General features: G+C 41.1%; 1 protein-coding gene across 1 annotated transcript; it reads left to right on the top strand.

Annotated features, from left to right (window-relative positions):
* Nucleotides 1-20,046: 20,046 nt before the first annotated feature.
* LOC109931252 (secreted frizzled-related protein 4) lies at nt 20,047-51,258 on the top strand. The gene is made up of 6 exons (XM_020530587.2): nt 20,047-20,497; nt 20,834-20,905; nt 21,744-21,809; nt 24,138-24,336; nt 34,049-34,112; nt 49,768-51,258. The coding sequence occupies exons 1-6, from the start codon at nt 20,056-20,058 to the stop codon at nt 49,948-49,950; spliced, it is 1,026 nt and encodes a 341-aa protein (XP_020386176.2). The 5' UTR covers nt 20,047-20,055; the 3' UTR covers nt 49,951-51,258.
* Nucleotides 51,259-72,089: the final 20,831 nt, after the last annotated feature.

The raw sequence follows: 72,089 nt of genomic DNA on the forward strand, positions 1-72,089 counted from the left end.
CATTTGAATCATCTTGTAAACCACTGCTGCAATCTCTGGAATGCGTTTACATGCTTCCTACAATGTCGCACCGAGAAGTGTACACAGTACTCCAACTGAGGTCTAACACGTGTTTAAGTTGGACATCACTTTCTTGCTCTTGTAAACTGTGCCCCTCTTAAGATAGACAAGGATTCCAAATGCTTTATCTATTTCTCTTCCCACCTGTCCTGACACTTGCAAATTATCTGTGAATATATACGTCCAAATCCCTGATCATGGACCTCCTTCCTTAGAATCGTACCCCCTATTGTCTTTCAGTGTTTGTTTTACCAAAATGCATCACCTCATGCATATTTGAACTGCAACTCACCTGCTACCTATCCACCCACTCTACCAACTTTCTATGTCCTCCTGAAGTTCTGCATTGTCCTCCTCACTGTTTAAAATTCTTCCAAATTTTGTGTTATCTGCAAACTTTGAAATTGCCCCTTCCACACCAAGATCTAGATCATTATCGTATATCAGGAAAAGCAAGGGTCCCAATATCAACTACAAACATTTGTCACACACCCAAGTGCAGAGATTGATCCAATCTGCAAAGTACTGGACCACCTTCAAATGATGGGCTGTTATTCTCTCTCTACTGTTTTAATTCAAAGTAATATTTTATTTTTAAAAATTCTTTCCCCCCCCCCATCCACTAACAGTCTCAAATAATACTTTTTTTTTGCATTCTGTGTGACTGGGTGTCAATGGCAAAGCTGCCATTTATCACCCATCCCTTGTTGCCCTTGAGAAAGTTGTGCTGAGCTCCCATCTTGGATCTTTGCAGTTCATTGGTGAAGGTTTTGAATACAAATTGGGCTGACAATTTGCATAGTATATTGAATGTCTGTTAGATAAGGAGTTCCAGATTTGACCCAGCAACAGTGAAGCGATGGTCAAACGTGCCCCAAGTTGAGATGGGTGTTAAATTTGAGCTTGTGCTATCACCAAGTATCTGTTGCTAATGTTCTTCAAGGTAGTGGAAATTTTAGGTTTGGTGGTTTTGTGAAAGAAGCTTCTAAAGATTTCTCTATTGTGACCTATACTGCGCATTGCAATGGAGGAGGGAGGCGGATACTTAGGCTAACAGATGAAGTGCTGATCAAGCTAGTTGCTTTGCTTGGATGGTGTCAGGCTCCTTGAGTGTTGTTGGAAGCTGCATTCATTCTTACAATCGGAGAGTATTTCATCATGATTCTTACATATAATATTGGAGAGTCTTTGGGGAATCAAGTGAGTTTTCTTGTCACATATTACCAAACTGGCCTTATTAACTACCTACCAATATTTCCTCTAAACTGTGTGGCTATGCCGCTTCAAGGTTCTGCACACATCAGTAAGCATCAAAACACAATGGTATCATTGACTTTTGGTTCCGGATTCACTGTTGCACATGCACCTTGGAGGGCTGCACAGCCAGAACGAAAATGAGAGGAAATGCTGCTTCCTACGCATCCCACGAGTTTGGATGATGCCACCTTCCAAGACAGTGCTGCTGACCAGGCTTCCTTCTTCCATAACCATGGTTTCCCGCTCACTGTGGTTGACAGGGCCATCAACTGCATCTGATCCATCACCTGTGCTTCTGCCCTTGCCCCTTCCCTTCACTCACAACAATGTGATCACTTTTCATCCCACCAGCCTCCGCATTCAAAGGATCAATCTCCGTCAATTCAGACAACTCCAGCAGAAAGCCACCACCAAATACATCTTACCCTCACTCCCTTTGGCTGCATTTCGCAGGGGTTGCTCCCTCTGGGACACCCTAGTCCACTCCTTGACCACCATCACCACCCCACCTTCCCACGGCATCTTCCCATGTAACCGCAGAACCCTTCACCTCCTCCCTGCTCACTATTGAAGGGCCTGAAAGTCTTTCCAGGTGAAGCAGCATTTTACCTAAACCTCCTCTTGTATTTGCTGCACCCAATGTGGACTACTTTACATTGGAGAAACCAAACTCAGACCGTGTGACCGTTTCACAGAATACCTCTGGTCAGTGCGCAAGCATGATTCGACCTTCTCATAGCTGGACTTTTTAAGTGACCTGCTCACATGCCCACGTGTCTGTCCTCAGCATGCTGCAATATTCCAGCGAATCTCAGTGCAAACTGCAGGAACAATATCTCACCTTCAGACTAGGCACTTTACAACCTTCTGGCCTTATTATTAGAGTTCAACACCTTCAAATTGTGAACCCACTCCCATTCCTTACTTTTTTTTTAGCTTTACTTGTTACATTCTCTGTCACCATGTCCTCTCTCCCTTCCCCCCACCTCAGTGGGATTGTCTGTTCTTTCCAGTCTGGCAGTTAGACACAACATTGTTCTGCCATTGTCACATTCCAGTCAGTTAATCTGAAATATTAACATCCTTTCTCCCCCAGCACTCCACCCTCCCCCTTCCACACTTCACATCAGCTCCGATGAAGAGTCATCTACACTCAAAATGTTAGCTTGATTTTTCTCCATGGATGCTGCCTGACCCGCTGCGACCGCCAACATTTTTTGTTTTCAGTACAAATTCCAGCATCTGCAGTAATTTGTTCCCCCATGATGTCTTACATTCGATTCAAACACCATCTTACCACACAGCATTCCCAGAACAACCCACCACTGGAATTAACGGGGATCCCTTGTCAGTTTGGTGCTACCCTGCACAGCTTCTGACATTTGCCCAACACATAGTGAACAGGGAAGTCAGTGCCCCAATTTGCCGGCAGGGACCTGGAGGTCCTCTTGGACCTGGTGGTGGAGAGGCGGGAGGTTCCTCTTCCATCAACATCAACAGTAGAGGGCACAACAACAGACCATCCTGGCCTAGTCAGAGCAGTCTCACCCACCTGGTGAAATGCCCAGCACTATAGGAAGAAAGTCAATGTCCTTCTCCAGTCTGCCAGAGTACATGCCACTATCTTCTCTCTGACCTAACACTCACCTTACCTCTGCTACTTGTATCCTCCTCTCACCAAGGATCATGACCTACCATTGTCACGCACCCCAAACCCCAATGCCACTAACCCTGCATGCCTTCTGTGCTGCCTGCTTGCTCAGAAAATAACAACTGTGCCACCACTTCCATCTCCTGTAATTCTCTCATTCAAGAAGAAATCAACCTTTAGTAGTGCAGTAAGTGGTGGGCTGCCTGACATTTGGCTCTTCACCTCTTGTATGGAAAGCATTCTGATTCTGACCACCTTGAGTCCCAGCCCCTGGATTGGTCTCAGAGGCTACCCTTGACATACAGTGCCAGGACCCCCTTATTTTACTGGGACCTATTGACAACCATGACAAGCTTCCTGCTAAATGGCAAAACAGAAGTAATATGAAGAACCACCATTGTTGACAGGGTCCTTATCTGGGTCTGACCCATCTCCTGCACTTCTGTCCCCACCCCTTCTCTTCCCTTCTGCAACAGTGATAGGGTTCCTGTTGTCCTTACCTACCATCCCACCAGCATCCACATCCAGAAGATCATCAGACAATATTTCTGCCACCTCCAGCAAGATGCCACCACCAGGCACATATTCCTCTCCCCTCCCTTGTCTGCATTCTGCAGGGACTGTTCACTCCGGGACACCCTAGTCCACTATTTCATCACTCCCAACACCCCCCACAGCCCCACGGCACCTTCCCCTGCAAGCGGCGAAGGTGTAACACCTGCCCATTTACCCCCTTATCCCCGGTAGTCAAGGGCCCAAACATAACTGCTAGGTGAAGCAACACTTCACCTGCAGTCCCAGAATCCAGTCTACTGCTTTTGCTGCTCACAGTGTGGACTCCTGTACATTGGAGAAATGATGCGTAGACTGGGTGACCACTTCGCAGAACATCTGCGTTCTCCTCTCAAAAAAGACCCTGAGCTTCCAGTTTCCTGCCGCTTTAACACACCACCCTGTTCCCTGGCCAACATCTCTGTCTCAGGCTTGCTGCAGTGTTCTAGTGAAGCCCAGCGCAAGCTGGAAGAACGACACCTCATTTTCCGCTTGGGGACCCTGCAGCCCCCCAGACTCAATATTGAGTTCAATAATTTTAGGGCCTGAACTCTCCCATGTTCTGGCCCCCTACCCCACGCACCAGGCCTTGTTATCACATAACCCGCCATTACACACTACCTATTATTAGTCACTAACAATCCCCATTAGCAGCTATTCACCCTCATAGCTCTCTCTCATTCACTCTCTCTTTGGGCTCTATCCTTTATCCTATTGTTTACTCCCTACCCGATCCCCCTCCCTATTTGCTGCTTATAATGCAACATTTTCCTACTGCCATCAGTTTTGATGAATGGTCACTGGCTCTGAAACGTTAACGCTAATATTTTCTCCACAGATGCTGCCAGACCTGCTGAGCTTTTCCAGCAACTACTGTTTTTTGTTCCAGAAGTAATATGAGCCTGGTAGCTCTGGCTGAGGATCAAAGCACACAAAGTCAGTGCAAAGCAGGAATGTTGTGAGCATCCAAAGTTAGACTCAGAGTGAGTGAGTGCAGTGACAGTACACAAAGAGTCCAGAGATGCAGTCTGATCCAGACCATGAACTGGGAGCATGGGCAACTTGCCCACTGCATAGTGAGAAACCCACCATACTGCTTGTCAAAACTTAAAAGATGGTGCAAGATGCCAAGTTTGAGATAGCTCTTGCCAGACCTTTTGCACTATTCTGCGCAAATTTTGCCACATCCAATGTTTCTCAGACCCATATAAGATTCCACCCCATATAGCTGATGAGGTTAGAGGTGCTTCTGAAGAAATAACATCCGCATTTCAGTTACACAAATGTCCCAAATTCAAATTTTGTATCAGAATGAATTCAAATAATTTTTTGCGTTGGATGTTGAAAGCAATGAATTTGACAGCTTTAAAATACTTTTGCATTGTAGTTAAAGGCATCTTTGTACAATTAATTTATTTAATAAACTGAGATATATTAAAAATATTAATTTCAGTTTTTTTTAGATATAATGGCAGCCACCTAAACCAGCTATTCATTTTTATACTCAGTGTATATGTCAAACCCCCAAATTTTGGAACAATTTTTAGAGGCTTCAAAGGTCGTCTAAGTTAATTCTACAGTATGGGCCTGGTCCTGTTTCTTTCACTTCTGTAAAATCGATTCAGGCACCTCATTTCTATGTATAGTATAATGCCACTGGAATAGTAATCCAATTGCCTAGGCTAATGCTCTAGGGCACTGCTTCAAGTCCCACCCTAACAGTTAGTGGAATTTAGTTACTAAATCTGAAAAAAAAAACTAGTCTTGTGGATGGTGACTATGACAATTATCATTGATTGTTGTAAAAGGAAATCTGCCATCCTTAGCTCTTTTGGCGTGCAAGTACTCCAGATTCATGACAATGTGTTTTCCCAAATGACAATGCCAAAAAATTAAGCAACAGTTGAAATAAATTTCATGAAATGGAACATTTAAAGAACCTCCAGTAAAACACTTAATATTTTCTTTAATAGTATTATGACAGTGTCTTTGTATTGCTTTGTATTTTTGATTGTACACTGTAATGAGAAAAATACTGTTTTAAAACCAGGAATTTCTGGAGGAAGAGATAGTAAGAACTGTTGATGCTGGAGTCAGAGATAACCCAGTGTGGAGCTGGAGGAACACAGCAGGGTCCTGATCCGAAATGTCAGCTTTCCTGCTCCTCTGATGCTGCCTGGCCTGTTGTATTCCTCCAGCTCCACACTGTGTTATTGTTGGAGGATGGTTGCATGTCTTGAAAGCAAGTAACCTGATGTTCATTGCAAACATCGTTAACAGCTGCTTGTTCAAGCAATACTCAAAATATCGGTTGCAGACATGCTGGAGCTGGAGAATGTAAATAAATGGAGATTCAGCTGGCAACAGACAGTGAATTGGTCTGTGGCCTAGTGACCCTTTATCCATGACAAAGACTTTCTGCCTGCCAACATTGTGTGATTTGCTGTCAGGTAGCTGAACAGCTTGGGGGTGTTAACAAGATAGAGAGAAGACTTCACTCCTTCACCAGTTCAGAAACTCTCTCTTTTCTCTGCTGTAAAAGTAATGCTTCAGTCATTTTAAGCCTGAGAATTGTTTATGTTTCTTTCAGCAGTTGCTGTAAGCATTTAAGCTTTGTAACTAACTAAGTCAGAGACATTGTTATAAGTGTGAACCTGTCATCCTCTGCCTCTTGCAAACCAGTGAAAATATCTGGAGAAGAAAGAGTGTTCCAGCATAAGAATCATCTCAGCAACACTTTGAAAAAAAAATCATTCATGTGGGCATCACTAGCTCAGCTAGCATTTATTGCACATCCTTAGTTGCCTAGAGGGCTGTTAAGTGTCAACCACATTGCTGTGAGAGTGGAATCACATGTAGGCCAGGCAAGATAAGGATGGTAGATTTCCTTCCCTAAAGTGAACCTGATGGGTTTTACCCTTGACTTACATGGTCATCATTAGACAACTCTTATTTCCATATTATTATTGGATTCAAATTCCATCATTCACCATAGAACATAGAACATTACAGCGCAGTACAGGCCCTTCCGCCCTCGATGTTGTGCCGACCTGTGAAACCAATCTGAAGCCCATCTAACCTAAACTATTTCATTATCATCCATATGTTTATCCAATGACCATTTAAATGCCCTTAAAGTTGGCGAGTCTACTACTTTTGCAGGCAGGGCATTCCACGCCCTTACTACTCTCTGAGTAAAGAACCTACCTCTGACATCTGTCCTATATCTACCTCTCTCTCTCTCCCTCGCCTCTCTCATTCCATCTCTCTCCCTCCCTCACCTATCATTCCCTCTCCCTCCCTCCCTCGCCTATCATTCCCTCACCTCACTGTCATTCCCTCTCCCTCCCTCTCCTCTCTATCATTCTCTCTCTCCCTCCCTCGCCTCTCTCTCCCTCCCTTGCCTATCATTCCATGGTAGGATTTGAATCCTGGTCCCCAGACCATTGCTTGGGTCTCTGGATTAATAGGCTAATGATAATAACACTAAGCCATCACTTAATCCCTGTGAACTCTGTGAGCAGGACCCACTACACTACCTTCCCAATCTTTCCTCCGTCCATGTATATTTTCCTGTCTGTGTCAGTAAAGAGAGTTTATAAGAGGATTAGAATTTTAAGTAGTAGATTTATGTGGAAATAGTTCATATTTATTTAGTTGTAGCTAGAGTCTAATTACTTGTCATAAATACAAATTTTTGTTAAGAATAGTATCTGGCCCGTGTTTTCTGTCAACCTGGGTCTAAAAGACAGATAAAGTGGGGAAATTAATGTACTTTTTTGTTAAAATCTTTAACTTCTGTGATGACTTCAAGCTTGATTTCCAGCACACTACCCCAGTGAGGCATGACAATAGCACACCTTGTAGAGCAAATTTTCTTTTCACTTACCACCATCAATGATTGAATTGACTCGGTAGTTCCAAGAATATTAACTTGTTTGCCTGGATAAAAATCTGGAGATTTCACCTTGACCATGAATTGTTACAAAGAATTGTGATCCAAGTATGTTTTTAAAAGATTTTTTGGACCCATATAAATGTACCTTAAGCTTTTAAACAAAGTATACTTTGTTAGGGTGAGGACACTGGGTACAACAGCTGCTCTGAAGAACAGTCACTGGACCCAAAACATTAACTCTGATTTTTCCCTCCAGATGCTGTCAGACCTGCTGAGGTTTTCCAGCAATTTCTGTTTTTGTTTTTGTTTTTGTTTCTGGTTTCCAGCTTCCACAGTTTTTTCATTTTTGATTACAACAACAACAATGTTCTGGGTGGAAAGGCAGATTGTGAGATGCTTTACAGAACAGTTTACAGAAAGATATTGAGAGGTTAAGTAAGTGGGCAAAAAGTTGGCAAATGGAATATAGTATGGGGAATTGGAAAGTTGTTTTATTTTGGATGAGAGAACAAAAGAACAGAATATTGTTTAAATGGAGGAAAACTGCAGAAAGCTGCAACACCTTAGGACTTGGGGTACCTGTGCAGGAAACATAGAAAGCTAGAATACACAGCAGGTAGTCAGGAAGGCTAATGGATTATTGGTCTTTATTTCAAGGAGGTTGGAGTATAAGGGAGGGGAAGCAATTCTTTCTGCAACTGTACAAGATGTTGGAGGTTCACAAGAATAATCCCTTGTATGGCAGGATTGTCTCATGAGCAAAGACTAGACAGATTGGGACTCTACTCACTGGAATTGAGAGAAATAAAAGGAGTTTAAAGGAATCTCACCAAAACCTATAGGATTCTAAGAGACTTGACAGGGTCAGTGCTGAGAGGATGATTCCACTCATGGCAGAGTCTGGCACCAGATAATCTTAGAATAAAGGAGTGCCAATTTACAATTGAGATGGGTAGGAATTTCTTCTCTCAGAGGGTTGTGATTTTTTGGAACTCCTTTCCACAGAGAGCTGTGGGGGCAAAGTCTTTGTGTATATTTAAGGCTGAGATAGATAGATTCTTGATCTATTAATCAACGATTATGGGGAAAGCACAGGAAAGTAGGCATGAGGAATGTTGGATCAGCTATGATCTTTGAATGGCAGAGTAGACTCAAGGGACCAAATGACCTACTCCTTTACCTATTTTTTATAATCTAGTGGTTTAATGTTGTACCTGAAAAGAGCAGGGAGCGCAGATGAAGGCATATAATCTGGAAGACTTTTAGGCAGAAATCACATAGTCTGTGAGTGAGTTAATTCTATTGCATGTTTTGAACTCAGTCAAATAAATTACTTAAGATTTGTCTGAGAGGCAACAAGTCATTGCTACCTCTTTTTCTTCGCAACTCCTCTCAGCAAAATGTAAAAGCTGAAGTTCCATGGAAACTCATCTTTACGACTCTGGGACAGTACCTGGAGAGGATTTTCGTGGAATCCACCCCAACATCTGAAGCAAAGGGAATTCGGGCAACTACAACTGTTCCAGGAAGACAGTAGTATCAGCAATATGTATGTGGTTGCATAAAATAACTTCAGAATCTGAACACCAGAGGGGACAACCCATGATATTTCCTCTTCTTCATGAGTTGAAACATCACCACTGTATTAACTTTAATGATGACCAAAGCTTTAAAGCTAACACATTGTAGAGAATTAATTTTTTTTGTCTCTTCTTTTTTGGCTGATTTCTTAAAGTTGGCTATATCATTAACCCGATTAAATTTAAAATTTGTTGTGACCACTGGAAGAGTGGGACTAGGAAGGGAAACAGTTCACCCCTCTGACCTCAGTCATAACAAAATCCTTATGTACATCATGGCATTTTCTGATTGTAAATACATTCAAAACAACTGGTTGTTACAAGTGCCACCTATAGGTACAATGTTGTCTGCACTGATACTGCATACGTACAAATGCTAATATTTTGACTTTTAATATTCAACAATCTGCCTTCAGGCTTTCCTCTCTTATGACAAAAATACCATGTGGTCCCCTTGGTCATAACTAATATCCGTATTAACACAGTGTGGAGCTGGAGGAACACTGCAGGCCAGGCAGCATCAGAGGAGCAGGAGAGCTGACGTTTTGGGTTGGGACCCTTCAGCTTTCCTGCTCCTCTGATGCTGCCTGGCCTGCTGTGTTCCTAATACTCTAAATTACAGAAAACATAACCTTTTTTTAACACGAACAATGACCCCATACTGCATACATGTAGATTACAACATTCTCCACAATATTACAGTCTTTATAAGAAACAGTATGCAGACACAGCCAGATTCCAGTGGTTCAGGTCTTCCTGTTTCAATGAGTCATAGTCTTGAGTAACTCTCAAAAGTGACCATCACTTCCCTTAGCTTTTAGAGAACTTCCAAAGTGCCAACTAGCACGATGACCCACTCTAGCAATTTCTCCTCCTGGCTTCTTAGCCAGGGCAAATCTTTCAGTCTGTAGTTTGTGTAAAGATGTATATCTTTGATTAGAGACTGTCTACCCTCTTGTATTTTCCCTGGAATAGTAAAAAAAAGCACAAGAAGTATTGTTAAACTTGAATTAAGCACTAGTTAAACTTCAGTATGACTACAGGTGTCTATTTCTGCACACCACTGTTCAGGAAATATTTGAGACATTAGAGTGAGTGCAGAAGAGATTCATGAGATGGTTCCATTGACGGGGAACTTTAGTTATGTAGATGGATTAGAGAAATTTGAACTGTTTTCCCTGCTAAAAGAGAAGGTTGAGAGGAGATTTGATAGACATTTTCAAACTCATGAGAGATCTTACAGAGTATACAGAAATAAACTTCCCAATAATGGAAGGGAATAAGACCAGAGAGCACAGTTTTAAAGTATTTGGCAAAAGACACAGTGGTGATCTGGATATTTTTCCATGCAGTGAATAATTAGGATGTGGAATGCACTGCTTTAATGTCTGGTGGAATGCTATAAAATGATATTTAAAGTTACATTTATTAATTTCCTTTGTGATTTTATTTTTATTTCAGTGCTCTAGAGTCGGCAAGACCGAGTTACACCCATTGGAAGATAAAGTTAGGGCAATCAAAAGTGTCCCTGCTCCCACGTCTATACTGGCACTTGGGTCTTTCCTTGGATTGGCGAATTATTATTGAAAGTTCATACGTAACCTGGTCTCCATCCCGGTACCATTACGTCTGCTATTGAAAAAGGGTCAGCTTTGGAAATGGTTTTGTAGCCAAGACATAAGCCTTTAGGGATGTGAAGAAACTGCCATCAACGTCAAAGATGTTGGCACATTCTAATCCCAAGCGAGATCTGGTACCAACATGTCTTGCCTCCCTGTATGGTATGGGGTATTGTTGGCTCACAGAGGGCCCAACGGAGAGGAATGCCCAATAGCGTATGCTTTCCAGACTTCGGCTGATGCAGAGATCAAGTATGCCCAGACAGAGAAGGAAGGTTTGGCAGTCATCTTTGGTGTGAGAAAGTTCCACCAATAACTTTACAGATGTAAGTTTGCAATAGTAACAGACCACAAACCCTGCAAGGGCTACTGAAAGAAGACAAGTCTGTGCTGCCCATGACTTCAGGTCAAATTCAGCGGGTGGGCTCTCATTCTAAGTGTGTACAGTTAAAAGTTGGAACACTGCCCGGGAGGCCAAGTGGCACATAGAACATTACAGCGCAGTACAGGCCCTTCGGCCCTCGATGTTGCGCCGACCTGTGAAACCAATCTGAAGCCCATCTAACCTAAACTATTCTATTATCATCCATATGTTTATCCAGTGACCATTTAAATGCCCTTAAAGTTGGCGAGTCTACTACTTTTGCAGGCAGGGCATTCCACGCCCTTCCTACTCTCTGAGTAAAGAACCTACCTCTGACATTTGTCCTATATCTATCACCCCTCAATTTAAAGCTATGTCCCCTCGTGCTAGCCATCACCATCTGAGGAAAAAGGCTCCCACTGTCCACCCTATCTAATCCTCTGATCATCTTGTATGTCTCTATTAAGTCACCTCTTAACCTTCTTCTCTCTAACGAAAACAGCCTCAAGTCCCTCAGCCTTTCCTCATAAGACCTTCCCTCCATACCAGGCAACATCCTGGTAAATCTCCTCTGCACCCTTTCCAATGCTTCCACATCCTTCCTATAATGCGGCGACCAGAACTGTATGCAATACTCCAAGTGCGGCCGCACCAGAGTTTTGTACAGGTGCAACATGACCTCATGGCTCCGAAACTCAATCCCTCTCCCAATAAAACCTAACATACCGTACGCCTTCTTAACAACCCTATCAACCTGGGTGGCAACTTTCAGTGATCTATGCACATGGACACCGAGATCTTTCTGCTCATCCACACTACCAAGAATCTTACCATTAGCCCAGTACTCTGTATTCCTGTTACTCCTTCCAAAGTGAATCACCTCACACTTTTCCACATTAAACTCCATTTGCCACCTCTCAGCTCAGCTCTCCAGCTTATCTATGTCCCTCCTATGTAACCTGCAACATCCTTCCGCACTATCCATAACTCCATCGACTTTGTCATCCGCAAATTTACTAACTCATCCTTCTACGCCCTCATCCAGGTCATTTATAAAAATGACAAACAGCAGTGGCCCCAAAACAGATCCTTGAGGTACACCACTGGTAACTGAACTCCAGGATGAACATTTCCCATCAACCACCACCCTCTGTCTTCTTACAGCTAGCCAATTTCTGATCCAAACTGCTAAATCACCCTCAATCCCATGCCTCCGTATTTTCTGCAATAGCCTACCATGGGAAAACTTATCAAACGCTTTACTGAAATCCATATACACCACATCAACCGCTTTACCCTCATCCACCTGTTTGGTCACCTTCTCAAAGAACTCAATAAGGTTTGTGAGGCACGACCTACCCTTCACAAAACCGTGTTGACTATCCCTAATCAAATTATTCCTTTCTAGATGATTATAAATCCTATCTCTTATAATCCTTTGCAACACTTTACCCACAACTGAAGTAAGGCTTACTGGTCTATAATTACCAGGGTTGTCTCTACTCCCCTTCTTGAACAAGGGGACAACATTTGCTAGTCTCCAGTCTTGTGGCACTATTCCTGAAGACAATGACGACATAAAGATCAAAGCCAAAGGCTCTGCAATCTCCTCTCTAGCTTCCCAGAGAATCCTAGGATAAATCCCATCCGGCCCAGGGGACTTATCTATTTTCACACCTTCCAGAATTGCTAACCTCCTCCTTATGAACCTCAATTCCATCTAGTCTAATAGCCTGTATCTCATTATTCTCCTCGAAAACATTGTCTTTGATGCCTTGAGCTGCCTCTCAGTGGCAGATCCACCACTGGTCCTGGGAAGAGTTTATTCTGGTTTTAAACTTTCTGGACACCCTCCTGGTCACCCCTGACAATATCAGACTGTGGACACAAAAAGATCCAGTTCTGGCCAAGCTAAAACAGCTGGTGGTCATGAGTGAAACAAAAGGGCCATCACAACCAGAATTTAAACCTTTCTGGACCTGGTGAGACTAGATCACTGTTGAGGATGGAATTTTTTTTGTGGGGATCAAGAGTGATTGTCCCGAGCAAAGGTCGCCGCCACATACTGCTGATCTCCACCAGGGTCATCCAAAATGAAGATGTTGATGAGAAGTTATGTCTGATGGCCAGGATTGTATGCAGACGTAGCTGTGTTGGTTGGGCAGTGCACAGGGTGCCAACAGGGACAAACATTACTGCTAGCAGCTCCCCCACATTCATGAGAATGGCTGGGTAAACCCTGGACTCAGTTACATGTCGACTATGCTAACCCTTCCATGGGCTCAATGTTGTTAGTCATTGTAGATGCCCGCTCAAAGTGGTTGGCCGTGTATAGAGTTCATTTGTCAAATACGGGGACGATGACAGAAAAACTGCGAGCATCTTTTGTAATACACGGGCTCCCAAAAGTGTTGGTCACAGACAATGGGCCATCAGTGTGACACTGCATTTTTTCTTTTTGACCTGTCTTGCCGAAATGTCAAATATCCTTGAGTAGTCAGCTTCCAGTCTTAGTAACCCTGCGGCTATAGCAAATAAATCAGAACCATTTACCTCTATTTAGGCCTTTAAATCATCCAACTTGTTCCAAAAGCTGCATGTATTCAGTTAGAATGCCCTTAACTTTGTCTTTTTGACATTATTCTGCATTTTAAGCATAGTTAATCTTTGCTTTCATTTCGGTTCCCTTCTCATTTAACTTGCTACTTTTCTACTTCTTCGTGTCAGACCATAATATGTTAGAGCAGAAATAGACCATTTAGCCATTGAGTCTGCTCTGCTATTCAATGAGATCGTGGCTAATCTGATTCAATTGCAATTTCCTATATTTTACCCATTATCCTTGATTCCGTTATTGATTAAAAGTGCATCTATCTCAGCCTTGAATATACTTAATCACCCAACCTTCAGAGCCCTCTGCAAAAAGAACTCCATAGATGCACTACCCCTCTTGGAGAAAAAAAATCCTCCTCATCTCTGTCCTGACTGGATGACCCCTTATTCTGAGGTTATGTTCTCTGGTGCTAGAGTCTCTCAGAAGGGAAATAACCTCTCAGCATGCACCTGTCAAGTCACCTATGAATCTTGTATATTTCAATAAGGTCATTATTCATACATCAAACTCAACTGAGTATAGGCTCATCTTTTCAATTTATCCTCATGGGATAAACCCTCCATACCTGGAATCAACCTCGTGAACATTCTGTAGACTTCTTCCAGTGCCAGTGTATATTTCCCTAGATCCAGTGACCAGAACTGTTCACAATATTCCAGTTGTGGTCCAACTAGTGCCCTGTACAGTTTTAGCAAGACCTCCCTATTTTTCTTCCTCATTCCTTTTGATATATAGGCCAACATTCCATTTGCCCTCCTTATTATGTATTGAACTTGTATGTTGGCTTTTGTGATTTATGAATGAGAAGCCCCCAGGGCCTCTGTGTTGTCATTTTCTACGGTCTTTCTCCATTTAAATAATATAGCTATTTATTCTTCTTGGCAAAGTGCATACATTCACATTATGTTCCTTCTGCCAATTTTTTGCCTACTTGTTTAATCTATATATATCATCTGCAGACTCTTTGTGTCATTCTCACCACTTGATATCTTACCTATTTTTGTCAGGTGTAAGCTTGGCTATAATACACACACTTTCCTCATTCAATTCAGTAATAAATATTCTAAATAATTGTGGCCCAGTACTGATGCTTGTGGCACTCTACTGGTTACAGGTTATCATTCTGAAAATGCCCCCTTATTCCAAATCTCTGTCTTCTATTAGTTAACCAATCTTCTATCCATGCCAATATACTATCTCCAACAATGTTGGCTCTTATCATATTAAGTAGCCTAGTGTAGTACATTATCAAACATCTTCTGGAAATCCAAGCTTATCATGTCCACTATTTCTCCTTTATTTATCTTGCCTGTTAACCCCTCAAATAATTCCAGTAAATTTGTCAGGTGTGATTTCCCCTTCATGAAACCTTATTGACTCTGCTTGATTATATTATGCATTTCTAAATGTTCTGCTTAACTCCAAACTCTTCAAAATCTGCCTTCGGGACCTCATCCCTCTTCTTGTTCTTGGTACCAATATGTATCATGACTGCAGGCTGTTCAACCTCCCTGCAAAGGATATTCAGCAGACCACACCTCAACAGCTTTTGCTTTGGCACCAGGGAGATGACTCACCATTCTGGAGTAACATTTGTTGCTTGTCTGATGCCCTAACTATGGAATCCCTAATCATGTCCACTCTTCTTCCTCCCCTCCTGTATAGCCAAATCACCCATGCTGCCACATATATGGCTCTCACTGCACCTCCCCAAGGAATTATTGGTCTGATCGGTATTCAAACTGGGAAATCAATTTTCAAACAATACTTAGTTTGGGGACTCCAGTGTCTGTCTAGTTCTCTTAAACTGCCTGACAGTCACCCATTCCCTCCTTGCTTGTGTGCTTTTCACCAGCAGTGTGATCACCTTCTTAAATTTGTTATCCATGTAGTTCTTTGCCTCAAGGAAGCACAACAAAGATTCCAGCCGCTGTTGATTTCAAGCTTGTCCTGCACTGACATTTCCTACACATGTGATTGACAAGGACACATGGTGCATCCATGCTTTCCCACATAGTGCACTTGGGTGGGCTGGCCAGCAATACCATAACTTTAAAAACGATTTATTACAAACCAGACAGACAATTGGCAATGATCTAGGCTTCAGAAATCCGAACGGCAGACACAGCACAGCCAACTCTGCAAAGCCTTCTTTACCAATATTTGTGGAAACGTAGAAGGTGGCAGGGTACAGACTGTATTCTAGGTCAGGGACTTCAATGTACGACACCAAGAATGACTCAATTGCAGCACCATTGACCAAGTTGACTGAGTCCTAAAGGACATAGCTGCTGGATTGGTTCTGTAGCGAATGGTGAGGCAACCACCAAGAGGAAAGGATCTACTTGATTTTGTCCTCACCAATCTACCCTCTGTAGATGCCTCTGTCTAGGACACCACACAGTCTTTGTGAAGACGAAGTCCTGACTTCACATTGACAATATCCTCCATTGTGTTGTGTGGATTACCATCATGTTAAATGGGACAGACTTTGAACAGATCGAGCAGTTCACAACTGTGCATCCATGTCACTGTGAACCATTAGCGTAGCAGAATTATATTCAACCACAAGTTGTATCCTCATGACCTAGCATATCAACCACTATTGTTACCATCAAACTAGGAGATCAACCCTGGTTCCATCTAGAGTGTAGGAGGGAATGACAAGGACAGTACCAGGCATACTGTCACAACACTGATAGGCACTGGATATCAAAACCCATATTTCACGAGTCATCACAAATGTGAAATATGACTAATTTAATCACTAGAATGGTTAATGCCTGACTGTTACAACTATTTAAGATAAAATAAACAATGCAAGGTTACATCAATGAACAAAAAAGCAAAAATGTACTTATTATAACAAACATATCTAACGTGGCAAAAATTGATAATTAGTTACTAATATGCAACTTTAAACTTATACCCCTGTTAAATCCAAACACAAACGTTAGTTCATATATAGGAGAGAAGAGACAAGCAGTGTTTTGTAGAAATATTGTAGGGAGGAAAAATAGGCAAAAAAGCACAATGTCTGTGATTCAGAGTCCAAACCAAAAGGAGAAATGAGGTGACTTTCTCACAGTGCTTTTTTTAGTTTTTGGTGTGTTATCAAGTTGTTGTCAACTGTGGTGATCCTTGATTTGGGAGCTGGGCAGCTGGTCTTGGCTTGAATTAGCTGTTCTTTTCTTTTTGGCAGAGTCTTTGAGTGTTTTTCTTTCCTCCCACAGAGAGAGAGAGGGCGAGAGAGAGTGAGAATGAGATCTTGCTTGCTGGAAGACGTTTTGAAAGTCTGAATCATAACTGTTCTCTTTCCTCTTAGTTCTGTGACAGACTGCCACTTAGAACCAAACCGCAAGTTGCTTCTCAGTACGTTTTTTATCCCCAAAGACACTTGGTGCCAGTGTGTTTCAAACTGGTAATAAATATAGCTTCTTCAGATCACACAGCTCTCCTGTCGTAAGCAAAACAAATAATCCAAACCTTCATTTTCTGATTTATGTTTCAAAATGACATATGCAATGTCCTTACAAATGAGGTTAAAACCAGGTGAAGCTACAATAGGATTTCTTGTACACTAAACAGTGGAAGCAGTGTGTGGAGATGGGCCTAAGTGATTCTGCAACTAATAAATGAGTTCTAAGTTATGCAGTCTGGCCACATCCAATTTTAAAATGGTGGTGGTGGTTGAATAACTAACAGAAGCTGGAAGTTCCACAAATATCCCCACCCTGAATGTTGAATAAGCCCAGGATCAAAGCCAAAGACAAGGTTGAAGTACTTGCACCTGCCTTCAGCCAGAAGTGCCAAATAGATGATCCACTTGCTGAGGTGCCCAGCATCACAGATGGGCAGTTTTAACCAATTGAATTCACTCCACATGATATCAAGGAATTGCTGAAGACGTTGGATATTGCAATGGCTGTGGGCCCTGACAATATTCCAGCATTTGTACTTCAGATTTATGTTCCAGAACTATCTGCACCCTAGCCAGCTGTTACACACCGGCTATAACTGGCGACAGTAGGATAACTTACAGAGATATGTCCTGTTCATAAAATGCAGGACCAACAAAACCCTGCCAGTTACTGACCTATCAGCTTACTCTTGATCATTGGCAAAGTGATAGAAGGGACCATCGATCAGTGCTATCAAGTGACATTTGCACAGAAATAACCTGCTTACTGATGTTCAGTTTGGATTCCATCAGGCCGCTCAACTCCTGAGCTCAACGCATCTTTCGTCCAAATATGAATAAAAGACAACTTCAGAGGTGAGTTAAGGGTGATTGCACTTAACATCAATGCAGATTGAGTATTTCAAAAAGTGCCCCTAGCACAATTGGAGTCAGTAGCAATAAGAGGGAAACCTCTTGACAGATTGGAGTCATACCTAGCACAAAGGAAAATCGTTATGGTTGGAGGTCAATCATGTCAGTTCCAGCACATTACTACAGGGGTTCCTCAGGTTGGTGTCCTGGGCAGAACCATGTTCAGCTGCTTTATGAATGATTTTCCCTCCACCATAATGTCAGAAGGAGGGATGTTCACTGATGTTTGCACAATGTCCAATGTAATTCAGAGCTCCTCAGAAACTGAAACAGCTTATGCAGCAAGACCTGAACATCTAGGCTTATGCTAATCAGTGGCAAATAATAATCACACCACACCAATGCCAGGCAATTACCATGTCAAACAAGAGAGAAACTAGCCATCTTCCCTTGACATTAAATGGCATTATAATTGTTTGATTCCCCCACTGTCAACATTCTCAGAGTTACAATTGGCTGCAACCTGAACATGATCAGTTATATAAATACTGTGGCTACAACTCAGAGGCTTGGAACTCAACTCCCGATTCACTAAAGCTTGCCCACATCTACAAAACCGTGAGTCAGGAATAGATGGAATACTCTTCATTTTGCATGGATGGGTGCAGCTCCAACAACATTGAAGAAGGTCGACATACTTTAGGCACATGACCTTCAACATTCACTTCCTTCTCCACAATGCAACATAGCAATACATAGACAACATGCACTGCAGCAACTTGCCCAGGCTCCTTTGACAACGTCTTCTAAAACCATGACCGCTATCTCTGAGAAATACAGGGGCAGCAGATGTATGGGAATACCACCACCTGCAAGTTCCTCTCCAAGACACCCACAATTCTGATTTAGAATCATATTGCTGTTTCTTCACTGTGGCTAGGTCAAAGATCCAGAGCTCCCTTTCTAAAATTAGTGTTTATTCCTGGCTCCCGCAGTTTGCCACCACCTTCTCAGGGGCTAATAGGGATGGCCAATAATACCGGTTTAGCCGGTTACCTCTACGTCCCATGAACGAATAATAAAATAAAATGATTTTGTATTTTTAATCCATGGTAATTTATTTTTCGGAAAAGCTTGACCTTTTAAAATCTTCACACTATGCACGTTTCAAAAAGATGGCAACATTTGTTAAATGTTGTATACTTAAATACTGTTTAATAAAATTACAAGTCGTTCTGAGTAACTTTCTTCCGCGCAAAATAAAAGTTGAGTCACAAATTGAATTTGGAATAACTGCTGAAACGATGGGACTATTACAACGGGGAATGACGGTTCCCTACGTGTTATCGATGAATACGTATTCATGCGACTCTGCGAGTGCATTTCCACCCAACTCTGTTCCCGTTTATCGGTGACGCTCTGTTATGGTTTGCCCACATTATTCAATCGCCCTTTACTGTCGATTCTCTTCTGTTTTTTGGCCAATGTTACTTGCTGGATTTGATCAGCATTGAAACCTCTACCTCAAAAACTTGTCCTTCTTTACACTTGTCCCATACGATTCAACGTGCTTCGGGTGAAGCGCTGGATTAAGTATCGCGTCATAACGCATCTGAGGTGCAGTTATAGAAGAATCATTGTAGCTGAATCACTTCATCAGTAAGACTGGATTTCATTTTTATTTGCTCTGTATTGTAATATTTAAGATTTAAATTTCAGGCCAAATGTGCTGAGTAAACATGCACCTCTCTGAAACTATATGCAAACATTGAGCGTTTCAAAAATTGTCATGCGTAAGGAATAAGAAACAGATGCAGGTGATGTCACTGTAGGTGGAAAAAGAGATGAAAGATACCAGCAAAGGAAGTAACTGGAAAAGGAACACCCCATTTCTGATAGGCATTGCACGCTAGATGCCGTCCCATCATTTCCATGGCCCCTGTCGTGGCTGTGTTAATCTCCTGATAGTTCTGGATTGCCGAAATCCGACAGGAGCACCTCCTCTTATTTGTTATCATCCTGATCGTCAGCTCTTAATTGGTCGCTCACTTTAAATACAGACAAAGAATTTATCATCCCCTGACCACCCCCCTCCCCCATCTGAGTCGCTGATTTTTTTTATTTTTATTTGAAAAGAAGTATATATATACTGGAGGAGAGCAGGGGAATCGGTCCGCACTTTGCAAGATGCTGCCAGTGTTTGCTGCTCTCTGCCTTTGGCTCGGACCAACTGTCTTGTCGCAGGGAGCACCCTGCGAACGTGTCAGAATCCCGATGTGTAAAACAATGCCATGGAATATCACTCGGATGCCCAACCATCTTCATCACAGCACCCAGGAGAATGCTATTCTCGCAGTAGAGCAATATCAGGAACTGGTGGACACTAATTGCAGTCCAGTGCTGCGCTTCTTTCTCTGTGCAATGTACGTACCCATCTGTACCTTCGAGTTCCTTCACGACCCCATCAAGCCGTGTAAGTCAGTTTGCCAGAGGGCAAGGGACGGTTGCGAACCTATAATGAGAAGGTATAACCACAACTGGCCGGAAAGTCTGGCATGCAACGACTTACCTGTCTATGATCGGGGAGTTTGCATCTCTCCGGAGGCAATCGTCACTGATGGACCTGCAGGTGAGAGGCTGAGAACGATTTCCTGTCTTTCAGAGAAGTGCTTTGTTAATATTTGTAACAATGCGTTAATAATCCTTAAAAGCAACGTATCACGCACCAACCTGTGATTTCCCTTTTTATGTTTTCTCTCAAATTAAATTCAATCAACAAAAGATACGTTTTCGATTTCAGTGAGAAGAAATCATGCACTAACACTTGATGCTCTTAGACGAAAACATGACTTGCAACTCCAAGGAGTTATCGTGGTTTACAATTCACTTATCAGTTTGCAGAGAAAGCAGTTTGTGGAATTAATTTAACCAAAAATGGCCTTGTGTTTTTGTTTCAAATTTCCAGATGCAATGTGGATGGACATCACCCGTGATATGATCGTACAGGAGCCTTCCGACTGCAAGAGTTGGAACACAGGTGAGTGGTAAGGGAGCTGGGGAAAAGGTTTGTAAAGATTTGGAGTGTTCTTACTGTCACATCAGAATGATAAAAGTATGTGCGAAGCGTTAGTGGAGGATTACTGCTCTCGAACAAACATTTATAAGTTTCTTTTGTAAACATTTATTCTGCCTACCCTGCGTCTTGGCAGAAGTTCGAAGATCGCAAAACGTTAGATTTTACACGTAACTAATTGGGAAATTCTATTATAAAAACACCGATATTATTGCCCATAGAAAAAGGGTAGATAAAACTGGATTAAAAAAAAACCTGCGGTCTGTCATCATCCGTAGAGAAAGAGATATTGATAACGTTTCAGAATAGTGACCTGGTTTTCAGCATTCCCGAAATTTTGCTTTTCCGTATACATTCAGAATTACTTACCATTCTGATTTGCTCCTTTAAAGGGCACGAGCATTGTCGCGATTGATATGGTCTATTCAGAAACCGAGTTCTTAAAGAATCCACCGCTACTTTACATCTTTCTTCTTAGCTCATCTGATTACATCGTAGCGTCAACTATCAGTTGTATAGTAAAACGCAAATCTCAGGATTCTACGATTTGTAAAAAAAATGCATGCTGATTTGAATTTGACAGTATGTTATTTATTAGCGTTGCCCTGCCTCTGTAAAATACACTTGGGCATTTTTTTGCCATCTGTCCCATTAAAGCAAACTGCCTGGATCGCTACTGTAAAATATTTGTTCACGGTCGGTTAAGATTGACAGACTAGCGCTTTTGCCAGAGCATTCATACTGAAACCTCTAGTATTCGCATTTCCGTTCACTTAAAATTATTTGTACTTTTTTTTGGCAGGTCGTTGTAAATGTAGAAAAATTAAACCAACACTAAAAACATACTTGGAAAAGAACTATGACTATGGTAAGTGATAACTATTTATTGTCAGGTGGCTTTAAAAACACAATGATGGTGGCAGCATTTACACTCGTCACATTTTTTAACAGCTCCAAACTTCATATAAAACTACAGATTATGTACAAATATTGACAACATTTGGGGGAGAGAGGATAATCTGTTGCCTGTTTGATTGCAATAGTGTCCCTGGTGATTTTATAATCCAAAAAATTATAAATTGGATCATTTTTACAAACTTTCAGTCACTTTTCTTATCTAACAGATAAACATCTTTCCATCCTCCAACCTCTTTTACTGTATTTTGACATGAATTTTTATACTTTCATTAGCATTGTATTGTGTTAGAGATGGTCTGTTTGCTCAGTTGACTAGATGGCTGGTTTGCAATGCAGTTTGAAGTAGGCATAGGTTAAATTCCTATGCCAGCCGACATTACCATGAAGGACTCTCCTTCTCAACCTCTCCCCTCGCTTGAGGCATGTTGATGTTTGGGTTAAAACCACCACCAGTTGTCTGTAGAACATTGGCAACTTTATCTTATGGCTTGGATTTTATTTCCTCAAAAGGCAATATTCTTTCTATTGTCTTGTGAAAATTTTCTCTGAACTTGATGTTATTTGCTGCAAAATGTTAATTAACAGGATGTTTACGCATGTTGCAGTCTTAGGCTTGGTTTCTCTCAAGCATATTTTATTTCTACCCAAGGTTATAAAAACATGTTTTTTTGAGGGACAAGGTAATTTATTAAATGCTTTCTCTCAATATAGTGAAAATCAAACTAAAATTGCGATATTATAAACCTAAAATTAATGAGGCATGGGTTAGCATGATCTGTTGATAAAAGCACACCTCTAATTTGCTTTATAATAATTTTGGATTGAGTAAGAGAAGGGGTGTGGGTTTCATTACCTAGATGAAAGTGTTACTTTTAATGTCTTTCACATTTGACATTAAATGCTCCCAATTATAACATGGCCTCAGTGATTGCCAAAATTCCTTTTGGTCTGGCCAAAGTTCTGTATTCATCATAACATCTACTATTGCACCAGTGTAGCACTTCTACTTCTTACACAAAGTGCAGTGTTCAATTAATGACAAATTTAAAACACAGACAAAGGAAAAAGAGAGATAACTTCGATATATTATTTGGACTAGTTTCAAATTCAAGTAAACAATAGACTGTTCTAATATAGGAATAATGGAGTTAGGAGCAGGGATAGGCCATTCAGCCCTCTGTGTTGGCTCTGTCATTCAACAAGATCATTCTGATTTGGTTGTAATTTCAATACTTCTTTCCTATCAGCTCCGCTATAATCCTTGACTCTCTTGTCTATCAAAAATCTATGTAACTTTGCCTTGAATAAATTCAATGACGTAGACTTCATGATTTTTCTGAAGAAGCGAGTTCCATAGACTAAACTGTCTGTGAGAGAAAATAAATCCCCTAATCTGTGTTTTAATAGAGACTTCATATTTTTAAAATGTGTCCCCCAGTTCTAGTCTGCCCAACAACAGAAAACTTCCCTTAGGATCTTATATGTTTCATCAAGATCACCTCTCATTCTTCTAAACTCCAATGGATACAGACCCAGCCAGTCTAGTTTTTCTTCATAGAGTAACTTCTTCATCTGAGGAATGAGTTAATTGAACTTTTTCTGAACTGTTTCGAATGGAATTATATCCTTTTTTCAAACAAGGAGACCAAAATTGTCTATGGAGTTCACATGCAATTTATAACAAAATACTATGAGAACTACTATAATATAATTAAGGAATAGGAACAGGAGTAAACCATTTAAGCCTTTAAAACTGCTCTGCAATTCAGTATAATCATGACTGACCTTCTATCTCAACTCCACGTTTCTGCCCTTTTCCCATACCCCTTGATTTTTTTGAGGGATTTAAACCTATCAGTCTAAGTCTTCAATGTACTCTAACAATGGAAATAAAGCTCAGGATATGTAGCTGATATTAAATCAGAATATAATAGTGATGCATTGCATTTTTAACATCAGAATTAAAGCTAACTTGCAGTTTCTGATTGTGACAACTATTGAGATATCACCAAAACAATTTGGAATAAATTAACAAATTGAAGTTGGAAGATTAAATGAATATAAAAGGTAACTAAATTTAGCACAAAGTTTTAACTAATATCCAAAAATGCCAGCTACAATTAATGCTGGGGAAAATACATGTTTGAATATTGATTGTTAAACATTGAGTCAAATTCTCTAAACAGAACCTTTTGGTAATGTAGTGATATGAAATCTTATTTGCTTTGGAAAATCAGCTTTGAGTTTCACTTTATTTCTGTCCACCTGTTTTTGCTAGTTATCCGAGCCAAAGTAAAAGATGTGAGCAGAAGTGGTTGCAATGAAATCACCACAGTGGTGGAGATTTTAGAGACATTCAAGTCATTGGCACCTATCCTGCAGACTCACATAGCCCTCCTTACCAACTCTTCGTGCTCATGTCCTCAGCTGCCACATAACCATGATCTGCTCATTATGTGTTATGTGTTGCATTCACGGTAAGTGTCATTGTTTTTCAAACAAACTCCATAAGCATTGACTGCAAGTTTGATAGCCAAGCCAGGCTATAAGCACCTTTGATACTATAAAGTCTTCATCAATAGATGATTTCATGCTTCAACTACAAGCCAGACCCTAGCACTAGGATTTTTTCATTCTATACCTTGCAGTAGCTAACAATCCCTCTGATACTTTTAGACCACACATTCCATGGGTATACATTATATCTATAATTGCATAGGGATGATAGCACCAAAGGAATAGCAAGAGGAACAGATATGTTTTAAGTTGTTTATGTTGTTCATTCACTTAATTATTACTGAACCTTTCAAACTGTTATGATCCCAGCTGACATTATTACTCAACAAATCAGATAAAACTGAAATAGATTATATTTTGTTTTGATTTGGCTTTATTGAGGCGACTCTGTCACTGAACTATGAACACTCAATTTTTCAGATTTGGTTTAATCAATAAAACTAAAGTTTATTAAGCTAAAGAAACAAAAATAAAGTATAATAGACTAAACTATTTACATGTAATATGCCTTTAAAGATTTTGAATCACATGGTAGAAATATAATCCCATTAATCCCAAAGTACTCCCTTGACAGTACCCAGAAACACCTCTTCTACATTACTCACACCAGAGAATACTCACACCAGAGAAAACATTTCTTTTACTAACATCTCAATAGACTTAACTTAACTGTCACTTCAACTCCATGTCTGGAAAATCTAATAGAGTAGCATTTTCCTGGAGCTTTCAAATACCTGACTTTAAACATTCAAATAACCTCTTCAAGGTCAGAGACGCCAAGAATACAGTATTCCATCCTCTGGAGACTGCACTTTTAACTTTATTTATTTATCCATTCTGCCATGGATCTTGATATGACAGAATGGGCCAATCTTCAATCCACGGATATTTGGGCAAATGGGTAGGCTATCTAATGAGAAATCTGAATTCAAAGGATACTTTTGGAGGATTCCAAGAGAATTGCTCATTGGATTTTTTAGTTCCCATGGAGCTACAAGGCCCAAAGGTACAATTGCTAGGCATGCTGAAGAAATGACTATCTGGTTATTGGAAAATTGCTACCAAGTTGACTAACAGCTGAATATTGTGTTTGGATTTTGATTATCAGGGTTAGCGATTCATTCCCTGTGGGTGATGATTAATAACACGGGTTTAAATGGAAGTGATAAATTGCTTCATCTTTACTCTGGTTGATCATAGTGGAATCTCATTCCCTTATTGGGAATACATATTTATTTTTATGGAATACATATTTATATTTAAGGATTGTGCACAAACTGGAAGATACGGAACTGTTGACATTCCCAAAATGGAAAATGTTTTACCATGTGGTTTCTTGTAAAATGAGGTCAACAATTCCTCCTATGTTTGTATGCTGTTTACAAAAAATCAAGTGACTTTAGAAAAAAGTCAAGCAAAGCTTTTAGGGAGATGAGAGATAGGTTTTATGGGCCTCAACTGCTGGAAAATCTGGCTATGAAAAGACAATGTGGCCTCTGAGCTTTGTGGTTGCCTAGTAATCTTTTCTGGAATTGATTTGTTTTTGCAGACCTTAGATGGTCAGAATGAATTTTGCGCAATAATAAAAGGATTATTTTGAGTTCAGTAAAGAATGGTGAAAGTCTCTTTTATTCTTGATAGTAGCACAAAGGGGAATGATTTGTCTATTCTGGTGATTGTATCAAAATATTTTTACAAATCGTGAGCCTGGTGAAATAGTGGAACTTGATTACCAGAGTATTTCTCCCATCAAAGTATTAACACCCTCAATTGGGTATTTACCCAATAATAATTCTCACCACATCAAAATTAAAATATTTATGATTTTCATTTTTTTGTTATATGTGGCTGAAACTTATTTGGCTAAATGACAGTTTTTGGAGGCTTCTTGCAACACAAGGCCGACTAAGATTTCTCACCGTATCTTCCTCATTAACTACCTATGCCATCCTCTAATGGAAGCCCTTTCATCTGATTCAATGACTATCCTACCACATGCCATTCCCAGATATCAGCAGATATCCATTGAAAGACCAACGTCCCTGGTGCCTGCAACATTTTTAAAAAGTCGCTGTGCACCTGGACAAAAACAGGCATTCCAAAACTGCTCTGATTGGTGATATTGTTTTCCTGGAGGACCAGCAGAGGAGGCCAGGACATCAGACTCTGGTTGCCTGGTCCTAGGTTGTCATCCAGATCAGTGCTGCCTCTACTTTGTGGAGGAATGACCATTCAATGTTCAAGAAGGTCAGGGTATGCTGTGCCAGGTAAGTGCCACAGTCTTCGTCTGATTCCTCGTGTTCACTCTATCTCTGCTACTGCACAAATCTTCCATCAAGGCTCAAGCTTTGTCACTCTCACTATTGCCTGTCACACTTTCCCCCACCAATCTCATCCCCATCAACCTTCCGTACCACCTTTGCACATCCTTTGCACTGCCTATACACTCCCTCAGAACACCTCACCACCTTGTAATCACCTGTAACAGCACTAAAAGCTGTGCCACCCACTTCTCATCTCACTCAATCTCTCCTTACTCTCATTCTAGGAACAGACAACTCACAATAGGGCAGTAATGGTCCATACAGGTGGAGAGGTGCCCAACATCAGACTCCTCACACCCTACAAGGACAGAATCCTACTCCTTTGCAGGAGAAGATTGTGACTGCTCCTCAGGAGATATTGAGACATCCACATCCTACCAAATGAGTAAAGAGCATTCTTCATTCTACTATAACTCTCACAGTAACCCACTGTCAGTGTCATTCATTGCACACCACTTCTAACCATTGGCCGCATTGTCTCCTGTCACCTGTGTCTTGATCTCCATGATCTCCATGGAGAAATGGCCTCCTCAACCAGTAGGCACCTTCTTGGCCTCTTATGATGAGAGTACTGAGCCTCAGAGGAAGCATAAGCAATGTTGCCACCTGCACTTCAACTAGATAAGGTTCTGACATTTGGTGGGAACATCAGCCTTGAAAGGTTTGGGAGTACATGCTGGTGAGCATCTCATTGTGACAGCTACACAGCTGGCTGAGGAAGTCATGGTCCTTTGGCTGCTGCACATGTTCAGGCTCACATAGGAGACGGCCCTATGGTATTGGCAGTCAGGGACATCAGGCATATGCACAGAGAGTATAGGAGCAACAGAGAGGTATGTGTCTCACAATGCATTCATTGCAAAGAAGTGCTGCCAAACTCTGGGGACCCAGCTGCCCTAAGCATGCCTCCTTGGACAGGTTGGCAGCTGTGATGGATCCAGATCCAGCACCCTTAGTGCCTGCTGAAGAGGCGCACACAACTTCACTCCTTCACCACAGCTGTTGATCGTCAGGACTGAAGGCAGCGGGACAGGGAAGCTGGTACACACCCACAAGGAGACAGGGCAGTGTTAGGAGGCATCGAGCTGGAGGAGGAACCACACACAAGTCCTTCAGAAGTCTTCTCTTAGGACACTCAGAGAACGTTTGTCATCTACCTCCACCCTATCTGCTCTTCCCCAACCACTGGAAGTTCAAGCCAAGAAGGGCCCGTTTGATGAGCAGGCACTTTCCACCCCAACTACGTAACCTGGGACAACACAAAGAGGTAGTTGGAGGAAAAGAAAGAAACACAAATTGAGGACACTTTGGTTGCTCAAGTGACAGTGTGCTGTAGATAAGTTAACATGTTTGTATAATTTGATTGGTTTTATGTTACATCCATTTGTTTGAGTCTCTGTGTAGCCATGACTGTGGCAGTGTGAAACCTAATTGCACGTCCATTTGGGATGTACAATGGATGTAATATGACAATGGATTGATGCCAATGTTCAGAGCCTGCTGCAGCATGATGAAGCAAGGGTGTATATGTGTTTATGGGTTCTGCTAATACCATTGCCCCGCATCCTAAAATATCCCCGTTTTCTTGTGTCCAAAAGAGTTGGTTTAATGAAGTTGTCAGCAATGTCTGGAATTAAAACAGGAATTGCTAGAGAAACTCAGCAAGTCAGATAGGATCTGTGGAGAGAGAAATGGAATTAATGTTTGGAGTTTGTATGCCTCTTATTCACAATGTCTAGGGCAGGGAGGTGTCAGCACACAGGGAGCAAATGCATTAGGAAGCAAGTGATTAGGGACCCTGCAGGTCTGAGTTCCGTACAGTATATGGACCTGTGGATAATGTTGTTTCCCTTTAAAGGGCTTCATATCAGTGCATCTTGCAGTCCCTTTCTTACATAAAGATATTTACCTCACTCCATTGTGGTCACATCCATTTTCTCAAATTCCTGCATTCTGGATGGTGACAGTGAATGCTCATCGGCCAGTGGCTTCCAGCCACCACCTCAATGCATTGGTGAGGTCCCGAACTGATAGCTCTTCCCATGACCCCTAACCAACCGGTCTTTATGTGCCATTATTAGTTCACCTTTCTCCCCATCCCAAAGAAGATGAGGTGACCATGCCAGCTGTGGTCGTATGCTGTCTTCCCCGTGACGCCAGAGAGCTGCATAATGTGAATGAATGCCCCTCCCACATTACCATGTTTCCAGCCATGCTTTACCATATTCTTTCTTACAAATACAATTGCCCCTCTTTACAATTGTCATCGCTCCTCCCCCACAGCCTACAGCCCCCAACACAAATGAATAAGCTCCCGAATGACCTCCCTGCAGGAACAAACCCCTTTGTCCCCTCCATCTTCCTTTCCCCTTAGCTTCTATGCACAGACCCAATGGACTGACTGAAGTAACTCCACAAAGGCTAGTATCCTGTCACCACATCGCCCTTTATTTACATTTGCATAGTACATGACACTGACTCAAAGAACAAAGAACAAAGAAAATTACAGGACAGGAACAGGCCCTTCGGCCCTCCAAGCCTGCGCCGATCCAGATCCTCTATCTAAACGTGTCGCCTATTTTCCAAGGATCTGTATCCCTCTGCTCCCTGCCCATTCATGTATCTGTCTAGATACATCTTAAATGATGCTATCGTGCCCGCCTGTACCACCTCTGCTGGTAACGCGTTCCAGGCACCCACCACCCTCTGCGTAAAGAACTTTCCACGCATATCTCCCTTAAACTTTTCCCCTCTCACCTTGAAATTGTAACCCCTAGTAATTGAGTCCCCCAATCTGGGAAAAAGCTTCTTGCTATCCACCCTGTCTATACCTCTCATGATTTTGTAGACCTCAATCAGGTCCCTCCTCAACCTGCGTCTTTCTAATGTAAATAATCCTAATCTACTCAACCTCTCCTCAAAGCTAGTGCCCTTCACACCAGGTAACATCCTGGTGAACCTCCTCTGCACCCTCTCCAAAGCATCCACATCCTTTTGGTAATGTGGCGACCAGAACTATACGCAGTATTCCAAATGTGGTCGAACCAAAGTCCTATACAACTGTAACATGACCTGCCAACTCTTGTACTCAATACCCCATCTGATGAATGAAAGCATGCCGTATGTCTTCTTGACCACTCTATCAACCTGCATTGCCACCTTCAGGGTACAATGGACCTGAATACCCAGATCTCTCTGTGCATCAACTTTCCCCAGGGCTTTTCCATTTACCGCATAGTTTGCTCTTGAATTGGATCTTCCAAAATGCATCACCTCGCATTTGCCTGTGTCAGCTCAGAGCTGGCTTCTAGAGTGAGCAGAATCCCTGACACTCCTGTTTATGTCTGTCAGCCAGGACTCCCTGATTGGACCTGGTTAACAACCTCAGTCAGGGAACTCATATCCTATGAGGTCCACCTGGCTGATTTCATTCCAACCACTACACTGAGCATGGCTTACCTCATTGAACAACCTAACCGAACAGCCCTAGATGAGAAGCGCCCAGATCCCTGACCGATGACTGTATTAGCCCTACTCCCAAAAGTAGGTTATAAAGCAATGGGACCGACAGTGACCCAGTTCCTGGACTGCAGAGGCATGGACCCCCCATCAGCATTCCCTCTAATTTTCTTTGCAGCTGCCTGGGCTACCAAAGTGCATGCACAACAGTGACTTACAGAACCAGAAATCAGTGTTGTGATTAGCGTTCTGATGTTGATCACTGTGCTTGGAGTCTTGGAGCAAAAATCTTGCCCCTGTCCGAGATCACCTCGACTGGATGCCTGACTGTAATCAATTTCCTCGACTGTTATTGGAGCTTGCCCTTGACTGACTATGCTGAGACCCCCAACTGATAGCTACCTCCACGGACTTCAGTGAAATCTACTCCCCCAAGACTGAGATATGGCTACTTGCTTGCCACACAATGTGCTGATGGCACATGGATTAGGTGTGAGAATGACATAGGGTATCTCCGTTCAGCAAGATGTACGCATCTTGACTGAAGACTGCTGCTCACAAGGCACACAGCTTGGTTGTGTGACCGCGCTAATTAGCACAGCAAGGCAAAACAAGGCAAAGCAAAGCAAAACAAAGCAGGGATGCTGTGAACATGCAGGTAGGTGCTAAGTGAACAAATGCTAAGAAAACAAGCCAGCAGTCCTGACATGGATAGTAGGAACTGCAGATGCTGGAGAATCCAAGACAACAAGGTGCAGGGCTGGATGAACACAGCAGGCCAAGCAGCATCATAGGAGCAGAAAGGCTCGTCCTGACATGGGCCTGGTCTAATGTGTGAGCTGTGTGTGTGTCTGTTGGTGCAAATGTCCATGCAGTAGCCTTTCAATGCTAATTGCCAGTATGTCCTGAAAGGCATCTCTATGCTTCCTAATCAACCTGGAAGTAGACTGGAGAGATGCCATGAGGATTGTGAGGGGTTGGCAAATGTCAGATGCCAATATCTGTGGATGAAGAGTGTGTGCAACTGGTGCCTATGGGTCATAGCTTGAGTTACTGTTTGGTGCTGAGCAACACTGAAGTTCTTCATGGAGGGTAGTGAGGTACCAGCTCTGACTCCCATGTTGAGAATTCCATATGCCTAATTTGTTTGATGCATATTGTAAGAAAGGAATGTGCATATTAATGAGGTGAGATTTGCTATTAATAAGACGTTTAATAAGCTATGCAAACCTTAATCGGCAATTCGTTGCAGCCTATTGAGAATTTGCTTCACCACTCAGCAGATGGATGCAAAATGCAGCAAGTTGATCCCAACATCGAGATAGGCTTTGCTGGATGTCTGGCATGATCCTGCTGCAAATCTTGCCATAGCTCTTGTCTTTCAGGTACCTTTACGATTCCACTCCTCGTATCCATTTTGTTTGTAAACAATTTGTCTTTCATAACAAATTTTTCCAGGACTTTTCTATTCAAAATAGGTATTTATAAAGAATTCCATTTTAGCTGAGACACAATGGTTAGTCAAATCCCCTATATAAAAAAAACTAACTAAATAAATTCTGAATGCAGTAATTTATTGCTAATTCTTCATTTGTTCCTGATTGCAATCATTGCTTATAAAATTTTTCTTGAACTGTTAAAATAAATATCTTTCTGTAAATGGAACTATTTAGAGTCATAGACGTAGAGATATACAGCACGGACACATACCCTTCAGTCCAACTCATCCATGCCAACCAGATATTCTAAATAAATCTTGTCCCATTTGTCAGCATTTGGCCCATATCCCTCCAAATCCTTCCAATTCATTTACTCATCCAGATGCCTTTTAAATGTTGTAATTGTACCAGCCTCCACTATTTCCTCTGGCAGTTCACCTTCTGAGTGAAAAAGTTGCCCCTTAGATCTCTTTTAAATCTTTCCCCTCTTACCTTAAACCTATGCCTCTAGTTTTGGAATCCCCCACCCCAGGAAATAGACCTTGTCTATTTACCCTATTCATGCCCCTAATGATTTTATAAACCTCTATAAGGTTACCCTTCAGCCTTCGATGTTCTAGGGAAAATAGCCTCCCCTTATAGCTCAAACCCTCCAACTCTGGCAACATCCTTGTAAATCTTTTCTGAACCCTTTCAAGATTCACAACGTCCTTCAAATAGCAAGGAGACCAGAATTGCACACAGTATTCCAAATGTGGCCTAGTCAATGTCCTGTACAGCCGCAACATGATCTCTCAACTCCTGTACTCAATGCACTGACCAGTAAAGGCAAGCATACCAAATGCCTTCTTCACTATCCTATCTACCTGAGACTCCATTTTCAAGGAACTATGAACCTGCACTCCAAGGTCTCTTTGTTCAGCAACACTCTCCAGGACATTACCTTTAAGTGTACAAGTCCTGCCCTGATTTGCCTTTCCAAAATGCAGCACCTCACATTGATCTGAATTAAACTCCATCTGCCACTCCTCGGCCCACTGGCCCATCTGATCAAGATTCTATTGTATTTTGAGGTAATCTTCTTAGCTGTCCACTACACCTCTAATTTTGGTGTCATCTGCAAACTTACTAACCATATCTCCTATGTTTATATCCAAATGTTTTATATAAATGATGAAAGTCAGTGGACCCAGCACCAATCCTTGCAGCACACTGCTGGTCACAGGCCTCCAGTCTGAAAAGCAACCCTCCACCACAACTCTCTGTCTTCTACTTTCGAGCCAGTTCTGTATCCACGTAGCTAGTTCTCCCCATATTCCATGTGATCTAACCTGGCTAACGAGTCTACCATGAGGAGCGCTTACTGAACTCCTTACTGAAGTCCATGTAGATCATGTCCACCGCTCTGCCCTCATCAATCCTCTTTGTTACTTTAAAAAACTCAATCAAGTTCGTGAGACACGATTTCCCATGCACAAAGCCATGTTGACTATCCCTAATCAGTCCTTGCCTTTCCAAATACGTGCATATCCTCAGGATTCCCTCCAACAACTTGGCCACCACCGATGTCAGACTCACCAGTCTATAGTTCCCTGGTTTTTCCGTACCACCTTTCTTGAAATTTCCCCAGAAATTCTATGAATGACTATTTGTGTAAGAAAAATTGTTTTTAATAAAAGCCCACATCTGAAAAGATCACCAGAACTTGATGAATAGAACCATTGGTCAAAGTGGGAGCGAAGTTGCTTGTGGTGCGGGAGAATGGCTATCCTTGGGTAGAAACATAATGAGCCAACAGTTATTGTAGAGGAGAAAAGAAAACTGCTTGTCTTCAAAACCCAAGTTATTTTGTTACAATATAACTGATTAATCAAATGGATGCTGAGATGAAACATCCACTTGACACTAATGGTTGAAGGGGTCTAAAACTGACCAAATTGGTTAGAGTAGAGGAAAATGAAATTAGGAGCTAAAAAAAATTATGTGAAGCAAGTGGGTCATGGAGTTCCGCAAGGTTTCTGTTCTAAGGTCATTTCTGTTTACTGTCACATTAATCATTTTTATGTAGGAGCAGAGGAAGCATACTGAAATTTGCTGATGAAACCATAAAAAATAGAAAGCAAAAATTCAGAAAGTCAAAAAGATTTCTTTTATTGCCATCATGAAGATATTTGAGGCACTGTGTCCTTCATTTCTAGAAGTCTTTTTTGCTAAATTTCTCAGATCCTTTCCTGAATCACTGGAAAATGCCAAACTCTGTACATAAAACGTCAATACTGTACACCATTGAAATATTTTGTCACATAAAAGTCAACGTTGCCTAAAAAGTATCCATTACAGTTGTGAATTGATTAAGAAGTAGGTTTTAGTCTTGTAAGATGGAAGATTATTTATTTGGACCATCTGTTTTGTAAATTTCATTCTGATGCTTTCCTTTCTGATTTTCACAGATTGATGCTCTTTAATGGGTGTTTAGCTGAAAAATGGAAAGATCAATGGTCTAAACGACTTAAGGTAAGGCTGATGTGGATTAACAGTTTGAATGTTCATTTTAAAAATGCTAAATATAAGCTTATTACAAATTGAATGCATTGACAATAAAGTAGTTTAACATTTTGCTCATTCTCATCAGTGTGCTCATTTATAGTAGTGTTGAGCATGACAGATGCAGAAGGAAAAGAATTTTGTAGTGTTAGAGAGGCTTCAAATTTAACTTTTTCATGTATCTTATATTTTAATCTTTAGTTCAAAGGGCTAAAGTATGAAACTAAAGATTAGAAAAATGGAAAGTCATTGGGAGTCATCCTAAAATCGTGGACTGAGAGCAGCATGGATCTTGCAGCTGCTCCTGAGATTGAAGGTTTATTTCTAGATTTACTTTTTGATTTCTTACAGTTATTACATTTCAGTAGTACAAGATTTTTATTTTGATTCATTTTTGGTTCGTTAACAAGCAAAATCACAAAAAAAACCCCAAAAATTTTTTTTAAAAATGTACGCTTTTTTTTTCAAACTGAGTTCAGTTAATGGACCTTTTGGAGATACCTACCAGTGGATGGCTCGGGTGTTTTTTCTATAAAATTATACGCATGGAAGAGAGTTTCCTTAACATCGCTAAAGAGATTATTTTAAAATCACGGAGGAGAGTTTTTTTTAAATGAAGTTGTGTTTACGGAGGTTTTGAAGAGGCCTACACTTGAATGGCTCTGGTGTGAGATTTTTTTGATCAGAAGATTGAAAGCTGTCTGCTGGACCACTTGAGCAAGAGACTTTTTGTTTTAATTCAATTGTCCAGCTAAGTGGTTGATTTTATTTAAGATTTTTACATTTGATTTTTTAAAAAAATTCTCATTTTTTGCATGCTTAATATTAACTCCTTGGGTAAAGGAAGATAGTTTATTTTATATATAAGGTGCTGTTGTATGCTGCTTCCTTTTTAGGGTAAATGACATTGAGGATATACAAGAGACATTCAGTTAGCTGGCTAGTAGATTTAGAAAAGTGTTTACACAGCAGGATCAGTCAAATAGATGGATGACTGTTAGGTAAGGTAAGAAGGATGTTCAGAAGTCTCCAGTGGCTTTTCCTTTCTCAAACAGATACTCAGTTTTGGGTACTGTTGAAAAGGATAGTGTCTTAGAAGAGAATAGAAGAGACAGTCAGATCTTGGGCACGAAGAATGAATCTTATATTAGGTGGCGTTTGACAAAATTTAAAACAATAATTGTTATAGGGGACCCTCCTGTCAAAGGCACAGACAGGAGATTCTGCAGCAGTGTGCGTGAATCTAGAATAATAGGTAGCTTTCCTGGTGCCAGGATTAAGAATGTCTCAAAACGTTTAAAGCATATTGTTAAAGGGAAGAGTGAGAAACTGGAAGTTATTTTATACATTGCTAGGAATGACATAGAGAAAAAAATTAAGGCTTTACAGAGTGAATAAGAGGTTAGCTAGAAAATTAAAAAACAGAACCTCAAAGAAGACCACGTCCTGAAGCAAACCAGGTACTACAGCCATATTACCGCTCAAACTTGGATGTTGAACAGTTTTCCTGCCGCCTCCGCCTCCGCGCTTACTTCTTTCCTTTATCCATCTTCTATCCGCCTCCCCCACTTTCCCTATTTATTTCAGAAACCCCTTCCCCTCCCCCATTTCTGAAGAAGGGTTTAGGCCCGAAACGTCAGCTTTCCTGCTCCTCTGGTGCTGCTTGGCCTGCTGTGTTCATCCAGCTCTACACCTTGTTATCTCAGATTCTCCAGCATCTGCAGTTCCTACTATCTCTCTCCTCAGAAGTAGTAACCTCTGGTTTACTCCCAGTGCCAAGCGCAAATGAAAGAAAAAATGGAAGGGTAAATGAGACAAATCAATGGCTGAAAAGGTGGTGTAATGTTCAGGAATTCAGGTTCTTGGATCATTGTGATTTATTCAGGATCAGAAAAGACCTGTTCAAAAAGGATGGGTTTCACCTGTACTGGAAAGGGATCAATATCCTTGTGGGAAAATTTGCTAACTCTATTAACAAGACTGTAAACTATTAGAGAGAAGGTATTTAGGGATCCTAAGTAGCTGAGTAAATAGAAAGATAGATGAGAATGGTTTTGAATTTGAAAAGGACAATTGGAAAAGACAGACATGAACAAGTCAGAGAATGAAGTAACTCTGAAGAATGAAACTGCATTTATTTCAATGCAAGATAAAGCTGATGAACTCAGGGCATATTTAGGAAAATAGGATTGGAGCATTGTAGCTATTACAGCAACTTGGCTGAGGGATGGCCAGGACTGATAGCTCAATGTTCTCAGCTTCAGATGCTAACTGTAGGTGATTTTAATTTTCCAAACATTGACTGGGACTACCGTAGTGTTAAAGGTTTGAATGGTGAGGAATTTGTTAAATGTGTTCAAGAAAAAATTCTCTCTCAATATGTAAATGTTCCTACTAGAGGAGCAAAACTTGACCTTCCCTTGGATAATAAAACAGGGCAAGTTACTGAAGTGAAAATAGGGAAACACTTTGGTTCTAGAGATCATAATTCTGCTTGTTTTAAAATAGTTATGGGAAAGGATAAGCCTTCCGCAAAAATAATTGTTTTTAAGGCAAATTTTAATGGCAGGAGACAAGAACTTTCAAAAATTGATTGGAGTGGACTCTTTGCAAATAAAGGGATGTCCGATAAGTGGGAGGCTTTCAAAATGTGATAACGAGAGTTCAGATCACTATGTCCCTCTTAGAGTGAAAGGTAACGCTGGTAGGATTAAAGAACAATGGATGACTAAAGATATTGAGGTTCTGGTCAAGAATACAAAAAGAATCATATAAACAACTGGGTTCAAATGAATCTTTTAAACTGTATAAAAAGTATTGGGACATTCCTAAGAGAAAGATCAGGAAAGCAAAAAGAGGACATGAGATAGCCTTGGCAAATAAGGTTAAGGATAATTCAAAGAGATTCTACAAGTACATTAAGAGCAAGAGGGCAACTAGAGTGAGAAAAAAATCAAAGAAGTCACCTTTGTGTTGAACCTCAGGAGATGGGAGAGATATTAACTGAATATTTTGCATCAGTTTTTGCTATGGAGAAAGAATTGGAGGCTAGAGAACTCAGGGAAATAAATATTGATGTTTTGAAAACAGTTCACATTACAGTAGAGAATGTGCTGGCCGTCTTAGAAAATATAAAGGTGAATAAATCTTCAGGACCTGATCTAGTGTATCCAAGGACTTTATGGGAAGTTAGGGAGGAAATTGCATGGACCCTTGCAGAAAAATTTGTATCATCTATAAATATGGGTGAGGTGTCGATGACTGAAGAGTGGTTAATGTTGTGCCCTTGTTTAAGAAAGGATGTAAGGAACTATGGACCTGTGAGTCTGACTTCAGTGGTGGGTAAGTTGTTGGAAGTGATTCTGAAAGATAGGATTTGCATGCACTTGGAGAGGCAAGGAATGATAAGGGATAGTCTGTATGGTTTTGTATGAGGGAAATCATGTCTCACAAACTTGATTGAACTTTTTTGTGGAAGTAACCACGAAGATTGATGAGGACAGAGTGGTAGACATTGTTTACTAAAGCCTGTGATAAAGTTGCACATGGTAGACTAATTAGTAAAGTCAGATCACATGGGATTCAGAGTAAGCTTGCCAATTGGACGCAAAATTGACTTAACGTCAGGAGAAAGAGAGTGATGGTAGAGGGTTGTTTTTCAGACTGGAGGCCTTTGACCTGCTGGGTCCACTTTAGTTTGTCATTTATACAAATATTTCGATGAGATTATAGAAAGCATGGTTAGTAAGTTTGTGGATGACACCGACATTGGTGTTATAGTGGATAGTGAAGATGATTATCTGAGATTACAAAAGATATTGATCAATTGGGTCAATGGGTTTAAGAGTAGAGAATGGAGTTTAATTTGGATAATTGTGAGGTATTGCAGTTTAGTAAAACAAACAATGACCAAGACTTATACAATTAAAAGTAGGGCCTTGGGCAGTATTGTAGAAGAGATAGACCTCGGGGTTCAGGCACATAATTCTTTGAAGTTTGCATCACGTATAGATAGGGTGGTTAAGAAGGCTTTTAGCATGCTTGCCTTCATTGCTCAGCCCTTTTAGTACGGGAGTTAGGATATTATGTTGAGGTTGTACAGGATGTTGGTGAGGCCTCTTCTGGAGTACTGTGTCCAGTTCTGGTGTCCCTGTTATAGGAAGAATATTATTAAGCTGGAGAGGGTTCAGAAGGGATTTACCAGTATGTTGCCGGGAATGGAGGGTTTAAGTTATAAGGAGAGGTTGGATAAGCTGGGACTATTTTTTTCACTGGAACACAGAAGGTTCAGAGGTGACCTGAAAGAGGGGTATAGATGAGGTATATGCGAGTGCCTTTTCACTAGGGTGGGGGATTTCAACACTAGGAGGCATATTTTTAAGGTGAGAGTAGAAAGATTTAAAAAAGACATGGGGGCAATTTTTTTATACACAGGGTGCTTCGTGTGTGGAATGAACTTTCAGAGGAAATAGTGGATGTGGGTGCAGTCACAATGTTTAAAAGACATTTAGATAAATACACAAATAAGAAATGTTTGGAGGGATATGGGCCAAGCACAGGAGGTGGGATTAATTTAGTTCAGGATTATGGTCGGCATGGACCGGTTGGACCAAAAGGGCTGTTTCTGTGCTGTATGGCTGTATGACTCAAGGAAGCTAATAAGTCACTATGGTTGTTGGAAACCTGGTAAAATTCAGCATGCAATGTGAATGTTAATGATAAGCTATAGCAACAACCAGAAATAGATTATATTGAGAAGACCATGAAGGACTGACATTTTAGACAGAACTAGGTCAAGAATTACCTGCAAAATGGCTGGTCAGCATTACTTTTATTTGTTACATGTCTTCCAAAATTTGTCCAATTTCATCAATGGTGTCAGTGTCATACTTCTGGCTATTTTGAAATCATATTGCAGAGTACTTCTTTAAACAATCATTACACATGTATGAGTAAATTTTTCCCATTGTAGGGTAAGCCATAATAGCAAATTTATTGGATGGCTTCATATCCACCAATGATTGAATTATCTCACCCAATCACATGCTTCTTAGTTGATTATCTATGGAAGCAAGATGTTGTGCGAATTACTTGGCAAATTGTAAGGTGAGAGAGCTGAAGGATCTTGCCACTGGCAGACTTTCTGCTAGAGGAATCTAGCACCATATATAAAGGCCAGATAGAGACTGCATCAGTTGCTGCAGCCAGGATCATCCCCTCAGTTTTTTGGTGGTTGCTCCTACAGCAGAAGAGATAAGAGCAAAAAAGCCTCTGTTAGCTCCCCCTTTCACAGAACATGCCTGCGCATGTTGCTGGATGGGATCACAGAAAGACGGGATATCCTCTTTCTGGTGATTAGAATCAAAATGCCATGACATCATACCCAACCAGGCTAGGCACAATTACAGCACAGGTCGGTGTTGTTGCATGGCAAAAACAATGGCGAAAAGGATGGCAACCAGTGTCAAATTGAGTCATTGATCTCCCGTGCTCCTCAAGGGTAAGTGACACCATCATCTCTTAGGTATCTCACACTCATATCATTCAGTCTAACTCTGCCAATGCACACACATGTCACCAAGGGTGTTGGACTGTAAACCCCAGCATCACATTCCCAGCAGAAGAGGCGATGGCCTAGTGGTATTATCACTGGACTGTTAATCTAGAGACCCAGATAACATTATTGGGACAAAGGTTTGAATCGCTCCACGGCAGATGAAATTTGAATTCAAAAAATATCTGGAATTAAGAGTCTAAAGATTACTGTGAATCCATTGTCAATTCTTGGAAAAACCCATCTGGTTCACTAACGTTCTTTAGGGAGGGAAACTACCATCCTTATCTGGTTTGGCCTACATGTGACTCCAGACGCACAGCAATGTGGTTGACTCTTAAATGCCCTCTGGGCAATTAGGGATGGGCACTAAATGCTGCCTAGGCAGCGATGCCCTCATCCTGTGAGTGAATAAAAAATAAACATTCATCATATCCATTTAATGGCTTATAATCAACTCTTTTTTCCAAATTACTAATCCTTCCTGCCCACTGCACTTCCTACTCACTCACTGGGGACAGTTCACCATTTTATATAGTTATGCATGATGACAGATTACTCCAGCACCCATTCCCATCATATTCAAACTTTTTCTTTATCTCATTGCAGGAAAAATCTACTCATCATAGGGCTGAGATGGACAGGATTAGCAGAGGTTAGACATTGGGTTCCTTTCTCCCATTAACGCAAGGGTCATCAAGCTGGGTGGGGACAATCAGGACTATTCCTGTGATGATGGGGGAGAGACCAGCAACCCAGGAAGCAAAGTTGTGCTCAACTGTTCTCAGATGAGCCTTAATATCAACACTTTGCTTCTTTCTATCTTCACCATTTTTTCTCGTCTCTTCTGTAGGCACTACCCGTACCCATGCGTCCTCAATGAAGAAGAGGCCACACATTGTGCCCCTCTACACTGGCACTATCTCTGAGGAACAAGCCTGTGATCTACAGAGGATGCACTGGCAAAGCATTCACCCAAACCCTCCACCAGTGCAGAGATTATCACCTTAGCTACAAATAGACTCAGGGACACAATCTGGTGAGCACTTCATTGATATGTGTCTGCAGCCAGAAGGAAAAAAACACCTGAGCTCTTTGGTACTCAGAAGACTGCTGGAGGCCGGGCACCTGCTCGACCCCAATGTACTCAGCTATCAGTTACAAGGTCAACCTGCAGAAAGAAGTACAAGAACACCAGGCAGGTGTGCCAGAGGTCCTTATTAGGCTAGAACAAAAGGCTGAGCTGTCCATCATTGTTCTCACTATTGTGGTGGCTCTAGCATGTGGCACTTATCTACCTCAGTGTCAAGAGCAGAACCCCCATCCCTCAGTCCAGCAGAGAGCTCTGTGAATGCTGGGTATACATTCGGATTTTCACTTCTTTGCTTTAGCCATGGGTGCTCATCATCAATGGAAAAGCAAAAGTGGGGTGAGAGCTCTCTACCTCACTCCTGGTGCCCTTTCCTCTCAAGGAGACACACAGAGGGAGGAGGAGTAACAGACAGGCACCCTGGCACTCCAGAAGTATCCTGCTCTCTACCTCACCATCTGCCTGTTTCCTTTATGCCTCCAGCAGTTTAATCTGAGGAGAGTGAACCTGTATCTGGGCAGGACACTTTCAGCAGCTGGAGCCTTCCATGCCAAAATTTGCTAAGGGACAACTACTCAAATCTTTGAAATCTGCAGCTCATATCACACAGCATACTCACTCCATCCCATATGCAGAACCTGACCGAGCACCTAGAAATTTTGGGAGAAAGAGGAAAAAAAATTAAAGGCACATTTGTGGCATAAGTTTTCATTTTTAACAAAATCTGCACTTTTGTAAATATATATTCACTTCCATTTAAATTGAGTAATGCAGCTAAGATGCTAAAGATGAATGCCTGACGCTAATGCTAAGGGGAAGATGTAATGCAGGTGCAAATTGTTCACCTCTCTCACTCCTTAAGGGAGAAATGGTGGTATTGTTTCTATATATTTCAGGATGGAAAGGTTTGTCCTATGCCAAGGCTGTGAGATTGCCAATAGACTGGATCTACAGCTTGTGGCAAGGAGACAACAAGAGGGAAAACCTATTTGACCTTGTCACAAATGTAACTGTCTATGATAGTGCTGATGGTAACAAGCATCACACTATTCTTGAGAAAATGAAGTCCTCTTTTCATTTTGGGAGTACCTCCGTCATATTATGTGGCACTACCTTCATGTGAGATGGGATAAAATTTGATCAGATCCAGCAACTTAAAACTGGGCATCCATGAGTTTCTGGGAATCATCAGTAGCAGCAGGATTGTATTCAACATAATCTGTAAACTGTGGTCCTGCATTTCATCTACTCTACCATCACCATCGAGCTCGGAGAGCAACCCTAATTCAATGAAGTGTCCATAAGACATGCTATATGCAGCACCATTAATACCTAAAAATGAGATGTCAGTTTGGAGAAGCTACATTACAGAACCTCAATTGCATGCCAAATAAATGAAGTAGCATGTAATGAGCTAAGAAATTCCATAAGCAATAGGTCAGATTAAACCTCTTCAGTTCTGCCAAATTCAGTCAGGAATGGTAGTGTAAGATTAACCAAATGACAGCAGGATGAAGCTTCATAAATATCCCCATTCTCATAAGTACAAAATTAATGCTGAAGTATTTGCAACAACCTCCATCCTGATATGATCCACCTTGGTCTTCTCTTGAGGACTTCAGACTTCAGCCAATTTGACTCACTGCATTTAAGAAGAGGTGATGGCCTACAGCCATTATCACTAGATGATTAATCCAGAGCCCCAGGTATGGTTCTGGGGACATGGGTTCAAATCCTGCCTGGCAAAAGTAAATAATTAAGAAAATAATTGAGGGTTTAAGAGTCTAAGGATAACTTATATGTGACTCCAGACCCACAGCAATGTGGTTGATTCTCAACTGCCGTCTTGGCAATTAGAGATGGGCAATAAATTCTGGCCTGGCCCATGATGTCCACATCCTGTGAATGAATTAAACAAAGTTGATGCAATAAAATGGCTGAAGGCACTGGATGTTCCAAAGGCTATGGGACCTGACAACATTCTCATAACACTATTGAATACTTGTTGTTCCAAAATCAACTGCCACCATAGCCAAGCTGCTGCAGTACAGATATAACACTGGCATCTACTTGACAACATGAAATGGTACGTCCTGTTCACAAACACAGAATCTCAGAACTGTTACAACACAGAAGAAGGCTATTCAGCCTATCATGTCTCCCCCAGCCTTCTGAGTGTTTTGAATTAGTGCCATTTTGATCTTGATCATTGACAAAGTGATGGAAGAGGTCATTAACAATCATATTCAAAGAAAAACAAAGAACTGTGGATACTGGAAAACAGAAACAAAATCAGAAATTGTTGGACAACTCAACAGGTCTGGCAGCATCTGTGAAGAGAAAGAAGTGAAGAAGGGTCACTGAATCAGAAACATTAACTCTGCTTTCCCTCCACAGATGCTGCCAGACCTGCTGAGCTTTTCCAGCAATTTCTGACGTTGTTTCTGACAATCTAGTTTGTTTGAACTTGTTCTACAATAACCTATGCACTGGTGCTCAGTTTAGTTTCTGCAAGGACCACTCAACTCCTGATCTCAGCACAGCCTTGGTCTAACCATGGACAAAGAAGGGGAACTCCCCAGGTGAAGGCAGAATAATTGGCTTTGATATCAAGGTTGCGTTTAATTGAATGTAGCATCAAGGAGTCCTAGCTAAACTGGAGTCAATGGAGACCAGAGTAAAATGTTCCACTGTATGGAACATTAGCACAAAAGAAGGTTGTAGGAAGGTAAGTATTTCAATTGCAGGACATCTCTGCAGGAATTCCTCAGGGTATTTTCCTAGGCCCAACCAGCTGTAGCTGCTTCATTAGTGACCTTCCTTTTATTATATTGTCAGAAGTGGGGATGCTCATTGATGATTTTTCAATATTCAACTCCATTCCTAGATCCTCAAATATGAATCAGTCCATGTCCACATCCAGGTTTAAACTGATAAGTGAAAAGTAACAATAACATATCATTTTTGTCAGACAAAGGTCATCTCAACGAGATATAATCTAACCATCATTCCTTGATATCCAATGGCATGACCATCATTGAATCCCTCACTATCAATGTCCTTTGGTTACCATTACCAGAAACTGAACTGGACCAATTATATAGATACAGTGGCTACAAGAGTGAGTCAGAGGCTAGAAATTCTGAGCAAATTATCTCCTAACCTTCCAAAGCCTGCCTACCATTTACGATGGTCATTAAATCAGAAATGTGAAAAAATACTGTCCATTAGCCTCCATTAGGCCAACTTCAACACATTCAAGAAGCTCGACACCATCCAGGACAAAGCAGTCTATTTTATTGGTAACCAAAAAACTTCTTCAATATTCACTTCCTGCACCACCCATGCAAAATGGCAGCAATATGCACCATCTTCAAGATGCACTGCAACAACTCATCAAAGCTCTGACAAAACCCTCCCAACCTATGACCTTTATTATCTAAATTTGGACGGAAAATATTCAACATGGTGCTCAGTTACGAGTGGTGTACCACAAGGATCTGTTCTGGGTCCTCTTCTATTTGTGATTTTTGTAAATGATTTGGATGAAGGAGTGGAAGGGTGGATTAGCAAGTTCGCGGACAATACAAAGGTGGGTCACGTTGTGGACAGTGCGGAGGGCTGTTCTAAGTTACAAAGGGACATTGATAGAATGCAGAGCTGGGCTGAGAAGTGGCAGATGGAGTTTAACCCTGAAAAGTGTGAGGTGATTCATTTTGAAAGGACAAACTTGAAAGCAGAATACAGGGTTAACGGAAAGATTCTTGGCAGTGTGGAGGAGCAGAGGGATCTTGGGGTTCATGTTCACAGTTCCCTGAAAGCTGCCACCCAGGTGGATAGAGTTGTTAAGAAGGCGTATGGTGTGTTAGCTTTCATTAATAGAGGGATCGATTTCAAGAGCCGTGAAGTTATGCTCCAGCTATACAAAAGCCTGGTTCAGCCACATCTGGAGTATTGTGTCCAGTTCTGGTCACCTCATTACAGGAAAGATGTGGAAGCGTTAGAAAAGGTGCAGAGGAGGTTTACCAGGATGTTGCCTGGAATGGAGGGAAGGTCTTATGGGGAAAGGTTGAGAGAGCTAGGGCTTTTCTCTTTAGAACGACGAAGGATGAGAGGTGACTTGATAGAGGTGTACAAAATGATCAGAGGTATAGATAGAGTGGACAGCCAGAGACTTTTTCCTAGGGTGGAGGTTTCCTTTATGAGGGGACATAGTTTTAAAGTGAAAGGAGGTAGATATTAGGGAGACGTCAGAGGTAGGTTCTTTACTCAGAGAGTGGTAGGGGCGTGGAATGTAATGCTGGAGAGGGTAGTGGAGTCGGCCTCATTAGGGGCATTTAAGCGGCTATTAGATAGGCATATGGATGATAGTATAAGGTAGCGGTGGAGGTTAGATAGACCTTAGGTTTAGGGTAAAAGTTTGGCACAACATCATGGGCCGAAGGGCCTGTACTGTGCTGTACTGTTCTATGTTCTAAAAGGACAAGGTCAGCTGGTGCATGGGAATATCATGCTTCAAGGTAGCTTCAAGTTCATTTCAAGCCACACAGTATCCTGATCTGAAGCTATATTGCTGTTCCTTCATATTTATCTTGATCTTGGAACTCCTTGGCAGTGCTGTGGGTATCCCTACACCAGACGGATTGCTGTGGTACAAAAAGGTGACTGCTCACTACCTTTTCAAGAGCAATTAGGAAGGGAATAAATGATGACTATCTCTGCAATGTCTGCCTCCCATGAACAAATAAAATAAAACTCCACTGGTTTCAGTGTGTCAACTTGAAAATTCCCTGTACATCTATACTCTCTGCTTTCTGTCTAGTAGCCAATCCTTTATTTAAGCTAATATAATGTCTCCAAATTCATAAGCCCTTATTTTGTGTAATAACATTTCATGTAGTACCTTATCAAATGTCTTTTTGCAATCTAGTTACATTAAATTCTCCAATGATTCCCCCAGACAGCCAGCCTCCAGAGATTATAGCCATTTTTGACTGTCTCCTAGTTGTCAGAATAAAGGTCTGCCATCTTCACATCTCACTTGCAGTTGTCCTTGTAAAGGACGCACAGACGCCCAGGAGGTCACAGCTCAGTGGCCAGTGCACCATATCCTGGGATATGACTGGCATCTAGCTGATGCATGTGGTTTCGCCAGTGCAAGTGTCATTGACTTCATAATGAGTGCATGCTGATGGAATGAGCATACCCCCGAAATTCTGAGCTTGTAACTTATTCTCTTTGTTTATTCCCAGCTTCTGGATCTAGCCTCTTCTCCTTGAGTCTTCTTAATTTTGACTGTGCTACATCAGCAGACTCAACAACTGCTTCAACTAGATTTCTGTCCTTTTATATCTTTTATAAAGATTTAGTTTCAATTTCCCAACTTCTGCTTGGTCCCGATTTTCTTAAAGACCAGAAAGTTCTTTTGCATTTCTGTCCTTACTTTTTCTGCTGTCCTCTTGGTTTAACTGCAGTTTTAAAGTGCAGTCTGCCTCAAATTAAACTTAAGTAGTACAGATTCACTCACAATAGGTCGAACATTGACATAGCTTCCAAAGAAGAGCAAGGCTCCCCAAGAGCGGATCACAGAAAAAAAATTATTATACATTTGTCCTGTAGAAGAACAGTTCAAAGGAAATGTTCAAGCAGGACATAGACTCCACTGTAAGAAACTTTCTACTCCCAGTGATAGGTATCCTCACAAACGGTTCAGATTACATTTTCTCCATCAGGTTCTCAATTCGAGCAGAGCCAGCTAACCTCATTAGTATCTATGCTACAGTGATGTGCTCCACTGTAGAGTAGAAAGACCAAATTTATGAGGAGGTTGGCAATATTTTCAGCAGAACATTTATCTCCTGGGGATTTTATTTTCTGAGTGGGTGCAGACTATGAGACATGGCCCTCCTGCCTTGAACATCAGAATTTGGGTAGATGACCATGGACAGAGACAACTCGACTGCTATTTCAACAAGCTTTGTGTGAAGAATACTCACGTTCAGACCAAACTAAGATATTTTGGAAATATCCAACATGACTTTAGGACCAGTTGGACATGATCATCAGCAGATCACAGAATTATTATCATGTAGAAGGAGGCCATTTGGTCCACTGTGTCTGTAACCCCAGCTGTCTGAGCATGTTGACTTAGAGCCAAACTCCAGTGAGCAGCATCTTCTTCACGTACAGCTACCACAGCTCTGTCTATATTACAGAGCATTCCTAGCATGCAACAGAATAGGATGCAACACTTGAAACAGAACTGCCATCTTCATAACAATGTCAGCTTTGCTGCCTACCTATATATAAATCAAAAGTTTCTTGACTTAATTGAATAGAAAAATGGTAAGGAAAAGCCAGGGAACTATAGACCAGTGAGCCTGACATTGGCAGGCAAGCAGTTGGAGGGAATCCTGAGGAACAGGATTTATATGTTTTCAGAAAGGCAAGGACTGATTAGGGATAGTCAACCTGGCTTTGTGCGTGGATGTCGTGTCTCATGAACTTGATTGAGATTTTTGAAGAAGTTACAAAGAGGATTGATGAGAGCAGAGGGGTGGATGTGATCTATATGAACTTCAGTAAGGCGTTTGACAAGGTTCCTCATGGTAGACTGGTTAGCAAGGTTATATCACATGGAATACAGGGAGAACTAACCATTTGGATACAGACCTGACTTGAATGTAGAAGACAGAGGGTGGTGATGGAGAGTTGCTTTTCAGACTGGAGGCCTGTGACTAATGGTGTGCCACACGGATCAGTGCTGTGTCCACTGCTTTTTGTCATTTATATAAATGATTTGGATGTGAACATAGGAGCTATAGTTAGTATGTTTGCAAATGATACCAAAATTGGAGGTGTAGTGAACAGCAAAGAAGGTTACCTCAGAGTCCAAGGGGATTTTGATCAGATGAGCGAATGAGCCGAGGAGTGGCAGATGGAATTTAATTTAGATAAATGTGAGGTGCTGCATAATGGAAAGGCAAATCAGGGCAGGACTTATACACTTAAAGGTAAGGTTCTGGGGAGTCTTGCTGAACAGAGAGACCTTGCAGTGCAGGTTCGTAGTTCCTGGGAAGTGGAGTTCCAGGTAGACAAGATCATGAAGAAAGTGTTTGATATGCTTGCCTTTATTGGTCTGTGCATTGAGTGTAGGAATTGGGAGGTCATGTTGCGGCTGTACAGGACGTTGGTTAGGCTGCTTTTAGAAAACTGCATTCAATTCTGGTCATCCTGCTCTAGGAAAGATGTTGTGAAACTTGAAAGGGTTCAGCAAAGATTGACAAGGATGTTGCCAGGGTTGGAGAGTTTAAGCTATAGGGAGAGGCTGAATAGGCTGGGGCTATTTTCCCTGGAGTGTCAGAGGCTGAGGGGTGACCTTATAGAGGTTTATAACATTATGAGGGGCATGGATAGGGTAAATAGACAACGTCTTTTCCCTGGGTGGCGGAGTCCAAAACTAGAGGGCTTTGGTTTAAGGTGAGAGGGGAAAGATTTAAAAAGGATCTAAGTGGCAACATTTTCACACAAAGGGTGGTGTGTGTTTCGAATGAGCTGCCAGAGGAAGTGGTGGAGGCTGTAACAGCTAGAACATTTAAAAGGCATCTGGACAGGTATATGAATAGGAAGAGTATAGAGGGATATGGGCTAAATGCTGGCAAATGGGACTAAATTTATTTCGGATATCTGGCCAGCATGGATGAGTTGGACCGAATGGTCAGTTTCCGTGCTGTACATCTCAATAACTTTATGACTCTGTGTGTGCTGACATCCCTCTACTGCATGCACAACATTGGGCAACTGCTGCTCCTCCTACTTTTCCTACCCCTTTCTCCAACTGCATATTCTGCTATTGCTTCACCTCCTGCTATAGTTCCTCCTCTTTCCAACAATCAAATCCACTCCAATCTAATGCTGTGACTTGCCCCTGCCAAAGAACTTGCCAATGTACACAACTGGGGCTCATTAATGAACAGCAGTTCCAAGCAAACTCCGGAAGCATGCTATCAGTATCTCTGTAAAAAGCGGGAATGGGGAGAAAATAGCTCAAACAAATTGTTCACCAAAGTTCTGTAAGGTTTTCTTAGATGAACTTTATTACTTAGAAGATAAAAAAAATATAATTTACATATTGATAATGTCACACATTACTATAAAAGGAGCATGATCTAATAATATGTCCTAACCCGAATATATTGTCGCCTCAGTGCTTTTCCACAGCATATACATGAATCATGGAGTCATAGAGTCATGTAGCATGGAAACAGACCCTGGCCCATATTCCTCCAAACCTTTCCTATTCATGAACTTATCCAGATATCTTTTAAGTGTCATAACTGTGCCAAATCCACCACTTCCTCGAGAAGTTCATTCGACTCACGAACCATCCTCTGTGTAAAAAAATTATGCCTCATGTCTTTTGTAAATCTCTCTCGTCTCACCTTAAAAATGTGCCTCTTAGTCTTGAAATCCCCCATCCTCGAGAAAAGACACCTACAATTAACCCCATTTATACCTCTCATAATTTTATAAACTTCAATAAGGTCACCTCTCAACCTCCTACCCTCCAGTGAAAAAAGTCCCAGCCTCTCCAGCCTTTCTTTATAATGCAAACCTTCCATACCCTACAACATCCTGGTAAATCTCTTCTGAATCCTCTCCAGCTTAATAATATCCTTCCTGTAACTGGCAATCAGAAATGGACACAGCACTCCAGAAGAGGCCTCACCAATATCTTGTATAATCTCAACATGACTTCCCAACACCTATACTCGAAGGACTGAGCAAATAAGGCAAGCATGCTAAATGCTTTTTTAACCAGTCTGTCTATATGTGATTCAAACTTCAAAGAACTATGTACCTGAACCCCTAGGTCCCTCTGTTCTATTTGCCGCATTTAATGTCAAAGATGATGCTTTTTCAGAATGTACCTTGCAATATTGTTTCCTTTTACTGGTATCTTGTGATTTTGTTTTCATTAGCGCTGGGAACAAAGACTAGATCAGCAACAGCAGATGCGTGTCATGCAAGAAAGAAAGCAAAATGCAGGAAGTAGTGAACGCAGTGGTGGTCCAAAGTCAAATTCAAAGAATGCAAATAAAGCTCCTAACAACCCCAGGAAGATCAACAAAAATAAAGGCAAGAAGGAAGCCAAGAAAGTATGAACCAGCAAATTTTTATAACTACAATCATCTAATACTCTGGAGGTCAGATCTTGGTTCAATAGCAAGTAACAATCTGCAGGTCATTTCTTCCCATAAGCAACCTTGTATTTATTGCACTATTGCATTTCAAAATTACTGTTTAGCATCATTAAAGCTCTAAAACTTTACATTTTCATATGCAGATACTGCTAACCATGTTCATTGGTTTGCATTACAAAATGGTAGGATTTCTATGTCTTCATCTTTCTCACTTGCTATTTTCTTAGCAAAGATACATGTGATATCAATCTTATTAGTGCAGCTAATGCTCCTTAGTATTTGGATACTTGTGCTATTGAACCTGTTCCTTTGCTGTATTGGGTGGGTTGACAAAGTACTCTTTCCAAGTCAATCTCTACATCTGAACGGACTCTTCCCATTTCATAGACCATGTCACTGCAATACAAGATATTTAGCATTACTTATTTAAAACATTATTCTGCAACAACACAGCTTAATATACAGAACTGCAGATTTTCAGACTGGATTTTATCTTTATGTTTTCAATTATTATCTTCACAAACCTTTGAAAATTTCATGCCATTCATAAGAGCTTTGTTTTTTCAGGAATGCACCTTAATGAACATCCATTAAATTTGTTTATTTCCTGTAAGTTGTATAAAACAGTGATGTGGATGTTTCTGATAGTGTTAAAACTAGTTGTGACTTTTATGAGTACAGGTTGTATGTCCATAATCTGGCAGCTTTGCGACTGGTGGACTGGAGAATTTGCTGACTACAGACAGTTATATGTTAACGCTAATGTGGGAGCTTCTAAACACTTTCAAGAAGTGCTATGCAACATAAAATGTGATGATAGAAGGAAAAGCAGCTATTTTAATAGAATATAGATATCTTTTTAACTGCTTAGTCAGTGTTGTTGTCTTTATGCTGCTCAGGATCTTTCTGCTGCTGGTCATAGAAGTTGCCAAGACAGCATGCCAAATTAGGGATTTACAACCTGCTAAAGGATTTTGTTAAAGTTGAGCGAAAACTACAGAAACAAAATTAGATTAAGCAATCCCTAAGAATTGAAATTTTGATTGTGGTGGTTTTGTTGCCGATAATTATGTTGTGATTGCTGAAAATGCTGGAATAGATCTTTAGTAATGTAGAATATCTGCATGTTATCAATCACAGCTACACTTATTTGATTATAATGACATTTTTTACATAAATAACAAGAAATTTTGTACTGAAAGGTTTTTAGAGCTTGTCTGTTCCACTTAAGTGCAGCATCCGTTCATCTCTTAAATGCCTAAACTTCAACATTCCTCTCCCATAGAAATATGAAATAAACATTTATGGTGGACGTACCTGTTTGTATTTGTTTAGTATTTTCTTTTCAGGTAACTTACAATTAACACCAAATCAATCCCATAGGTGACCATTATTTTTTGTAGCTGAAAATAAAAAGAAAATGGTGAAAAAAGAATCAGCAGATCAACTACCTAGGGAGAAACAAAATTAAAATACCAGGCCAATCAACTTAAGTCAGAAATGCAAGATGTTATAGAAACTGTTGATCTCTAAAATAATTCAGTTCTAATGACAGGTGAATGATCTGAAATATTCTTCACAGATGCTCCTTCATCATGTTGTGATCTAAAGTGTGTGCAGCTTGATTGACAAGTTGTCATTCTGAGCATTTAGTAAAGTCCACCCAGCATGTGATGGAAGGCATATTTTTTGCATTGTCTGTATTTGGGATGAGCACAGGCTATTATGAAGTGGACTGCTCAGTTACAAACGCTACTGCTCAAAACAACTCTATTTCAACATAACTGTCCAATGGCCCATGTGCAGATTCTTGATTCAGGACTGCCAGGTTCATAGCTTTGACCCCTTTGCCAATTTTCAATTGCCACAGAACATGGGAAATGGATCCTGATAGAAGCCTGCATGTAATTTTTTATTTGTGGGGACCTTGGAGCCTTTCAACCTTGACAGGTTGGTGAACAGATTGTAGATGACGTGTCAAGCTGCAAAGATTAACACCAATTTGCCATTGGTCCCTTTTCCACCTTTGAGCAGCTGATGAGATTTCCTTTGCCAGCTTTGCTTTTGAGGGCTTTTTGGACTGCACCTTTTCTGGTAAATCCTCTTGATTTTGCTGCAATGAGTAGCACTACCTGGAGCAAGGAGCTCTAGATGAAATCACACAAGGCGTTGTTGGAACACACAAGCCTTTTTGTGATGCCAAGGTTTCTCTGAAGGTGGTTACCATTGCCAACTCGCAAACATCATTAAAGTGATGGAAAGTGTTACTGATAATGCTACCAAGTAGTACTCACCTAGTAGCAACCTCCTCATAGATGCTGTTACAATTCCTGCAAATGCTAATGAAAATAGATTTTAAAAATTTCCTAATAAGATACACAAAGATCAGATGACAAGATTTCAAGTTTTAAGAGACCTACTGTAATAAACAAACTAAAATCAAAATTGAATAAACTTTAATTAATATGTAATTAATACATTAAGCTACAAAAAAAGTAGTTAAAGTTAAGCCTTTAATACAACTGAAAACTTTACACTCTATTTTTAAAGGGTTTGCTACATTCTTTCTAAATTCATTCAAAAGTCCAAAGCCTTCTGCTTTTAGTAGAATGGTTTCTAAGTAAAATTTGCTTCATTCAACCCTTTGAGTATAATCAAGTGGAATTGCTATCGCAAGGAATTGTCTAGTGATTCTGTGATCTTTAACTCTTCATGATCCTTGCTTCCTTGAACAGAAATTCTATCCTTAACAACTCTATTTGGTATTTAATACAATGACAGTCATTTTCTTCTATACAGTTGCAGTAGCTGTTGTCTGTGGTGCTTGCCCCACATCTCTCAATCTGCCAAATTTATAAATTTATCGATTGATAAATATAGAAAAATGCTATTCAGTCCATCATACTTATCCCAGATCTCTGGAAGATCTATTCAAATTATCCATTGCCCCTTCTATTTCTCCATAGTTTTTTTCTTTATTTTTCATGCATTTATCCAATTCCCTCTGTGAATCTGTTTCCAACATGTTTTGACCCTCAAAAGCAGTGTACCAATAACTTAGTAATTTTTTTATACCTTGTAAGTTTCTGTAATTCTTCATTATTACTAGGTCAATATCATGGAGTGCCCCTCCTAACAAAGCTGTGGGAGTACCTAGACCTCATGAATTGCAGCATTTTAAGAAGATGGCTCATCATCATCATCATCTGAGGACAATTAAAATGGGAAATAAATGTCAGTCTTCGCAGTAAGATCTATATTCTAGAAATCAATTAAAATAAAGTAACTTGGATTATTGTTTCTGCCTACCTCATCTATGATTGTTCTAGGTTCTGCAATAACTATGACTGAAACTTTGGACGAATGGCATTGTTCCATCTTCCACTCTGGATTGTACATTAGAAAATGTAGATGCTTGCTCCAGTGATGGTTATCCCTGCAACTGTTCTTGCCATATAGAATCATGGAGCAGTTATAGCAAAGGAGAAGCCACTCAGCATAATTTAATAAATGAGTTTTGCAAATCATAAAACAAAGTACAAACAAAAGAAAGTGTTATGTCTGGAATCAAATATGAATTCATTTTTGTTTTAAGCATACAATGAACACCAAAGTTTATTCAGAGCTCCTGAATGAAAAAGAATAAGATAATTAATGGGATATCTCATTTAGTATAGAACATAGGAACAGGAAAATCACATCAACAAAAGGGAAATTGAAAAATTTAGCTTGGGTGTAATTCAATGGAATGTATCAATTTGGCATTGATGTATGCCCTAGTGAATGGAAAGCATAAATTATACTAGCAAGATGATAATTTACACATGGTGATGCTTGTAACCTTCCCTAGTTTAGCCACTACTTGAAGAAGTGAGATCAACCATACAGGGGGAGAGAAACAAACATTTCTTGACAGATACACTCACTCTTTTTACCTTTAGATACGATCACCTGAGAGTTGAAAATGAGTGAAATGAAATTGAGATATTGTGTCAGTTAGCTCAGTTTCCTGGACAGCTAATCCACAATGCAGAGTAATACCAACACAGTGTGTGTTCAGCTCCTGCAACAACTGAGGTTACCATGAAGGACTATCCCTCTCAATCCTTCCCTTCATCTGAGGTGTGGTGATCCTCAGATTAAACAACCACTAGTTAAGTCTCTTTAATGAGAGAACAGCCCTATGGTCCAGTAGGACTGTGATGACTTTATTTTATTTTAATTGAGTGAAAGTAACTTTTTTAAGTCAATTACACATTGCTAGCAATTTGGGGTGGTTGAAATCAATGAAGTTACATAACAAAATCAGATAACATCAAGAAGGTTGCTGTCTACATGAATTTTAGTAATATTTTCAATAAGGTCCCTCATGGTAGGTTAATCCAGAAGATTAAGAAGCATGGGCTCCACGGTGACTTTACTTGGATTCAGAATTGGCTTGCCTATAGAAGGCAGAAGGTAATGGTGGAAGGGTGATTTTCAGGCTGGAGCTCTGTCACTAGTGGTGTTCTGTAGGGGATGGTACTGGGAGCTCTGCTGTTTATGGTATATTATATAAAAATGACTTGGATGAAAATGTGTATGGGTGGGTTAGTAAGTTTGCAGATGACACAATGATTGGTGGAGTTGTGGATAACGTAGAAGGTTGTCAAAGTATACAGTGGGATATAGATTAGTTGCAGATGAGGATGGAGAAATGGCAGTTGGAGTTTAATCCGGGGAAGTGTGAGGTGCTGCACTTTGGGAGTCAAATGTTAAGGAAAAGTACAGTTACTGGCAGGGCTCTGAACAGAATTAATGTGTAGAGGGATCTTGGGGTTCAAGTCCATAACTCCCTGAAAGTGGCCATGCAGGTAGATAGAGTAGTGAAGAAGGTGTTTGGCGTGCTTACTTTTAATGATTGTGGAATTCAGCAAAGAATCAAGATGTCACGTTGCACCTTTATAAGACTTTGGTTAGGTCACACTTAGAGAATGGCTTTTAGTTCTGGTCACCACATTACAGGAAGCATGTGGAGGTTTTGGAGAGGGTGCAGAAGAGATTTACCAGGATGCTGCCTGGATTAGAGTGTATGAGCCAGAAGGAGAGGCTAGAAAAATTCAGGTTGTTTTCTATGTAACAGTGGAGGCTGAGGGGAGACTTGATAGAAGTCTATAAAATTATGAGTTGCATAGATAGGGTTGACAGTCAGAATCTTTTTCCCAGAGCTGAAATATCTAATACTAATACATTTAGGGTGAGAGGGGGAAAGTTCAAAGAAGATGTGAGGACAAAATATTTTACCCAGAGAGTGGTAGGAGTCTGGAAAGTGCTGCCAGGGGTAGTGATGGAGGCAGATACAATAGAGATGTTTAAGGGACTTTTAGATAAGCACATGAGAATGCAAGGTATGGAGGGGTATGGACAAGGGACAGGCAGAAGGGATTAGTTTTAATTTCGCTTCATATTTGGCTCAACATCCTGGGCCAAGGGATCCTGTGCTGTACAGTTCTATTTTTTATGTTCTGAGGTACATCATTATCATTTTAAGACAATTAGGGTGGGCAATAAATACCAGTCTTGCCACCAATTCCCAGATGAAATTAAGTAAATTTCTTTTTTGTTGCCGTCTACCTTGTCCATGATTTTCTTGGGTTACTTATGAGTATAAAAACATATGAAATAGGAGCGGAGGTAGGCCATTCAAACCTTGAACTGCTCTACCATTCATTAGGATAATGACTGATCTGTTAATGTTTCAAATTCCATATTTCCCATCTGCTTCCAATAACCTTTAATTCCATTGCTTAAAAAAATCTACCTCTATCTTAAAATATTCATTTACTTACTTGCACCACCTTCAGAGACAGAGTGACCTGAAGTTGCACAGTCCACTGAAAGAAAAATGATCTCTCCTCTTTAAAAGAAAACATCCTTTCCAAATCTTTTCTACAGTAACTGTGGCTGACAGAATGGCTGAATGGCCTTCCACCACATTCAACCAATGGCACACAGAATCAACCAGTAGAAAATATAGATGTTTGCTCCAATGATGTGCATTCCTGTTATTTTTCCTGTCACATAGCAGCATAGAATGGTTACAGCACAGAAGTGGCTATTTGGCTAGTCATGCCAGTATCAGATCTCTGCAAAAGCAACTGATACAGTCTCATTCCCCTGTTTTACCCCATTACCCTGTAAACATGTCCTTTTCTGACAATTATCAAGTTCTTCTTTGAAAGCCTCGAATGAAACTGCTTCACCACTGTCTCAGGAAGAGCTTTCCATATCCTAACCACATGCTGCATAAAAAAGATTTCTCTCAGCATTAACCTTTTTTGACAATCACATTAAATTGGTATGGTCTGGTCCTCAATGGAACCAATCTCTCTCTATCTGTTCTGTCTAAGACCTTCTTCATTTTGAATATCTTCATCAAATTTCATCTTAATCTTTTTTTCTTGAAGGAGAACGGCTCCAGTTCCTCAAATCTAGCCATATGACTGAAGTTCCTCACCTCCAGAACCATAATTTGCATGTCTTTTGTACTCTTTCTAGTGCCTTCACATCCTTCCTAAAGTTTGGCACCTAGAACACAATAGTCTAGTTGAGGCCAAACAAGTGTGTTATACAGGTATATAAGAACTTGCTAGCTTTTGTACTTAAAGAGTGAAATTTTCCCCTTCCTGGTCTGGTGTGGGCAGTGGCAAAGAAGGTGTTAAAATATGGCAAGAATGAAAAAATCAGAATCTCAACACATAGAAAAAGTTTGTGATTTTCCCCTTAAGTTTTAAATGGCTACTTCAGAACCTTGCTATTCAGTGTTGACTACTTTATTTCTATGCATTTGCATCTCATTAACAGCCTAACTTGCCTTATTTCTATTCTACTTCCAATGTCCTCTTCTCCAAATACTAGATAACACAAATTCTCAACAAAGTCAGGCTGGGTGATTTGCATTAGCAGCTTGCTGGAAACTTGGCCCAGTCCAAGTATGTATGTTCCTGGGTGCTCCATGGCCACCAACTCCTTAAACCTTCATCTGCACAAGCTTGCATCAACAAACTACCAGCCTCACTACAAGATCATGGCTGGTCTCAGACCAACTATCACACCAGTTCAGCCCTTCAACACCTTACTTTGGAGCTCAGGGATACCCATGATTTGCATGTTTCTGCCAGGTCATTTTGTGCATAGGGACACATATGCACTTCATTCATCTACAGAGGATGCATCTTATGGTTCTTAAACATAGAACACAGAACATAGAACAGTACAGCACAGTACAGGCCCTTCAGCCCATGATGTTGTGCCAATCTACTATCCTACTAAGATCAATCTACCCTGCACACCCTACATTTTACCATCCTCCATGTGCCTATCCAAGAGTCGCTTAAAAGTCTCTTTAAGTATCTGACTCCACTACCACTGCCGGCAGCACATTCCACACACCCACCACTCTCTGTGCGAAGAATCTACCTCTGACATCTCCCCTATACCTTCCTCCAATCACCTTAAAATTATGTCCCCTTGTAATAGTCATTTCCGCCCTGGAAAAAGTCTCTGACTATCCACTCTATCTATGCCTCTCATCATCTTGTACACCTCTATCAAGTCACCTCTCATCCTTCTTCACACCAATGAAAAAAGCCCTAGCTCCCTCAACCTTTCCTCATAAGACCTACCCTCCAGTCCAGGCAGCATCCTGGTAAATCTCCTCTGCATCCTCTCTAAAGCTTGCCCAGTTTTTAACTTGCTTTCCTACTGATCACTCACTTTGCACTTACTTGGAGCTCTCAGTCTCTGTGTTTTGTATTGTTTTTAGCACACAGCCTCTAATGTGCTAAGTTACACATTACTTCCATTATGTTTTAGTGTATGGCTCTTCAGTGCTTAGCTACAGCTTGCCAGTCTTTTTGGCTTGTAAGTTTTTTTAGCACAGAGGTAGTTGTGTTCAGACCACCAAACAGTAGCTGTGCGGTTGGGGTGGCATCAAACAGCAAATTAGAGACGCGTGCAGTAAGGGTACCACAGTTATGGGTGGCTTCGATTTGCATATTGATTGGACTAACCAAAATTGTAGCAATCCGATGGGGGAGGATTTGCTGGAATGTATGAGGGAATGTATGACAATATGTCAAGGAACCAAATAGACAGCAATTAGAGTCATTAGCAACCATGTGGTGTGAGATCCTTTGAGGAAGAGTGACCTTAATATGGTAGAATTCTTCATTAAGATGGAGAGTGAGACAGTTAAATCTGAGTCTGGGTTCTGAACTTAAAGAAAGCTAACTTTGATAGGATGAGGCATGTATTGGCTAGGATAAGTTGGCCAAAATACTTAAGGGGTTGACGGTGGATAGGCAATGGCAGACATTTAAAGAACACATGGATGAACTTCAACAACTGTACATTACCTGTCTGGCATAAGAGTAAAACAGGGAAGGTGGTTCGACTATGGCTAATGAGGGAAATTGGGGATAGTGTTAAAGTGAAAGAAGAAGCATATAAATTGGCCAGAAAAAGCCGGAAACTTGAGGACTGGGAGAAATTTTAAATTCAGCAGAGGAGAACAAAGGGTTTAATTTGGAAGGGGAAAATAGAGTATGAAAGTAAGATTGCGGAAAACATAAACACTGACTCCAAAAGCTTCCATAGATTTGTGAAGAGAAAAAGACTGGTGAAGGCAAATGCAGGTCCCTTACAGTTAGAATCAGGTAAATTCATAATTGGACAAAGAGATGGCAGACCAGATGAACAAATACTTTGGATCTGTCTTCGCTAAGGAGGACACAAATAACCTTTCGGAAATGCTAGGGAACAGATCGTCAAGATGATGGAGGAACTGAAGGAAATTCTTATTAGCCAGTTAATGGTATTGGGGAAATTGATGGAAATGACTAAAACCTGATAAGTCCCCAGGACCTGATGCTACGCTTCCCAGAGTACTTAAAGAAGTGGCCCTAGGAATAGTGGATGCATTGGTGATCATTTTCCAGCATTCTATAGACTCTGGAAGAGTTCCAATGGACTGGAGGGTAGCTAATGTAAACCCAATTTTAAAAAGAGAGAAAAGAAGAAATTATGGGGCTGTTAGCCTGACATCAGTGATGGGGAAAATGCTGAAATCAATTATTAAGGATGTAATAACTGAGCATTTGGAAAGTGGTAACAGAATTGGTCCAAGTCAGCATGGAATCACTAAAGGGAAATCATACTTGACAAATCTTCTGGAACTTTTTGAGAATGTGACCAGTCGTGACAAGGCTGAATCAGTAGATATTGTGTATCTGGACTTTCAAAAGGCTTTTGACAAGGTTCCACACAAGAGATTAGTGAGGAAAATTAAAGCTCATGGTATCGGAGGTAATGTATTGATTAGGATAGAAAACTGGTTGGCAGACATAAAACAGAGATTTGGAATAAATTGGTCTTTTTCAGAGTGGCAGGCAGTGATGAGTGGGTTACTGTGGGTTCAGTGCTGGGACTCCAGCCGTTCACAATATACATTAATGATTTGGATGAAAGAATTGAATGCAATACCTCCAAATTTGCAGATGACACTAAGCTCGGTGGTCATGTGTGCTGTGAGGAGGATGTTAAGAGACTGCAGGGTGACTTGAACAAGCTACCTGAGTGGGCAAGTACTTGGCAAATGCAGTATAACGTGGATAAATGTGAGATTCTCCACTTTGGTCACAGAAACAGGAAGGCGGATTATTATCTGAATGGTGGTAGTTTGGGAAAAGGCGAGGTGCAACAAGACCTAAGTGTCATGGTAGAACAGTCACTGAAGGTTGGCATGCAGGTGCAGCAGGCGGTGAGGAAAGCTAAAGGAATCCTGGTTGTCATAGCGAGAGGATTTGACTATAGGAGTGGGGATGTCTTGCTGCAGTTATACAGGGCCATATTGAGGCCACACTTTGAGTAAAGTGTACAGTTTTGGTTTCCTAGTCTAAGGAAGGACATTATTGCTATTCAGGGAGTTCAGCCAAGGTTCACCAGATCGATTCCAGGATGGCAGGACTGATAAATGAAGACTGGATCGAGTGGGCTTGTACTCACTGGAATTTAGAAGAATGAGGGGGGATCTTATAGAAACATATAAAATCCAGATTGGACTGGATAGGCTAGATTCAGGAAGAATGTTCCTGGTGTTGGGGAAGTCCAGAACTAGGGAACACAGTCTAAGAATAAGGGGAAAACCATTCAGGACTGTAGTGACATCCCACCCCACTCCACTGCACCTCCTACCAGGATTCCAACACATTCTTCCAGTTCCTTCGCCTACATTGTATCTGTTCGGACGATGCCACCTTTCAACACAGCACTGCTGACCTGGCTTCCTTCTTCTTTAACCATGGTTTCCTACCCACTGTCGTTGATAGGGCCCTCAAGTGCATCCAACCTATTACCCGTGCTTCCATCCATGCCCCTTCCCATCACTCACAACAGCATGATCTGGTCCTCCTTATTCTGATTTTTCACCCCACCAGCCTCCGCATTCAAAGGATCATTCTCCGTCATTTCAGACAACTCCAGCAGAAAGCCATCACCAAATACATCTTACCCTCACTTCCCCCTGTCTGCATTTCGCAGGGATTGTTCCCTCCAGGACACCCTAGTCCATTCCTCAATCACCAACAACACCGCCCCTTCTCTTGGCATCTTTCCATGTAACTGCAGAAGATGCAACACCTGCCCCTTCACCTCCTCCCTACTCACCATCCAAGGGACTAAACGGTCTTTCCAGGTGAAGCAGCATTTCACCTGTACCTCCTCCAATCCTGTGTATTGTATTCACTGCACCCAAAGTGGTCTACTTTGCATTGGAGAAGTAAGACTAGGTGACAGCTTCGCAGAACACCTCTGTCTGTGTGCAAACATGAACCTGACCTTCCCGTAGCTGGTCATTTTAACATAGCGTCTTGCTTGCATGCCCACTTATCGTCCTTGGCATGCTGTAGTGCTCCAGCGAATCATAGTGCAAACTGGAGGAACAACATCTCATCTTCAAACCAGGCAGTTTACAATCTTCTGGGATCAATTTTGAGTTCAACACCTTCAGATTGTGAATCCACTCCCATTCCTTCCCTTTCTTTTAGCTTTACTTGCTACATTCTCTGTCACCATGTCCACTCTCCCCTTCCCCCACCTCAGTGGGACTATCTGTTCTTCCCAGTCTGGCAGTCAGATACACCACTGTTCTGCCATTGTCACATTCCGATAACGTAATCTGAACTATCAACATCCGTTCTCTCCCAGCAGTCCAACTCCATTCCCACCCTACTATTGCAAAATGCTGCCCACTCCTCACTTCACTTCAGTTCTTATGAAGAGTCATCTAGACTCAAAACGTCACCTTGCTTTCCCTGCACAGGTGCTGCCTGACCCGCTGTGATCTCCAGCAGTTTTTGTTTTCAGTTAAATAGTGTGTAATTAGACTTGACATATGACATCAGGGCATGAATGCCTGAAGACCCAGCAAAAGCTAAGACCTCTGCTTCTCCAATTACGCATTTCTACGAGAGGGCTGCTAAAGGGCCTGTTTGCACAATTAATGGGGTGAAGAGCAGAAAAGTGCAAAGCGCAATGGCGAACCAGGTGTCATAAATCTCACTTTATTAAACAGTTTCACCAAAAATGAATAATTCAGTCCGAAGGGTAGAGGTTTTTAGTTCTAGGGTAGGTGAAAAGCGTAGCAGGCAGGTGAACTTAAACTGGTGAGAGGCAAAAAAGCAGATTCTCATCATCAAGATAAACTTTAGTGTTTAGGCTCTCCGACCTCAATAGATAAATCAACTTTCCTGACTACAGGTGTTGAGAAGTTTATCTACAAAGAACAAAGAACAATATAGCACAGGCCCTTCAGCCCTCCAAGCCTGCAGCGCAACCTTATGGCCTTCCATACTAAAACTTTCTTCACTTACAGAATCCGTATCCCTCTATTCTCTTCCTATTCATACATTCATCCAGGTGCTTCTTGAATGCTGTTATTGTGTCTGCTTCCACCACCTCCTCTGGCAACGCGTTCCAGGCACTGAACACCCTTTGTGTGAAAAACGTGCCTCACACATCTCTTTTAAACATTCCCCCTCACACTTTGAACCTGTGTCTCCTAGTAATTAACCCCTCCACCCTGGGATAAAGCCTCATACTTTTCACTTTATCCATGCCATTCACAATCTTATAAACTTCTGTCAGGTCGTCCCTCAATCTCTTGCATTCCATTGAAAACAAACCCGGTCTATCCAACCTTTCTTCACAGCTAAAATGCCCCCATACCAGGTAACATCCTTGTAAACCTTTTCCATACCCTCTCCAAAACATCTATATCCTTCTGGTAGTGTGGTGACCAGAACTGTGAGCAATATTCCAAGTGTGGCCTAACTAAAAGTTCTATAAAGCTGCAGCATAACTTGTCTATCCTTATACTCAATGCCCCTTCCAATGAAGGCGAGCATGCCACATGCCTTTTTTACTACCTTATCTACCTGAGCTGCCACCTTCAGTGATCTATGGACCTGTACATCCAGATGCCCCTGCATAACAATATTCCTGAGTGTTCTACCATTCACTGTATAATTTCCACCTGCACTTGACCTTCCAAAATGCATCACCTCACATTTATCCAGATTAAACTCCAGCTGACATTTTTCTACCCATGCCTCCAACTGATCTATATCCTGCTGTATCCTCTGACAATCCTCCTCACTATCCACAATTCGACCAGTCTTTGTGTTGTCTGCAAACTTACTAAATAGACTAGCCACATTTTCCTCCAAATCATTTATTTGGATCACAAACACCAGAGGTCCCAGCACTGATCCCTGTGGAACACCACTAGTCATAACCCTCCATTCCAAAATGCATCCTTCCACCGCTACCCACTGTCTCCAATGACTAAGCCAGTTCGGTACCCATCTTAGCAGCTCACCCCAATACCATGTGACTTCACCTTTTGTACCAGTCTGCCATGAGTGTCCTTATCAAAGACTTTAGTGAAGTCCATGTATACAGTGTCAACCACGTTTCCCTCATCAATCCTCTTCATCACCTCCTCAAAAAACTTGATCAAGATAGCGAGGCACAACCTCCCCCATACAAAACCATGCAATCTATTGCTAATAAGTCCATTAGCTTCTAAATGCATTCTAAATGCATCTACATGCATTTAAAGCCTAACTCACTAGAATTAATTCAGCCTTCTCAATAAATCTCTTCCCAATCAAGAAAATTTTTGCTTCGGATACTTGACCACATATATCAGACAGGTATCTGGTACCCTTCACTTCTTCATGGATTTCAGAATATGTATTCAATGCTTTGTCCTTACAATGATACAGCTTTAATTGAGTTGCATCGGAAGATTTCCAAGTACAGTTGGAGAATTGAAAGAAAGGGCCCTTTTCTGAAGAAGGGTCTAGGCCTGAAACGTCAGCTTTCCTGCTCCTCTGATGCCACTTGGTCTGCTGTGTTCATCCAGCTCTATACCTTGTTATCTCATGGTTAATGAGACAATGTTTTTCTGGCAGAAGGGCACTATGGAGCTCAAATGGCACAGTGGCTGACTGTAGCTGAAGGGCACAGTATTTACAAGAGGCTAACTGGAAGAGGCAGTGTGTGGTCAGGGCTATGTTCTTATGCACATGGCAAAGGGAGGAACGTTAGTGTAACAAGGATGGGATGCTCTCCATAAAGGGATTGGGCCACCATCTGTCGAGGAGTTGGAGCACTGTCCGTCCAGGGGTGGAAGGTGGACCTTGTAATAATTTCTGTTCTGTCATGAGGATTTTGAGGTCATGGTTGCAAAGGAAGAGTTTGCTGTCTAAGCCATGGCCTTTGCTGTAGGTGGTTCATACTTGGATATGTCTGGCAGTATTGACTCTTGGACAATACGGTCATAATCATAAGAGTGAGTTGTATAAAGTAAGGTGGTACTTGATGCATCAGGGTCAGGGACTGTACAGGCCCATATGAGGAACTAAAGGAAGTGATATTACAGATAACCTCAATCGTAGGAGGCCAGAAGGTCAGAAAGGGCATTGGAGATGAACAGTGATGGGCTCAGGGGCTAAATAAGGAAGTCAACAATGGCACAGGAGGAGGCTACAAAGTCACAGGATTGAGAAGGATTTCAAAACAATGAAAAATGCAAATAATAGTGGGAATTCATCCAAATTGTTGCCTTCACAGCCCTGACAGCATAATGGCACAGATTAGCCTGTCATTCTTGTGGTCATTTTGCAGATCATGAGGAACTGGAAATGAAATATTGAGCTGCAGCAGGTATCAGCTGTGGTTCAGCTTGCAGAGGCACAATATCCAGTTCCACATCAGTTCACAGGGCAGGATCCAATGTATTATTCCCTGAACAAAGCTACATTTTCTTGAATGATCAATGCCATCACAATTCTCTTTCAATTTCAATAAAAGTACAACCAGATTGCTAAGGGTATTTTTGGGGGGGGGAGCAAGGTGGAATTACAGCTTAAATTTTCTGGTTAATTGAAGCGATATTCCATTAATCATGAGTCCAGTTGATAGAGAATCATGATCAGCTGACCTCAATTCGAACATAACAGCATCTGAACACAACTCATGGCATCATGTTCCAATGAGTATCATGGAGAAGACTTGCAGGACAAAAACAAGGCGAAACATGACTATGCATCAAACTGTTGTCTTCACAGATCTTCTAAAACTGACATCATAATGATGTGGATCAGCCTGTCATTCTTGTTTGCAGTCATTTTGCAGCTCATAAGGAACTGCCGATAAAGTATTGAGCTGCAGCCTCAGCAACAGTTATCGGCTGTGGTCCAGCTTGCAGAGACACAATATCCAGTTCCACACTAGTGATCAACATTGGCCAGAAATTTCACCTCAATGCAATTCTCAGCAACTACGCAGAGACAACATTGAAGATATTTCAAGATGTGCTGAAATATTGTATCCTACATCTGTTGGTGTTGAACAAGCACCTGTGTCTGGATAGATTGACAAGCAATCCCATTCCAGTTGCCTTGAAGGTAGGAGTTGTCCTCAATTTTTATGCAAGGGGATAATTTCAGGCAGCCAATGAGGACCTTTGCAGAATTTCACAGGCATCCAATATACCCAGGAGGTGACTGATGTTCCTTCACCAAAATGCATTGATTTGTTCATTCCTACCTGGATGTAATGAGTCAGGCAGAAAAGACAATTGATTTTGTCATTATTGCAGGTTTCTAACAGATGCAAGATGCAATCAATTGCACCATGTAGTGATCAAAGTGCCTAATTTACAACCAGCAATGTTCATCATTTGGAAGAAGTTATACTCCATGCATGTACAGATGATCTGTGACCACACTGGCCAAATATTTCAAGTCTACATGTAATATCCAGTGAACTGTTATGACTACTCTGTTCTGGAACAGTTACAAGTGTCTGCATCTCTCAGTGCTCCTTCTCATATACAAGGTTGGCTGCTTGGAGACAAGGGGTCCTTCCTCAAGACCTAGCCGAGGTCACCTATCAGGAAACCTAGAATGTTGCTTTGCAGAGGTTAAAATGTTGTGCTGCTTCCAAACAGGCTGTTGGTGAGCTAACTAGAGACCTCATAAAAATGAGATTCAGATTTTTGTATCACTCAGGTGACATGCTGAAATATATAAACATACAAACATAGGAACGTATGTATTACGAGTAGGAATAGGTCACTTGGTCCTCAAGCCTGCTCCGTCTTTCAATAAGATCTTGGCTGACCTGATTCCTCCACATTTCTGCCTACCTATTATAATCTTTCGCCCTCTTGCTTATCGAAAATAAAGCTACCTCTACTTTAAAAGTATTCAAAGATTCTTCTTCTACCGCCTTTTGAAGAAGAGAATTTCAAAGACTCATGACCCTTTGGGAGAAAAAAAAATCTCCTTATCTCTGTCACAAATGGCGACGTCTTATTTTTAAACAGTGATCCCTTGTTCCAAATTCTCCAACAAGAGAAACTACCATTTCCATCCTGTCGTGACCTTCAGGATCTTATATATTTTGATCAAGTCAGCTCTTATTTTTTGAAACTCTACCAGGTACAATCCTAGTCTGTCTAACCTTTCCTCATAAGACAATCTACCCACTCTTGGGATAGTAGGAACCGCAGATGCTGGAGAATCTGAGATAACAAGGTGTAGAGCTGGATGAACACAGCAAGCCAAGCAGCATCAGAGGAGCAGGAAAGCTGATGTTTCGGGCCTAGACCCTTCTTCAGAAATGCTAAAGAAGGGTCCAGGCCTGAAACGTCAGCTTTCCTGCTCCTCTGAAGCTGCTTGCCCTGCTGTGTTCTGACAGCTCTACAAGTTGTTATCTTCCCCATCTTGGCATTTGTTTAGTAAACCTTTACTGAACTGCCTCTAATCATTTAGATTAATTCTTAAACAAGGAGATCAATACTTTATACAACAGTCCAGATGTGGTCTCATCAATGGCCTGTATAACTAAGTATAACATCACTACTTCTGTATTCAATTCCATTCACAATAAGTGATGAAATTCTATTAACTTTCCTAATTACTTGATGTACCTGTATACTAACCTTTTGCAATACATGGACTAGGATAGCCAGATTCCTCTGTACCACAATATGCTTCTGATTTATTCTTCCCACCAAAATAAACAATTCTACATTTTCCCATGTTATACTCCATTTTCCAGTGCTTTGCCCACTGACTGCACCTATTCATATCTTTTTGCAGCCTTGTTATATCCTCTTTAAGCTTCCTACCTGTCTTTGCATGATCAGCAAATTAGCAACCATATATTTGGTCCCGGCATCCAAGCCATTTGTTTGTATGCTGTATGCTCCACATCCTATTGACTTGAGAGCATTCTAATTTGAATGATTGTTTTAAACAAAGTCTACATTTTTAATTTCAAAGTGCTGGCACTGTGATCATTTAGAAGTGTCAAATATATTCTTTGCACTAATTGCATGCAGTAATTGTATGAACCATCGTACATACTCCTGTGAACAGGGACTCCGAGTGGAAAGCAGGATTATGGGGGCCTTGTCTCAACCAAAGAAGTGGCAGAATAATAGGTTTCTTGATCATACTATTGTAATAGTTAAGCATCCTCAGCGACTTGGCTTCTTTCCTGGGCTACATAAACCTGATCACTTCTGCCCTACCTCTATGTAAATCTTTTACATCTTATTTGGGCATCACATTTCTGCACTACTTCCATAAAATTATCTGTATGCTGTCCACAGTGCCACTATCTTGAGCCCTGTGTACTCACTTTAATCCCATTAGATAAAGTAGATGTCTCTGAACTCAATCTCGGCAGCTTTGAGTTAAATCCACAAATGCTAGCGTATGGTTCACTGGGTCATGAGAATAACTTTGGGCACATGCATTGTAGATGATGTGAAAGAATCAAAGGTGGCTTGACTAAAGTGCAGTATATCCTTGTAATTGGAGCAGAGGCTGTCCTTCTTTCACTTCTGAGAAACATGTCAGGACCTAGCACAATAATGAGAGGGCAGTAAATGTTAGAACAATGCAATAATTAAATATTTTCTTTACTACATGCTATATAGATTGATTAAAAACTCATGCCACAAATGTGCCCTCAAATGTTCCTCTTTCTTTGTCTACTGTTACACATAGTGGTGCCTTGACAACTGCAGTTGAAGTGGAGGGAGCCTGCTGACTGGTACACCCTGCTGATTCCTGACTTTGGTTGGTGTCCTCCGGGGGCCTAGAGCTTAGAGGCAGGCCATGCCATGGGTTTCCTGTACAGACCTCCTGCAGGTAATTGGACCAAGTAGAGATCAGGTGGAGATGCACGACACATCTGATGAGCCCTGAAATGAATCTTCTGGATGGCTGGCTGGCACTTCTTCTCCAGTGGGTACCTACTGACACTCCCATGTCCTCGAGATGAAGGGCTATCTGGAGTGATTTCAATGCTCCTCATAGCCTTTTCATCTTGCTATTGAAATGATGAACCATCATTACAATAATGCTGTACAGGTCCCAGTGCATTTCCAGAGCCACTATGTGTTCTGGTTTATTTGGGGCACCAAGGCAGGCACCACACTTCCCAGCACCCACATACTGATGCCATGACAGGAGTCTGAACTTGGATGGACTCCTCCATTTTCTATGCTGATCTAGTAAGGGACTCTGGTATCTCTGCCGAATGTTTATCTGGCTGTCTTAGGTTGACCATTTCACTTTATGACCAAGTATAGAGGCACATCAACTTCATGGTGCCCGAAGGTGTTTGGTCTCCGACAGTCCTCAGGGTATTGCTTCTTCTGCTGACTGTGGACCCACGTCAGTGATGGGCTCATCAGATTGTTACACTAAGGTGCTTGGATTAAGGTCGTCTTTAAGCATTTCAAGCATATTGTTAAAGATGAGATTGAGAAGCCAGAAATTATTGTACACATTGGTAGGAATGACCATTTTAGGAAAAAGATTAAAGCATTACAGAATGAATTTAAGATGTTAGGTAGAAGATTAAAAACTAGAAACTTGAAAGTAATAGTCTCTGGTTTACTCCCAATGCCAAACTCAAATGAGGGAAGAAACAAAAGGATAAAAGAGATAAATCAATGGCTGAAGAACTGATGTATCGTTCAGGGATTCAGGTGTTTGGATAATTGGAATCACTTTTCGGACAAAAAGACCTGTTCAAAAAGATGGTTCTGACCTGAACTGGAAACGGACAAATATCTTAGCAGGGAGATTTGCTCGTTCCATTAAGGGAAACTTTATACTGATAGAGATGGGAGTGGAGGAATTCTAAGCAGCAGTGTAAGTAGAAAGATTGATGGGGAAGATTCAGAATGTGAAGAGAGCCCGTGGAAATAGAATAGAAAGACAAGGCAGAGTTTATTTTGATGCAAGGCGTCTAATAGGTAAGGTTGATGGACTCAGGGCATGTTTAAAAACATGGGATTGGGACATCATTGCTTTTACAGAAGTTTGGCTGAGAGATGGGCAAAACTGGCAGCTCAATGTTCTGGGTTTTAAATGCTATAGGAAGGATAGGAAAGGAGGCAAGAAAGAAGGGGTTGTGGTGTTTTTCATTAAGGACAACATTACTGCTCTAATTAAGAGAAGCTATTTCCGAAAAATCATCCAATAAAAATATATGGGTATGAAATTAGAAATAAGAAAGGAAAGATCGCCTTGATGGGATTGTACTTGAGACGCCCTCCGTCCAATATTCGGAAGGAAACTGAGAAACAAACATGTAGGGAGATCTCAGATATATGTAAGTATAATTGGACTGTAATACTGGGGGTATCAATTTTCCAAACATTGACTGGGCTACCATAGTGCTAAAGGTTTGGATGGTGAAGAATTTGTTAAATGTGTTCAAGAAAATTTTCTTTATCAATATGTGGATACTTATACTAGAGGAGGTGCAAAACTAGACCTTCTTTTGAGAAATAAGGCAGGGCAGGTGACTTAAGTAAAAGTGGGGGAACACTTTGGATCTAGCGATCATAATTCCATTAGTTTCAAAATTGTTATGGAAAAGGATAAGCCTTCCATAATAGTTAAAGTTTTTAATTGGAGTAAGGCAACTTTCAGTGGTATGAGACACAAACTTTCAAAAGTTGATTGGAGTACACTAATCGCAGGTAAAAAGACGTCTGACAAGTGAGAGGCTTTCAAGGGCGTGATGACAAGAGTTCAGAGGCATTATGTTCCTGTTAGAGTGAAGGATAAGGCTGGTAAGTTTAAGGAACAATGGGTGAATAATTATATTGAGGTTCTAGTCAAGAATAAAAGAGAATCTTATTTTAGATATAGACAACTTGGTTCAATTGAATCTCTTGTTCAATTTAGAGACTTTAGGGACATTCTTAAGAAAAAAATCAGGAATGTAAATAGGGATATGAGATACCATTGGCAAATAAGGTTAAGGATAACCAAAAGAGATTCTACAAATACATTAACAGCAAGAGGCAACGAGAGAGAGGGTAGGGCCGCTTAAAGATCAAGGCCATCATCTTTGTGCTGAATTCCAGAAGATGGGAGAAATACTAAATAAATATTTCAAATCAGTTTTCCCTGTGAAGAAAGGAGGTTAGAGAATGCAGAGAAATAAATTTTGATCTTTTTAAATCAGCTCACATTACAGAAGAGGAAGGTCAGGAGGCTTAGAGAAAATTAAGGTGGATAAATCTCTGGGACCTGATCTAATCTATCCCAGAATGTTATGGGAAGTTAGGGAGGAAACTATGAAATCCCTTGCAGAAATATCTGCATCACCTATAACTACAGAAGGGTTGCTTTTTGGACTGGATGCCAGTCACCAGCAGTGTTCCACAGCGATCGGTTCTGGGTCCTTGTTTGTTTGTCATTTATATTACTGATTTGGATGAGAACATAGAGGGCATGGTTAGTAAGTTTGCAGATGACACCAAAATTGGTGGCACATTCAACAGTGAAGAAGGTTTTCTAAGATTACAAAGTGATCTTGATGAAATGCATCTATGGGCTAAAAAATGGGAGATGGAGTTCAATGTGGATGAATGTGAGGTATTGCATTTTGGTACAACAAACAAGGGTAGGGCTTATACAAATAATGTTAGGACCTTGGGTAGTGTTGTAAAACAGAGGGACCTAGGGGTGAGGGTACATAATTCTTTGAGGTTTGAGTTACATATAAACAGGGTGGTTAAAAAGGCATTTGGCATGCTCACCTTCATTGCTCAGTCCTTTGAGAACAGGAGTTGGGAAGTCAAATTGACGTTGTACAGGACATTGGTGAGGCCTCTTCTGGAAATATTGTGTCCAATTCTGGTTGCCCAGTTATCGGAAGGATATTCTCAAGCCAGAGACGGTTCAGAAGAGATGTACCAGGATGTTGCTGGGTGTGTCAGGTTTGAGTTATAAAGAAAGGCTGGATAGGCTGGGACTTTTATCATTGGAGCATAGGAAGTTGACCGGCAACCTTATAGAAGTTTATCAAATAATGACGGGTATAGATAGAGTTAATGGTAGTTGTCTTTTCCCTTGGATGGGGATTTCAAGACTAAGGGGCACATTTTTAGGTGAGAGGAGAGAGAATTTTAAAAAGTCATGAGGGGCAATTTTTTTATGCAGACGGTGTTTCGTGTATGGAATGAATGTCTAAAGGAAGTGGTGAATGCGAGTACAATTACAATGTTTAAAAGACATTTGGATAAGTTCATAAATAGGAAAGGTGTGGAGGAATATGGCCCAGGAGCAGGCAGGTGGGACTAGTTTAGTTTGTGATTATGGTCAGCAGAAAAAGAAGGATTGTGGGTGATCATAATGTGTGAATGAATACTTTATGCCAGGTCTTGAGTCCTTCTGGTAAGTGTTTCTCAGGTGCTGTCCCACTGGTGGCAAAAGGTGGCTGTGCACCCTTCAGTGCATATTGTATGGAAAGCTTGATGTCACTGAGGACAAGGTAGCTCATTTTATTGGCAACACATGAATAAACACTCACTCCCTCCACCACCAACACCCAGTACCACCAATGGCTGCCATCTACAAACTGAACTCCAGAAATTCACCAAGTCTCCTTTGACAGGATTGTCCAAACCTATAACTACTTTCAACTGGAATGACAAAGACACCACCACCTGCAAGTTCCCCTCCAAGGCACTCACCATTCTGATTTGGAAGCTGTTGCTGGGTCAAAATCCTGGAACTCCCTCCAAACAGGATTGAGGGTCTACCGATACCAAATGGACTGCAATGGTTCAAGAAGGCAATTCACCACCATTTTCTCAAGAGCAACTAGAAATAGACAACAAATGCTGGCCAGCCAGTGATGCTGACATTCCATGCATGATTAATAAAAAGGCTGAAACTTTATATAATTGTTCTACTGTGAAATGCCTGTGCAGTTTCACAATTCAATTGGTTGATGACCATGCGAGTGTGAGGTTGCAATGAGAAAATGTTTCCACTTACCTCACGGAGCCCAGGTGCTTGTTCACCTTTTTCCTGCACTGAATGCAAGAATGGGGTTTATTTTTTGTGCAAACCTGGGGCTGTGACCTTGATCCTGATAACTTGGGTCTGATGGGAATGTTTCCTGCTGCCAGACCTTGGGAAGGGTGAGAACCACCTGGCTGTCTGTCC

The sequence above is a fragment of the Rhincodon typus genome, chromosome 4 (genome assembly GCF_021869965.1).
Source record: "Rhincodon typus isolate 14 chromosome 4, sRhiTyp1.1, whole genome shotgun sequence".
NCBI classification, from domain to species: Eukaryota; Metazoa; Chordata; class Chondrichthyes; order Orectolobiformes; family Rhincodontidae; genus Rhincodon; species Rhincodon typus.

Excerpts from the sequence above, each read along its gene's own strand:
- LOC109931252 (XM_020530587.2), top strand. The coding sequence starts at position 20,056 with ATGCTGCCAGTGTTTGCTGCTCTCTGCCTTTGGCTCGGACCAACTGTC. Across the intron at positions 20,498-20,833 it reads CGTCACTGATGGACCTGCAG|ATGCAATGTGGATGGACATC; the intron begins GTGAGAGGCTGA and ends TCAAATTTCCAG. Across the intron at positions 20,906-21,743 it reads CTGCAAGAGTTGGAACACAG|GTCGTTGTAAATGTAGAAAA; the intron begins GTGAGTGGTAAG and ends TTTTTTTGGCAG.